The 60948-nt window shown below is 35.1% G+C and overlaps 3 protein-coding genes and 1 pseudogene across 3 annotated transcripts; 1 reads left to right on the top strand and 3 right to left on the bottom strand.

Moving 5' to 3' along the window:
• Nucleotides 1-2148: 2148 nt before the first annotated feature.
• Nucleotides 2149-2804, bottom strand: LOC149550622 (coatomer subunit beta'-2-like). The gene is made up of 2 exons (XM_089795125.1): nucleotides 2699-2804; nucleotides 2149-2570 (listed from the first exon to the last, which is right to left on the bottom strand). Exons 1-2 carry the CDS (start codon nucleotides 2789-2791, stop codon nucleotides 2361-2363), a joined length of 303 nt encoding a protein of 100 aa, XP_089651251.1. The 5' UTR covers nucleotides 2792-2804; the 3' UTR covers nucleotides 2149-2360.
• A 34-nt stretch (nucleotides 2805-2838) lies between these two features.
• LOC149550621 (coatomer subunit beta'-2-like) lies at nucleotides 2839-3853 on the bottom strand. The gene is made up of 4 exons (XM_089794493.1): nucleotides 3663-3853; nucleotides 3464-3557; nucleotides 2976-3082; nucleotides 2839-2887 (listed from the first exon to the last, which is right to left on the bottom strand). Exons 1-4 carry the CDS (start codon nucleotides 3851-3853, stop codon nucleotides 2839-2841), a joined length of 441 nt encoding a protein of 146 aa, XP_089650619.1.
• A 10678-nt stretch (nucleotides 3854-14531) lies between these two features.
• Nucleotides 14532-32890, bottom strand: LOC149550620 (uncharacterized; annotated as a pseudogene).
• A 7353-nt stretch (nucleotides 32891-40243) lies between these two features.
• LOC149550619 (uncharacterized) lies at nucleotides 40244-41737 on the top strand. The gene is made up of 2 exons (XM_089795124.1): nucleotides 40244-40432; nucleotides 40985-41737. The coding sequence occupies exons 1-2, from the start codon at nucleotides 40345-40347 to the stop codon at nucleotides 41305-41307; spliced, it is 411 nt and encodes a 136-aa protein (XP_089651250.1). The 5' UTR covers nucleotides 40244-40344; the 3' UTR covers nucleotides 41308-41737.
• Nucleotides 41738-60948: the final 19211 nt, after the last annotated feature.

Raw genomic sequence — 60948 nt, 5'->3', positions numbered from 1 at the left:
ACTCTACGTAATCCATCATTAGCCGGATGAGAGAGTGTAGGATGCATGCAAAATGTCATATCATATGCAAGGCATGTGAACTATTTTATAGAATGCTTGAAAAACATCGACAATAACTAATATGAAGAATATATAATTAGTTATATGATTTAGAAAAATCATGTACCAGTGAGTTGGTTGAAATTTTGAGCAAAAAAATTGAACCCAAATGTACTAGTGCAAGTATGCTCGCCAAGTTGACTCTTTGAGTTTGGTCATCAAGTCACCCCACCAAAGTGCCTCATCAAGGTTAATCTTTAGGTCTGCTCATCGAGCTTGCTCACCAAGTTAGCTCGCCATGTCATGTCTCTAAGTGGCCTCGCTAAGTCGGCTCGCCAACTTGCCCCACCAAGTTAGCACTTTAAGCCCATTCACCATGTTAGCTCGCCAGGCCAACTCCCCAAGTCAACTCGGCAAGCTGACAATTCAAGCACGCTTGCCAAGTTGACTGTTCAAGTGCGCTCACCAAGTTGACTCAGAGTTCGTTCATCAAGTCACCCCACCAAAGCGCCTCATCAAGGTCAATACTTAAATCTGCTCACCAAGTTAGCTCACCAAGTCGCCTCACCCACATGTCCCACCAAGTCCCCAAGTCCGCTCGCCAAGCTGACAATTCAAGTGTGCTCACCAAGTCAACTATTTAAGTTTGCTCACCAAGCCCATCCCCTAGGTCAACTCTCCAAGTGAGCTCGCCAAGTCACTCCCACCCAATCACCTCAATGAGTTGACTCTTTCAATTAGCTCACCAAGTCTACTGTTCAAGTACTTGTTGTTGTTACCTGCAATGGGTTTATCTGACTATTGAGCATGCATCACACCATTTCTTAGTGTCAATTTGCACTAAAAACAATATCTTTGTTATGCCGCAGTAAAGAACAAAGCCGTACATCAATGTATTATCTCTTTGATAATGGAAGTCTATGGTTTGAAAACATGGTGGGGAGTGCATTCCTTGAGATAATGCCTCTGCCCTGTACTATGAAAGTTGTCTTGGAAATCATTCAATTGAATAGAGATCACGCTACTCCATCTTGATACAGTCATCTGGGACATCTTGTTCCAATTTAAGCAGCTTTAGGTAGTGTAGAAAACAAATTTCAACATAGCAAATAAAATAAAATGGAGATAGGAAGAGCACAAAATAGGAGCTCTTCAAGCATGCAATGACTACAAACAATGCATTAAATTGTGTGGCATTTCAAAAGACCTATCAATTTATATTCATGCCTCATTTGAGTTATTATCTAAAGATTTCAATGGAGGAAACTGAGACCTTGCTAATTCTAAGAATAGCTAATTCACTTTTTTAAGAAAGTTGACATAAAATTCTCCATTTTTATTGGTATCAGAGGTCACTGACGACTCATGTATAGCATTCAAGTTCAACTCATCACAAATACCTATATGATTACAACTCAGATGCACCCACATCCCACTCAAAAACAGTCAGTCAGAAGGTTCCCCCAGTTGTCAATCATAACATAAATCAACCCACTAATCTGTAGAAATTTATTCAGCATAATCTCTTACTTTCTGAAGCTATGCTCCGAGAGCTAAAATTATTTACTAAAATTGCAAGGAAAGAATCCGCTGAATAGCTTCTAAATATTACTGTCCAGACATGAGGAAATGCAAATGACACATTTCTGAAATTAATCCTACGGATAAGCAAAAAATTAAGGAACAGGAATCACAACTTAAACTGGAAAAATAGGAAGTGCCGGGTACTAGTACATTATGAAGTCTCCTATGTTACTTTCTTGTTTCTATCTCTTGCTTAAGCATGTGCAGTAAGATATGTCAGTATCACTATGCACAAATATTGGTAAAATGCAAATGTCTGCCACAGTGATCACCTGTCAAAATAACTGAAATGGGGATCCCAGAAATACACATCCTATCATCATGCTAGTACAACTGCACAACTCAAAAACAATACATTAGCAGTCAGGAGAAAAGAACCCTAATGAATCCTATGAATCTATTTAATGATTGAAAATCACATCCATGCTGCCAACAGGTTTTTAAAGAAATGTTTATATTCTCTGGCCATGATTATTACAAAGACTCTTGAAAGAATATTTTAAATCTAAACCTCAACCGGTTTTATATAATATCTGAAAAACTTACTACCCTGTTTTTCCTAAAGCTATTGATGAACTCAATTTTATAATCTAGTGGACCTAATCCCCAACAGGAACAAATAATTCATATACCCCGATCCTAATCTGCCGAGAAAAAGAAAATTACCATCCTAATTACCAAACACAAAAATTGGTTTGTTTGCATTATACACTCTAAATAAATTGCTACCCGCAATTTCATGTTGGTTGGTTTCCTTCATTGTCCATACCCCACTCTTCTTCTTCAGCTTCATTTCCACTAACAAGAACCTCTCCTTCTGTAGATCCTTCTGCTTCTACATACCTCTCTCCATCAATTGTTTCTTCTTGGGTTTCATCACGAACATAATCTTCAATTGGTTCATTGAGAGGGACGCCATGAACATAATCTTCATGGGTGTCTATTACCTACAAATTTGAATAAGCAAATATATCTCAAACTACAATCAAATACAAAAACACCAAAACATCAATTCAAATGAACAAAATCGTAATTAGGATAATTTAGAATTTAAATACAAGCAAAGATTATATACCTCATGAACAGAATCTCCATTTTCTAGAGGTGCTTCTCCATCAATGTGCAAATTCCTAAACTCCTCTATGAGGTCTGTATTCCTTGTATGCATATATTTTGGATAGTCCTCACCAGGGGGAAAGTCATTCCTGCATTCAATCAAATATGAATGTCAAGCAACAAAACAGAGACTTTATGAGAGTTACAACTGAAAAATGAATATGAACATGTGGTCAAACCAAAATAATATTTCATTCTTGTCATCTATAAACTTGAAGTATAACATTGATAAAAACCTTGACTCCCTTAGTTGAGTTTCAACAGATAGCGCCAAATGCCAGTCATTGAAGAGGTTAGGATAGTCTTTTGGATCTGCTAACGACTCTGCAGCTTTTTGATTTACCTTTGAAGCACAAAGTAATGCCAGATTAAAAGAGGAACAAGTAAATTCATCAAAAAACACTACCTGTACAGTCACAACATCTGAGGCCCACACTTCTTGTTTATACAGCATATCAAGCATCCTTAAGTATTAGCATATAAAATGTACAATAAATGTGTAGAGCAATAAACAAATGAAATCCCACTTTGTACATAAAGAAAAAAAACATGTTTGCTTGTATGTAAGTTGGAGGACTTATAATTTGATTTTGTTAATCTCACATTGATAGATATTTTTAAAAAAATTGACATAAAAACATAGGTAGGATAGAATTTTGAAATCTATATTCACATCTACATAGAAAATAAATCTCACACATGATCTTGCAAAATAGTAGGATACCTTACTAAGGTCATCACGCCAAATAGAAGCAATTTCTGAAACCTTGCTTGGCAGATAGGATCGCGCCATAAAAGCAGCTTCCGGTATTCGATTACTGCCAATTACCGACAAAAAATGTTTAAAAAAAAAAACTAACAATCCTTTAGCCTAGATTGCTGAATAACCCCAAAGATACGTATAACATCATTCTGCAAGTCACCTTTCCACCAATAGTTGGATGCATTCTTCTACTTTACCCAGCAGGAACAAACAAAGAAATGTAACATTATTTTTCCACCGGTCTTTGGCAAGATTAGCAAGTTTTGCCATCCCATCTGCATCTCCCATTGATGAGTAGAGAAGCAACAATCCACTTAGGTCTAAAGCATGGCTCAGGCACTCCTCAGCCATGTCTAATTGCACCATTGATAAGCAAATGCAAAAGCAATAGATGAGAGCATATAACTCCATTTTGGTGTGTTTTAAGTCTGCTTTAAGAGATCAGAGGAAAGTAGTTTTAAGTAACTCAATAGCTCAATGATTAAGACTCAAAATAACACTGAAATAACACTGTGATTGAGCCTAATCACTCAAACTAAGCTTTTCATTTAGTCTTGTCACTGTGTTTCTTGTCACCGAGAAACACCCCATTGGCGCCATACAATTTTTTTGAAATTGATTCAAATCTTTTATCCTCTCCTCTGTATTTTGGGCAATGTTGACTTCTGAGCTTATGAAAAGGTGATCGCTTACAACATTTGTTTCCTTGGGGAAGTTGGAATTGAAAAGTGGTAACAGATAATTGTGAAAATGTTATATTTGGATTCAACGATGGTATCAAAATAACATATTGTTCTAAGAAAAATACTGGACAAGTAACTAACTCATCACTTGCAAGCTGTCACATCCATCATTGACCATAAGTTAGCTAGAAAGTCCTCTTCAGGACCTTCTTCAGAAAGTCTGTCTGAGTCATTCTTGCAAAGTCTGTTTTGTTTTTTATTCATTATCTGTTTGTTTTTTTGTTTAGCCATTTGATTTCTTAACTCTCTTTTCTGGTGTTTTATTTCCTATAAATTCTGGTTCTTATTTTCTATCTTTTTCACGTCTAGATTCTCTACAGTGTGAAAGGAATCATGCAAAGTGGAAACAACCCAACATTGCAGCATTGCACACCAAGTGTGATACTAACATACATACAATTGTCATGGATTTGATACAAAAAGAGGCATTGATTGCCTCAAATACCACCTTGCTCAACTCATTGGTCAGGATGTAAGTGAATTGAAAAATGAAAAGCCTACTCTTATTTCTGGGGAAAAGAAAACCAAAAGGTGTTAGATTGTGGTGACTAATCAGACCCTAGATTATCAAAACTACAATACTCATGACATCAAACTACAGACGTTCAACTTATTTAGAAAAATTACACTTTGCAAATAGTGATACAGTTTACAGATCTGTGAACCCAAGTTGGGTTTTAACCAGACCCTAGATTATCAAAACTACAATGCTTCTAGAAAAATTACACTTTGTAGATAGTGATGCAGTTTACAAATTTGTGAACCAAAGTTGGGTTTTAACCAGACCCTAGATTATCAAAACTACAATACTTTTAGAAAAATTACACTTTGCAAATAGTGATGCAGTTAACAAATTTGTGAACCCAAGTAGGATTTTAACCAAACCCTAGATTATCAAAACTACAATACTCTTACCTTAAGCATTCTACAATTCCTTAGGTACTCTACAATTTCTCAAACATTAAATAAAATTGAAAGTAAAATTTTTACAAAGGTTTCATGACATGTTTATCTATCCTCTCCATTAAATTAATCTTTTTTATCATTTTATTGTTTTAAAGAAAGAAATGCACACATACAATCTCCTCCCTATAAATATAACCTTTATGACTATTCTATGGTTTAAAGGAAACAAGAAAGCTACAAGAATGTTCAACTCAAAATGACTATGGGCATACACTATAGTCCATTGTGCTCTAAATCCACTCGGCAGGAGGATCCAATTTTTAAAACTTGAAAAAAATAAAATTAAAAAAGTCTGGCCACAAATTTACTCAACCTGAGGTGGATGCAAGTAATCTTTTTAAAGATATAAATAGGACTACACACCGTTCACATAGGAGAGGGGTGGCAATTAAGAATAGGTATACAAATAGATGAGAGCATATTGGAATCACGATAAGGAGAATCAATAGCTAGTCACACACACTCAGCTAGTTAACATTCATAGGAGACCCACAGAACGCTACAGTCAGTATTGATGGATAAAGGTCATATTTTTCAGGGAATCAATTCATAGCAGACTTGAACAGATAAGCATATGTAGGAAAACCTAAACAAATTATTTGGAAACTTGTAAACATTACGCAGTAGAAAATAATATCAGTTTAGGGAAATAATGGATTAGCTTAGAAAAAATCATGAAGGAAAATGAATTCAAGCACCAAACAACAAAGCATAGCAGCGGATAGTACTCATATATACCCGGTATGCTGGTGGTTTCCACCACCATACGGATGTTCTATTGGATTGATCGCGGCTCCACGCACCTTGGGCCAACAGTTTTTTTTGGGTTAGGCAGTGCGAGCTTTCAGCATTGGCTTTCAGTCCGACCACCATCGACAGTCTGACCGATCATGGCTCCTTAGCCACTTGGCACAATCTTTCTAGCTCCAAACGAAAGTTCTATCCTGTAAATTGAAGCTGATTTCAAACAAGAATTGATCCAAGGCATAAAATAATTGTAAAATCAAAATGTAGTATAAACATCGACTAAAAATCAACTTTTGAATCAATATACTAAACAAAAGACGAAAAGAGGAACAAAGAAAGAAAAAGATTTTGAAAAGATTTCAAAGCTCAGTGGCCATGCTCTAAGCATTGTCAAGAAATGCAACCCCATTAGTTGCATATGTGAAACAAAGAGTTGAAGTTCAAGGTTAATTACCTTGCACCCATCCTATAGGTGCTCCAACAATCAGCAAAGGAGATCTATGCTACCCATGTTCAATATGACTTCTACCTCCATGGATTCAAAATTCAAACTCATTCTTTGGGAGAATTTATTGCTTGTTGAGATATTATTATAAGTGAGCAGCCCTGTGCCCATTTGTAATGGAGAATCCATTTCATGTAAATGAGCTATTGAGTCTCATATATATAACACTTTTTGACTCCTTATTAATCAACAAAGGAACCTAAGTGTATGTGTCTTGCATTGTAGATGGTTGTTCTCAAAAGTCTAACTCTTAATTGTGTCTATGAATGTCTAATGCATATGTGTTTTATCATTGTTACTTTTGTGGACTAGTGATCCATGATTCATAAAGCTCTATTTCAGTTATAAGAGGATATATGTTGAGCATGAGACTCTTCATTTCTATTATTTCCTCTGTTGCTTTTTTCCTCCTTTCATTCACAATAAGGCTTATGCTGGAACAGGTGAAGAACTAGCCTTGTAATCATGGATATTGACTCACAAACCTATCATGCATTTGCGTGGCTTTCCATGATTGGTAGTTAAGATGGATGGATTTATTCTAAAAAAATATTTAGACCAACAAGTCAACCCTTGATCCATTGGGAACGACCTCATTGATCTTGGTTTACCACATATAATTTCAAAATCTAGAATATTAAAATGTAATTAAATGACACAACCACTGCACAACTGCCAGACTCTTGTATATGATGACACACAGAATAAGCCACTCCTTTTTCTGTCATCAAGCCTATGTTAGTGAAATGGTTGCTCTGATAGAAATACACTACTAGATGTTATTTCCATTTTATATTTATCTACCATCAAAAGAAAGTTTGTAGAAATGATTGTTGAATGTCTTCTAACACATGGCCTAGCAAAATATGCAAGAAGAAAATGATGTCAGTTTGCAGTCTCGTTTCATTTGAATGAGAAGTTGTTGCTTCTAGCATGTATCTTGCATTCACAACAAGCAGTGGCAGGTCCCTGAGACACCAGCACATAACTGGTCCCACATTAGTGGCCTTTCCTACTAAGAAATTATGTTGTAGTTGTTGTGTGATCAGTGTTAGTTTTTGAAGGTAGATGATCCAACCATTAAACCATACAAATGATAGAAATGTGGTTAAAGAATAGACTTTAACACCAACCCAAGCTTACCCTAAATGACGTAGCTTGTGTTAGTGTGGTTTAGCTCTTCAACGTTGCCAGGTGTGAATTAATCCTTTCACGCCGCCTTCTTTCAGCTTCACTATGACTCTTTGATGCTACAAGAGCCTTCGCTTCTGAAATCTCTTTCAATGTCAACTAATTTGAAGCATTCATGAGCTCTCCTCTACTACAATCAAGCACCAAAGAAACCAAGCTATCAAACCCTATTGGCGCTGAAGCTATAAAACCCTTTTGGCACGTACTCCTGGCCACAAAATGCACTGTAGGAAATGATTAAGCCACACAAGCTGTCTTTCGTGTAACAATAAATAAGAAATTAGGGCAGCAAGAATGAAATTAGGGCGGTAATATATATATATATATATATATATATATATATATATATATATATATATATATATATATATATATATATATATATATATATATATATATATATATATATATATAGATATAGATATCTTGCCTTGCATATTTCGACCAATTTGACCGCATTTTATTAGATAGTCAAAAAATTTGGTCTAAAAATGGGGTCAAATGTACTAGTGTCGATCACATTGATTCCTTGATCCTAACCGTTTGGTTCAACAAACTCAAAATCTGAAAGTGTCTAATCAATGAAAATTCCAACTATCAATCTCATAGCTAAAACATCAATCTCAAATATTTGAATAGAACAACCTAGAAATATTCAATATATAGCATAGAAAAGAGCAAGCATCAAACATATAAGTAAATTAATTTTAGTTGGCTGATGTAAGTTTCCTAGCCAACAAAAAGACAGTCTTGGGATGTCTTATACTAAAATTTGGAAAGTGTGTTCCAATAGTTCATCAATGACACATTCAAATCCATTTGCCACAAGATATTCTAGAATAGTCAATGCCTTGAAATGAAAAAAGATGAGCTTCTTAATAGAATGTTTTACAACTTCGAAGGTGCCATAAGATGAGAATAAAATCAATTTTGTAGTTTTGACAGAAGATAAAAGAAGGAACACTTCCATTGCAAAAAAAAACATGTTTTTAAAAATTACAAATGTCAGCTCAGGCAAGTCATATACTGTTGTTGACTTTTGGCATGAACCAAGTCTATGCAGCTTGAAATTACTAACTTCCAAAGAAGGATCAGAACAATCTACCTTGTAAACATGACACCAGTTTCTGCTGGTGTCACTAACCCTTTTCCAGAGAACACCCATAACCAACTGGCTTTCATTGCTGCATCAAATACAAATTGCTTTATCCATTATTTGTAGGATGACTGCCAAAAAGAAATGTAAATCTGTGTGAGAGCTCTGATGCAAAACCCTAAAGATTTTCTTACAAATTTCTTGTAGCCTGAGCAATCTCAGCCATAACCATCCCATGTGGACCCCAAGGTTCATCGCTTGTTGCATCAAGTACCTACAAAATAAAGAAAGTGATCTATGAGTTTCCAGTTTGAAATGCCAGACAAAAAATATCATAAGAGATTTAGCTAAAAATGCACAAGCTTCTCTCTAAACTAAAAAGTGTTCTTAAACCCATGCAGTCAGGATATCCCATGTCAACTTCAATTGTTGTGGACTGTTCTTTGTCGTTTAAAATTTCAATTGCTTTCAAAATGGTACTAGATGATTTTTCATAGCCAACCCTCAGGCTGAAAGAGGAGTTGCACATAAGAGTGAACTCTATCTCTTTTTTAGTTAAAACTTTATTTGTGTAGCTGTATTAGAAAAATCCATATAATGTTCTAAAGAATCCATATTACAGGTATTTATTACATCATTACTAGGACAATGCTATTGATTAGGATTATGTTGTACTTAAATAAATAAAAAAATATATGTATTCTACATCTTTCGTCCTTAGTTTTAACCAATGATAGGGAAAAGTCATAAAAATATTGTCAATAAATGATGGGAAAAAATCATCAATAAATGAAAGAAAACAATCATGTTAAATGTAGTTCGTCCATTGCTTCATTTCTTTATTAAAAGTTGACAAATACAATTGATTATTAACTTTTCACTTAATCCAACAAAGTACATCAACAGGAAGTTTGTTGACTTGTGTGTCTTTAACTGAAATTGTACAAAACAATAACTAGAATAGACTATCTATGTTTACATCGCAATATACATTAGATTTTTTTGTACAAAACAAGATATTATAAATTCAATTTAACTCATAATACATGCAATATGCCTGAAATCCAAGGTGCAACTCAAATTTGATCCAGTATTTATTATGCACGATTAACATCTATTAGTGGAACAATATTGAAACTACTACCATACATCAACCTACAAGTTAATGTTGCCCATATCTTAACCTACTACACATGCTTTTAGAGCTGCTAAGTTCAACTGCCTGGGTTTGTTACATCAGCAATACTAAAGCAAATCCAACTAACATTGAGATGAGTAAGACTCATTTAGTCATCAATCTGCTACTGTTATGGTTTAAGACCAATTACAAAAGTCAAATAGCTGCTGCTTAAATGTTGATTGTTTCCAAACTAATTAAGTGCCTTTTGAACAGTGACCTTCATGAGTTGGCAAGGTGATTTGGGGGTCTCAGTTGGGGTCTCAAAACTTCTAAACTTAAAAAAAAAATGAAAATGTCATCATTAACTCTACAATCAAGGAATGAGCATTAAATACTTCTCATCCACAAATAATAATAATTTGGTAGAGAGAAATTTGGCGATTCTTACCAATACAACGACAGTGATCACAGTTAGGATGAATCGAATTATGAAATGACTCTTCAATAACAAAAAGCATAAAAATGACTTAGAATCAATTGAAAAACAACACACGATAATCTGATCAACTACATAAGAACTTCATTCAAATCAGGTCAAGTGACTTACATTAAGATTTTGCATGATTTTGTTCTGTTGTTGAGAATGTTGACAGGAAAAAATGACCACAGGTTTCTAGATGAATATTATGACCCAACTAAAGAAGAAATATTTTTATAATGAAATGAACCAAGACTGTTCTTCTACAACTACTGCTCCAATCCATAAATGCCTATTCATAAACAGGTAGCATTTATAAAATGTATAATATATGTCTGAAATGGTGATTGATAAGATACAATCCATAAGTAGGAGATATTTTAACACAACAAGTCAAATTGTGATATTGCTATTAGGATTTAACTGTGTGATTTTTGAGTCAAACTCATTGATACATATTTAATGAAATGAATGGAACCAATCTCTCATGAGAATGAATGGAATAATTAGCACTCATTCGATCTAGGTGATGCTCACAGAGGTGAAGCTCCAAGACTTCTCAGGAGGTCACCCATCCCAATACTACTCTAGCTCTAGCATGCTTAACTACATAGTTTCCTCCATGGCTAAACCCACTCTGCTTGCAACTCCATTTGCAAAACCTTCACCAAGTGTTGTGCCTTATGAACCATTCATTAGAAAGCCCCTTAAGCTCATCAATTGATAAGTAGGAGATTTTTTTCCATAGTGTCGCATTGTGATATTGCTATCAATATTTAATTGTGTGACTTTTGAGTCAAACTCATTGACCCATATTTCATGAGTAGTGGTTCACTGAACTCATCTCTCATGAGAATGATTGGAACACTTAGCACTCATTGGATCTAGGTGATGCTCACAGAGGTGGAGCACTGGGATTTCACGGGAGGTCACCCATCCTAATATTACAACTTGAGCACACTTAACTACAAAATTTCTTGATAGCAATATCATAATTTTAAAAAAAAATTCTTAACCCTTATATTTTGTCGCAATAGCTTGCTAGTTCATCTACACTTGTGAGGAATTGGATCACACACTCCTAGATCTGCTTAGTAAAGTGCAATTGGCTACACTGAAAAAAGGAAAAGGACTTGGTTTACGTGCATTCAAATCTACTACTCCTTAAACAAAGTGGCTAAGAGGGGACACAAGGGAGTGAGATAATAAGCCCATAACATATTGACTTGGATCTTCCACTTCCTACTTTGTTGCACTTGATGTTGATGATGACTATGGGAAAATTTGTGGGCATTGGAGTGCTTGTGCCAATGCCAATGCTAGTGGAGCCCTATTTGTGGTTCTTCTAATTTACCACTACCTATATCATATAATATAGATGGTGATGATATTTTGTAAGTCCCATATATTTTTTTAAAATGATGACTCACTGTTGACAATTGACATTATTATTATTTTATTTTAATATATATTATAACATTTGAGTTTCACTAATATATCATTAGTATTTTGAACTGAAATACTGCTGCAAATATGCATATTTTATATTGTAAATGTTTTTGTATTGACGAACTCAACACCAAATTCTTTTTGATAAACTCCTCAAACCAGACCTATGAACCTGAACCTAAACCACTACGAAGGCTAGTAACTTAGATTTTAAGTAAACAATCTTTGAGAAATTATTTCTTTATGTTATGGCCCTATCTTGAGCATTGTTTGCTCTTGTGGGTTTATGCATACATTGAAGGAGTATCTTGCCTTTGTTTGACTTGTTGTAGAAAATTATCTCCTACTGAGCTTAAGCGACTTTCTAATGAATGGTTCATAAGGCACAATATTTGGTGAAGATTTTGCAAATGGGGTTGCAAGCAAAGTGGGTTTAACTAGAGGAAACTCCATAGTTAAGCATGCTCGAGCTATAGTAGTACTGGGATAGGTGACCTTCCGAGAAGTCCCAGTGCTTCACCTCTGTGAGCATCACCTAGATTCAATGAGTGCTAAGTGTTCCATTTATTCTCATGAGAGATGGGTTTGGTGAACCACTACTCATCAAATATGGGTCAATAAGTTTGACTCAAAACTCACACAGTTAAATCCTGATAGTGATATCACAATTTGACTTGTTGTGGAAAAATATCTCCTACTTATCAATTGATGAGCTTAAGGGGCTTTCTAATGAATATTCATAAGTCGCAATACTTGGTGAAGGTTTTGCAAATGGGGTCGCAAGCAGAGTGGGTTTAACCGTGGAGGAAACTCCATAGCTAAGTGCACTAGAGTTGGAGTAATAATAGGATGGGTGACCTCTTGGGAAGTCTTAGTGCTTCACCTCTGTGAGCATCACCTAGATCCATTGAGTGCTAAGTGTTCCATTCATTCTCATGAGAGATGGGTTCAGTGAACCACTACTCATGAAATATGGGTCAATGAGTTTGACTCAAAAACATAGTTAAATCCTGATAGCAATATCACAATTTGACTTGTGGAAAAATATCTCCTTCTTATCAATTGATGAGCTTAAGGGGATTTCTAATGAATGGTTCATAAGTCACGACACTTGGTGAAGGTTTTACAAATAGGGTTCCAAGCAGAGTGGGTTTAACCATAGAGTAAACTCGGTAGTTAAGGTGCTCAAGCTGGAGTAGTACTGGGATGGGTGACTTTTAGGGAAGTCCCAGTGCTTCACCTCTATGAGCATCACCTAGATCCAATGAGTGTTAAGTGTTCCATTCATTCTCATGAGAGATGGGTTCGGTGAATCACTACTCATGAAATATGGGTCAATGAGTTTGACTCAAAAATCACATAGTTAAATCCTGATGGCAATATCACAATTTGACTTGTGCAAAAATAGCTCTTACTTATCAATTGATATGCTTAAGGGGCTTTCTAACGAATGGTTCATAAGGCATAACACTTGGTGAAGGTTTTGCAAATGGGGTTGCAAGTAGAGTGGGTTTAACCATGGATGAAACTTCGTAGTTAAGTGCACTCGAGCTGGACTAGTACTGGGATGGTTAACCTCCCAAGAAGTCCCAGTGCTTCACCTTTGTGAGCACCACCTAGATCCAATGAGTGCTAAGTGTTTCGTTCATTCTCATGAGAGATGGTTTCGGTGAACCAGTAGTCATGAAATATGGGTCAATGACTTTGACTCAAAAATCACACAATTAAACCTTGATAGCAATATCACAATTTGACTTGCTGTGGAAAAATACCTCCTACTTATGGATTGTATCTTATCAATCACTGTTTTGAACATATATTATACATTTTATTAATGCTACCTATTTATGCATAAGCAATTATGGATTGGAGTGGCAGTTGCAAGAAAGTAGTCTTGGTTCATTTCATTATAAAAATAGTTCTTCTTTGGTTGGGTCATAATATTCAACTAGCAACCTATGATCATTTTTCCCATCGACATTCTCAAAAATAGAAAATCGTGCAGAATCTTTGTGTAAGTCACTTGACCTGATTTGAATGAAGTTCTTATGTAGTTGATCAGATTATCATGTGTTGTTTTTCAATTGATTCTAGGTCTTTCTTATCTATTTTCAATAGTAGTAGTTACATAGAGGGGATGCAGGGATATGCTGATAAACTTAAAAACATTTGGAAAATGCTTCTCTATAGTGAGTAGCTACCTCTGCTCTTTGAAGAGCTATCCTTGAGTTTTGTTTTGTGTTGTTGATGTCAGAGACACACCTACACAACCATTTGTGGAGCTTTCGCACAAGAAAATTTATCATATGCAAGGCTTCCTTAAATGTAGCACAACACAAGATAGAATGCAGATATGAAAATGCTTCTTGTTCTAAAATGGTTGCACAGAGTATTGGATCTGAGTAGCCCATCTACAATTTCTTTTTTTCACACAAGTTGTAGCAAATATGATTAAAAATTTGGGATAAAGTTCTGGATGCTTGCTGGGAGACACAGTTTGATTTAGATAATGTGAAAAGAAGATAACGAGTTTCAATCTTAAAGTCAATATATCAGATCAAAAGATCAAAGCTTGGTGTATAGGGAATGATTCTTTTCCTATGTCTATGTATATACATGATAAAAGATGGGCAAAATTTACAAGAAAGTATCGTGAATTTTTCAAATTCTTTTCAGTGGTATGTCCTTTGGGTACTTTGCTTTGAGGGGTCTACTGCAGGTTTTGTATTTTTCCTCATGGTATTGATTCTATTTGACACATAAGGCAATGATCTACAGTATAGTAGATAAAAGCATTTACCAGCTACACTTAATGCATTAAGAGAATACTTATTGCAATTAAAGTGCATGCAATCATTTTTATGAGTTGTTTCATTTGAAGGGACATTTGACATTAGATATTTAGATACTATCTTCCATCCTGCCATATATCTTTGGTCTTGGCCTGAAAAATAAAAGAAGATCCAAACTACTTACCTGGATTCTGCTTCCAACAACTAGCCAGAGAAACCAGAGATTTGATGAAGATCCACACTTATCAAATGCGTAGCTTATTTCCTCCAAACAAAGCTTTGTTTCCTCATCTTGTGAGCATTGCTTTGTGACCATAATCTTTGAAGTGAAAAAGAACTTGTTCGACATAGAGGGGATGCTTACCATCATGACAAGTGCTTTCACACAAGTGACCGCATTGGAGAAGAGCCCTACAAGGCCATGTGCAGAACAGAGGATTGAAAGAAGAAGCATCTTTAATGTGCAGAACAAAAAGAGGGTCGCAAGGATGTCTTGGATAATGAAAATATATTTCCTCGCTCAAACAATCCCATTCTTTGAAATCTAACAACAAGTTGTGATTGCCACAGAAATATAGTGCTCCTCTTGCTCGCGATACAGAAACGCACAGCCTATTTTGCTTAGCCAGATATCCAAGATTTCTATGATCGTTGGATCTTATGAGGGAAACAATCGCAATGTTATTCTCTGAACCCTAAAACCCCAACAGTAAAACATCAAACAACCACATTGACAATGAAATAGCGCATTGACCTTTTTCATTTTAAAAACAATATGAAGCCTGTGTTGGTCAAAATTTTGACCAACACGGGCATGGATTTATAAACAAACATATTTTTCCTTGCATAGTGTGACCAATCTAAACCATTTTAATAGATGGTCAAAAATTTTGGTCGAAAAATAGGGTCAAATGTACTAGTGGAAGGAAAAAAAGAATATTTACAAATGTACCTCTTCCCCCCTTGAAGAAAATTGTAGAGCAAGGGCACAAAGATCACAAGGGCACGATACAAAAATGAAATGCAGTGATCACAAGGGAATGGCAACATAATCCTAGATCTCCACTGATCTCCACCAACATTCAGAGCTCTCCACCCTTGTTCAGATCTTTCCACCCTCTTTTGTGCACAACTCTCCACAATCAATCAAAACAAATAGGGAATGATTAATATCATGTTTTCTTTTCTTTTTTTGTTTATAATCCACAATCCACAATCCACAAGATCTCTCTGTATACATACATACATACATACATACATAAAAATAATAATGCACTTCTTAAGAGTGTACAAATTTTCAACAAAATTAATGTTTTACAAAAAAATACACCTGAAGAATTGTTAGCTCAAAAGCAAGAACATGGTGTTGAAACAATACAAAAAGTGCTTGACATGAGAGGTCCACAAGTGAGGGTGTTGACCAATCTTGAAAACTTGAATGCTGAAATTAAAGCTATCAATGATCAAACAACTATGCTAGAGTTACAACATAGTGTAAAGTTGATTTTAGATAAGGTAAAGGTAGATATTCATAAGTTTGATAATTAAAATTTAAGGCACGAGAGTGAAGGAGAAGGAGTAGCTTTACAAAGAGAAGGAGAAGGAACGGCTTTAGAAAGAGGCTACACAATAGAACAACATCTAGACAACAAAGAGGATATTCTGGGAGCCACTGGATAGAATCCAGGAAAGTGTTGTAGTAGGTACAATGAGATTGGAATCACTTTCAAGTATCTTTGAGAATTTATAGTTCAACATTAATTTCTTATAAGAGTATTTCAAGTATTGGCACGGTCTCCCTGCGATGATCCCAAGTATCAAATGCTTATAAGAGTGTTTCAAGGTTGGGAACCACTTCAACATCCTTTGCATGGTTTAGAGGTAATGTCATCTTGGCAGAGGCTTCTATAAGGGAATGTGCCTTATGATTATGGCATTTAGATAGAAGAAAAACTTGCTTCTTCAACTCCTTACACTCAACTCTTCACTGAAGTCATTCTTCAATTCCTTGCATATGCAATTTATTTCCTTGAAAAACTGTATTTGATCCTACTAGATAGGAACAACTGATTTTTTATTTTATTGTACCTAATCTGATGATAGTTCTATAGCAATTTATAATCAACCTAGCCAATCAACAACTAGATCCATTTAACTGGTTATGGCTAGTTTCTTTCTAAAAATATCTTCTATGATATGTTTTTGTAAAATTTCTTGCGAACTTTGCCCATTTTTGCTAGTCTACATTATTTTTATGGACAATCTTGAGGTAAGTCATTTAGCATGGGTTGAGTGAGTTTTATTTTATTATTATTTGGATTCTGGAATATGTATGTAGCTGGATCAATTTTTTTGTTATGCTAAGATGTAAAAAGAACCTTAAAAAGGATCTCTAAATACACATGTTTAGAAGGAGATATAAAGAGATACTTTTTTATAAGGAAAAGAAACCAACATTTACATATCCCTTGAAGAAAATTGCAGAGAGCGAGGGCATAACATGACAACAAAACCATAGAGCAAGGGCATGATATGGCAACAAAATCATAGAGGAAGGGCATGACACTAAAATCATAGAGCAAGGGCATGGCAACAAAACACAAAGATGACAAGGGCACGAAACCAAAATGCAAAGCAAGGGCATGAAAATGAAATGCAGAGATCACAAGCAAAAAAATCACATAGCAAGGGTATGACAATGAAATGAAGAGATATCATAGGAATGAAATGCACCAAGCACAAGGGCATGCTGATGTTCAAAGCTCTCCACCCTTGTTCAGAGCTCTCCACCTTCTTTCACATGCAACTCTCCACAATCAAAACAAATGGCGAATGATTTATGTCATGTTTTCTTTTTCTATTTATACTCACATGGGCATCACAATTGTGACACCGACGTTGGTATTGCGACGACACCAGGGACAATTGAAAAAATAAAATAAAAATCACAGCAAATTACATAGCCATCAAAAATTGTCATGCAATTTGACCCCAAATGTTGTAGTGAGGCCACTCGTAAGGCAAGATAAAGGGGTGATAAGGTGGTTTTTTCCCTTTGTAGAGTTTCCACGTTAAAATCATGGGGTCAAATGTGTAAATTTTATTTGTGTTACAAGTTGTTTTACATTTTACTGTAACTTAGTAATAACTAAGTATTTGAAAGCTTATAACTAAGTTATTTTTACTGTCGTTCGATAATGCAAAGAATAGTAAGTTAACAGTTAGAAGTAAATTATTTGAAGGAGTTATTTGACAAGTTGAATGTGTATGCTAAAGGTCTGCCTATTGTTACCATGCTTTTTGATGTCCACATTCTAAACTTCCAAGCTAACTCTGCAAAGTAAATTTTGGTTGGTTTTTAATTGCTAATGATAGTTTATGAACTATGACCTGTGAAGAAGATAGAGTTGTGAAGATATGTTGAAGTTGAACTATCAAATTTAGAACTTCAAATTCTACTTTGGCTTCAAGATTGGCTCTCTAGAAAGCTGAATTGTCAATACATTCCAAGGTGCATCATACCTATGCGAAGTTGAACTCGAACTTGAACCAAAGATTTCAAAGTTCAACTTCAACTTCAAGCTCGAATCCAACTTCAAGACCAAGTTTCAATTTTAAGAAACCTCAGTTCAAACTCAACATGCAAGATCACAAACGTAGATTCAAGTACCTAGTCTGAAGTTCAACTTCAGATTCAGAGTTATGTTTAGAGAAATGATTATGGGTGTGGTTCAGTGGTTCAAAGATTCAGGGGATTGGTGGCTCAAGTTCAAAACTAAGCTTAGATCCTGTTCAAGGTTCTAAGTTCAAGATACACGGCTCAAAGTTTCAAAGTGTGGGCCTATGGATTAAAGATTCGAGTGCAAGTTCGGGTTCAAGATTCAATTTCACCAAAAGTAAAGGTGAATATTTATAGTTCAAAATCTAGTCTGTGAGGTTGGTGTAAATGTCCAATTGCATATTCCCTATTTTCAAAGAATACAAATTAAGGCTATATCTTCAATTGAAGGTGAAAGACTCAATAGTCAGATGGGTTGAGTTCATATGATCAAAGGCTTATATCCAAATTTTTAAATTTTGGTGATTCATAATCAGAGATTCGAAAGTTCAATCTCAAAGAAAAGAAAACTACAACATTGAAATGCACCAAGTAGAGCCCAATGGTAAAGAGAAGACACAAGAAAACTTCTTGACCATATGTATTAGAGGATGTTTGTCAGCTACTTAACAAAATCCGTATATTGAAATGCCCTGAAATGTAACAGAGCCCCCGGTTTTAACAAACGGGCAAACCTGCGAGACATTAAGGCCATGAAGAACCAAAAAACTCCATATGATTCACTAAGGGTCCGTTTGGTTCGTGGAATTTAAAAAATTCAGATTTGTACAAACCTTGGTTTAGCCAAATTAAGGTTTTGTATATCTTCATTCCGATTTTTGAGATTTTCCTGAAACCGTTTGTTTCACTCGGAAGATGCATGTGAAGACACATTTTTATGCGTAAGCTTGGAGTTGAAGGCAAATTTCAGAAAATAGTCCAATCTATTGTTTTTACACTCCTTAAAAAACAAAACCAGGTTTTGATTTTCAATTCCTACTTTTTTTAGGAAGTCGGAAAACCTGGTTTTGAGACAAAATTGGAAGTCTCGAATGCTAATTCCATTTTGCAAATTTTGAAACAAACGCACAAATTTTCAAATCTAGGTTTTGAAAAAGCCAATTCCTGTCATCTTCCAGGAACCAAACGGGCCCTAAGGGCCCGTTTGGTTGCAAGTGTAGGAATTGAGAATTAGAATAGAAAATTTGAATGAGAATGGAGAATGAAGAATAGGAAAGGAAAAATGCAATCCAATCTTGTTTATCCCTTGTTTGGTTATGCAAGCTTAAATTGGAATAGGGTTAACTTGCAATCGGTGCCATTTGAAAATATTTCTGAAGATGCAATCGACACCATTGGAAAATCGTTGAAATATTTGAAAATATTGAAAACAAAGTTCCAACGCTCACCCCAGGTCAAAGTGGATTTGAAAATTTAATCAAATTTGAGAAAGTCAAAATGAATGCAAGAATAGCAATTCCAATTACAGGTATTTTTTGGAATGGACAAAAGCTCATTTTAGAGCTAAAATGAAAATACGTATTCCTATTCCCTATTCCTATTCCATGCACCAAACAAAGAATACAAATCATATTCTAATTTCCTATTCCTATTCCGGTTGTATTCCAGCAACCAAACGGGCCCTAAGATAAAGGTGTTGAAGAAGATTAATATGAAGACCCACATTGTGAGTACAAGATATTTACCCAAAGGCTTGAAAGGAGCAAGTACGAACACTATCTAAACCGTTTAGACCGCGTTTAATTGCTGGAAGATGAGGGCCAAAACCGAGTTATCAAGGGTAAAATCAGGTTTTGCAAAAAAACTTTGGTGTTTGGTTGGTTAAAATTATAACCTGGTTTTCAATTTCATCTTCCAATTTTGGTCAAAAATTGGAAGAAGTTTCTTCCAACAAAAAGGTGGAATTCGAAATTAAAACCAGGCTTTGAATTTTATGACAGTTTTTTTAATAATATTGTGGAGTCCACAGTATATTCATCTTCCGTGTCAACCAAACGGACCATTGGCTTTCCAAACCACAAAACCAGGTTTTCAAAAACCTGATTATGGCACAAATTTATCTTCCCAACCAAATGGGGCCTTATGGAATTAGGGGATACATCTCCAAGTCGCGGGATACATCTCCAAGTCGCTCAACACAGTGCACTCCACGAGGGTTTTGGAACACTGTCGGTGCAGGCAAATCATTTAAGATGGTGTATAAATGCGTCAAAGTTGCAGCATAAACATCTGTGTAGAATTCGAAAGCAAACACAATCCCTCATCAGGCCAAAAGGAGAGAAGGATAACCGAAACTTACTTATGTTCACAAAGGAAAGCATAAGAACTATTTGACACAATATCTGCATGTGTGTAGTGGATTGAGAGTGTCAAAGGCACCTAATTTCTAGTGCCACATGGATGTTTGATCGACACATGCCTTTTACACCGTACGTGGGTTATCAGGCGCATTACGTGGGCAGATTCAGATACAGTCTGAGGTGTGAAGAATGCAAATGATGTGTTTGACATATGCCTGAACAATGGATAGATGAATGATTTATTTTTCAGAACTCGAGCATTCTAAACATATAGCTATGAAGTAAAATTGCCTAAGGATATCAGGGATGGACCCGATCACTATCAAGTAGAATGCACAGTTCGTAAGCACCTGTCTCTATAAGTTTTAGACTCTCATTCCGAGAAAGACCTGATGAATGAAGAGAAAAGATACGATAAGTATCGGTGTCATGGTATGTCAAGGTAATAAAGATAATAAAGATTTGAAACTGATAGAATTATCAAATATCGGGATTGAACAGACATCAGGGAATATGCTATGTTTCTTGTTTGAGAAATCAGAGATCATGAAAAGAAAACATGAAATCCATGTGGCAGAAGTAAACCATAAGGTGCTTAGTGACGACCAACAATAAAAACCACCATGGATGATTTGAGGAGTTGACACTCTTGGTCAAGGTGCATATATGTATGGGAATGCTGACTTCACATGCTATATGTTTGATAGAATAAACCGATGTTGAAAGAATTCATGTTTGGCATGAGCACAACCTAAAGTAAAGACCATTAGGAGGCCAATCACACGATACATGAATTCAAATAAAATGAGTCATCACCAACATATTGCCACCTACACAAAAGGCATATGGGCTTCTTTTCTAATCGGTTATATCTTTTGTCCTTATCACTAAAACTATAACATGTGCGAAACATTAATGTTTTATAAAGTAATGTTAGGAATGATAATAAAAAGAATATGAAGAATTAGTTATTATAACTAAAAAAGAGCATCGGTTGAAAGGAAAGAAAAGGATAAATACGTGAAGAGGGGAATGTACAGGGGTTCTTCTTTTTAGAGTGGGAGTTCTACAGCTACTGCTACAAGGAGAAGACTGTTCTAGTTTGTAACAGGGGAAGTAGTTTTATTTTAGGCACGTTGATTGTAATAGGGGGATAGAGCAATATTATTATTATTATTTTATCATGTTTCTTCAATAAAGAGAAACATAAGTGTGTTTGGTCTTGTGGTCATGTACATTTATATTTCTGATTTGGAAGGATTCTAGTTCTTTTAAATCTATTTTAGATGTAGTCCTCTATTACTACACAAGATGTGATATACATAGTCTTGTGGTTATGTATTCATGCTTTTGCATAAAGATATTTACAGCTTTCTCTCTCTCTCAGTTTTCTATGTAATATGAAAGACTTTGTAGATAGTCCTGTGGTTGTTTGTTAGTTTTTTCATTCATTACCAACTTATTAATCTGATAGTCACATTTATTCCATGTTGATGGATAAATGTCAGAAAATCCTTCATGTCTTCAGGTTAAAGACATAATCAATTTATCACATTCATTGTATATCTTTTATGAGGGAGTTGTACTTCTCAATTCAGAGGAATATTATCAATGAAATGATCATTTATCCAATTGTTAGTATATTTTGTTCTTCTTTGAACCATATTGAGTCCTTGGTTGCATTTCTATTTGAAGGAAAAAACTATTTACTAACAGTTTTTGGCGACTCCGCTAGGGAAAGAAAGCAAATTTCTAGTGTTTTCCTTTCCTTGGATATTTGAAGGTTACCTCCTTGAGGACGGAGGCTGGAGACTCTGAACTTTTTGGTAAAAGAAGTCGAGTACAAAGATGGCCTTGATTGTGACTCAATCATGGCATCCACATTTTGGTCCTTTGTGTCTACCTCATTTCACACTCATGCCCGTTGGATCAAATAAATATTTTCATAAGTATGCTGGAAGAAGCGATCAAGATTCAGACAACCACATTCGAGCATTCAATATAGCCTATGGGATTCTTGGTGTTTTAGAAGAAGATGTGTATGCTCGTCTATTTGTTAAATCTCTTGTTGATGATGCTGCTATTTGGTTTCAGCACCTAGAAGATGGGTGCATCACTGGCTGGGGTGTGCTAGAAAATAAATTCCTTGTGAGATTTAAACTAGTAGTCAATGTGGGCAACCTATTACGTCAGCTCTTCAAAATTCAGAAAGAAGAAGATGAAGAGATAAGAAGCTTTGTGGATCAATTCACCTGAACCTTGGCAAAGATTCCACAAGTTGACCAACCCAGCAAAGCTAACCTTTTGTCAATCTTTATTGCAGCATTACATCCAGAAGTCTGATTTCATCTCAAAAGAAGTAAGGTATGTGACTTTGAGATTGCTAAGAAAGAGGCTGTAAGAATCAAAGACAATTTTATTTTATTTGATTGGTTTCAACAAGATAACATTACAAAAGTCTCAGGTCCAGATTTGAAATTAACAGATGAGCCTACAAGTGATAAGTTTGGGCCGTTAGTTGATGGTTGTGATAGGTTGTCACCGAAAAGAGTTTGCCTCTATGAATAACAATATCATCCAGAGGCAAAACCTAGGATGAAAAGGCTTCTTTTCAAAATAGTAAAACCAACACCCACTATTTCTGACTATCAAATTACGACGGTCTTTGGTGCAAAAGATTTGGTAATGCCTCCTCTATTTGAAAGCAATTCTCACCATACAATGGGATCTTATCACCTGCATGTCGAATATGATGATGAGGATTCTCAAGAAGTCACACCCGAAGAAAAAAATTCTTCTAATACGATAGTGAGTTGTTGTTCACACATTGTGGACAATAAAGATCATTCCCAATCAGCTGATCTGAGTATGCCCCTTATAGAGAAAGAGTAGGCTCAAGATGAGTTGAATGCAAGCTTACTAATGGATACCTCTCACCCAATCTTTGAATCTTCTTCTGTTGAATTTCCTAATGTAGTTTCAGCCATCAACACTAATCACGAAAGCATGTTAGATCAGTATGAGAAGAGAAAGATTCATGAGGAAGGAATGAAAGGCATCTTTCAAGGTGATGGAGAGGTAGAGTATGAAGCCTTTTTATTTCATTTCCCTTCTTCTCGAGAGGAATGGTCACAACTTGGCACATAAGAGGACTTCTACACTCCTATGAGGTGTTCAAATGTTGATTGTAGCCTAAGGTTAGACCCCAACCGGCCAGCCTTCATGAATCAAAGGCAATCACACTCACTCGTGATAGCAAAGGTTCCCAAATGGGAGAACCTCTCACATGCTCGAGTAAATAAGACACTCTCGAAAAAATGAATGGATCAACAAGTAAGACAAAAACAAAGTTTGAAGAATTGGACGATAGGTGGACTCGAAGTGAGCTTAACCCACTTTACCTGCCAACGAGGTTTCATGAAGATGTCATTGTTAGAGAAAATCTTCTTTTCCAAATGCAAGAATCACCTCTTGGTGGGAAAGACCATTTATTTCCCTTTGGCATAGAGAACGCTGAAGCAAGTATACTATAAGGAAAGTTACAAGGACCATGGAAGGTTTCAACAAATACATTATCTCACAGTGAAGAAGTGTTGCCTCACTTTCTTCACGCAAGCAAGGAAGGAATTGTTCTCATGGAAACTCTAGGTATAAGCCTTTTTAATCCCGCTGCTTTAGATAAAGAGTTCCCAAACTTATTAGCAGCAAGGATGATGGGTTTGTCCTGATTAAGACTGACTCTATGCTTGGAAAGGCTCACTAAGTTATCTTGAGGGCATTTTGCATTATGAAAAACCTCTTTTTTGTGTTGATCCCAAGGGTATGTGTGCTAAAGATGACATAATCCCTACTTTGAAATTTTTTGAACAAATTTTGTTCTAGTGGATTGTTAGAAAATGAGTTGAAAGTTCTTTGCAAAGTGTCTGGGAAAACTTAGAATTTTATGATGAGATGTGGCTCTTTGGACGTGATGATTGCTAGACAAGGTTTCTACATATGATCAATCTAAGTTGCCAAGAAGATGAGTTTTCCAAATGGAAGTGGTGTTGGGTTGTGCCATGCCGACGCAATTCATTGTTCAGGAAGGGTTCTTTCTTCTCACAACCAGTGAATGGCTTTGTATAAGTTTTTCCCTCAGCTCTGGTCCTGTGGTGAGTTCTTCTCACTTATGTACATTTGTAAATCTTGCTACTCTCCATTTTTGGTGGTGTTTAGTACAGCTATTCGGTTGTTGTGTTGTTGGTTGCTTTGGTTTTTTTTTTTTGTTGTTCCCTATTCTCTCTCTCTCTACAAGTAGCCCCCTTTCTTTGTTCCCATGGCTCTATTGTCCAATGGCTAGGCACTAGTCTTTACCATAGATTATTGGATTCTTTGTGTCCCTCATGGCCCACATCCCCAGTCAGAGCCAGTTGTTACCACGCTTTTTGATACCCACATTCTATTTTACCAAGCTAACTCTGCAAAGTAAGTTTTGGTTGGTTTTTAGTTGCTGATCATGATAATTTATGAACTATAACATGTGAATAAGATAGAGTTGTGAAGATATGTTGAAGTTGAACCATCAAATTTAGAACTTCAAATTTTACTTCAGTTTCAAGATTGGGTCTCCAGAAAGCTGAATTGTCAATACATTCTAAGGTGCAACATACCCATGCGAAGTTGAACTCAAACTTGAACCAAAGATTTCAAAGTTCAACTTCAACTTCATGTTTGAATCCAACTTCAGACCAAGTTTCAATTTTCAAAAGCCTTAGTTCGAACTCAACATGCAAGATCACAAATGCAGATTCAAATAACTAGTTCAAAGTTCAACTTCAGATTTAGAGTTATGTTCAAAGAAATGATTATGGGTGTAGTTCAGTGGTTCAAAGATTCAGGGGATCGGTGGCTCAAGTTCAAAACTAAGCTCAGATCCTGTTCAAGGTTCCAAGTTCAAGATACATGGCTCAAAGTTTCAAAGTGTGGGCGTATGGATTAAAGATCTGGGTGCAAGTTTAGGTTCAAGATTCAGTTTCACCAAAAGTAAAGGTGAATATTTATAGTTCAAAATCCAGTCTATGAGGTTGGTGTAAATGTCCATATTCTCTATTTTGAAAGAATACAAATTAAGGGTATATCTTCAATTGAAGTTGAAAGACTCAATAGTCAGATGGGTTGAGTTCATATGATCAAAGGCTTATATTCAAATTTTTAAATTTTGGTGAGTCATGATTAGAGATTCGAAAGTTCAATCTCAAAGAAAAGAAAATTACAACATTGGAATGCACCAAGTAGAGCCCAATGGTAAAGAGAAGACATAAGAAAACTTCTTGACCATATGTATTAGAGGATGTTTGTCAGCTATTTAACAAAATGCGTAGATGGAAATGCCCTGAAATGTAATAGAGCCCCTGGTTTTAACAAACGGGTAAACTTGTGAGGCATTAAGGCCATGAAGAACCAAAGAACTCCGTATGATTCACTAAGATAAAGGTGTTGAAGAAGATTAGCACAAAAACCCATGTTGTGAGTACAAGATATTTACCCAGACGCTTGAAAGGAGTAAGTACAAACACCATCTAAGTCATTTATGGAATCAGGGGATACATCTCCAAGTCACTCAACACAATGCACTCCACGAAGGTCTTGGAACACCGTCAGTGCAGGTAAATCATTTAAGATGGTGTATAAATGCGTCAAAGTTGTAGCATAAACATCTGTGTAGAATTCAAAAGCAGACACAATCCCTCATCAGGCCAAAAGTAGAGAAGGATAACCGAAACTTACTTATGCTCACAAAGGAAAGCATAAGAATTGTTCGCCACAATATATGTATGTGTGTAGTGGATTGAGAATGCCAAAGGCACCTAATTTCTAGTGCCACATGGATGTTTGAATGACGTATGCCTTTCACACCATACGTGGGTTATCGGGCACATTATGTGGGCAGATTCAGACACACAGTCTGAGGTGTGAAGAACGCAAATGATGTGTTTGACATAATGCTTGAACAATGGATAGATGAATGATCTATTTTTTAGAACTCGAGAATTCTAAGCATATAGCTATGAAGTAAAATTATTGAAAGATATCAGGGATGGACCAAATCACTATCAAGCAGAATGCGCAGTTCATAAGCACCTGTCTCGATAAGTTTCAGACTCTCATTCCGAGAAAGACTTGATGAATGAAGAGAAAAGACACGATAAGTATTGGTGTCATGGTATGTCAAGGTAATAAAGATAATAAAGATTTGAAACTGATAGAATTATCAAATATCGGGATTGAACAGACATCAAGGAATATGCTATGTTTCTTGTTTGAGAAATCAGAGATCATGAAAAAAAAACATGAAATCCATGTGGCAAAAGCAAACCATAAGGTGCTCGGTGATGACCAACAATAAAAACCACCATGGATGATCTGAGGAGTCGACACTCTTGGTCAAGGTGCATATATGTATGGGAATGCTGACTTTGCATGCTATCTATTTGATAGAATAAACCGATGTTGAAAGAATTCATGTTTGGCATGAGCACAGCCTTAAGTAAAGACCATTAGGAGGCCAGTCACACGATACGTGAATTCACATAAAATGAGTCATCACCAACATATTGCCACCTACACAAAAGACATATAGGCTTCTTTTCTAATCGGTTATATCTTTTGTCCTTATCACTAAAACTATAACATGTGCAAAACATTAAAGTTTTATAAAGTAATGTTAGGAATGATAATAAAAAGAATACGAAGAATCAGTTATTATAACTGAAAAAGAGCATCGGTTGAAAGGAAAGAAAAGGATAAATATGTGAAGAGGGGAATGTACAGGGGTTCTCTTTTCCGGAGTGGGAGTTCTATAGCTGCTGCTACAGGGAGAAGACCGTTCTAGTTTGTGATAGGGGAAGCAATTTTATTTTAGGCATGTTGATTGTAATAGGAGGATAGAGCAATACTATTATTGTTTTATCATGTTTCTTAAATAAAGAGGAACATAAGTGTGTTTGGTCTTGTGGTCATGTACATTTACATTTCTGATTTGGAAGGATTCTGAGTTCTTTTAAATCTGTTTTAGATGAAGTCCTCTATTACTACGCAAGATGTGATATATATAGTCTTGTGGTTATGTATTCATGCTTTTACAAAAAGATATTTATAGCTTTCTCTCTCTTAGTTTTCTATGTAATATGAAAGACTTGGTAGATAGCCCTTGGTTGTTTGTTGGGTTTTTCATTAATTACCAACTTATTAATCTAATAATTGCATTTATTCCATGTTGATGGATAAATGTCAGAAAATCCTTCGTGTCTTCAGGTTAAAGACATAATCAGTTTATCGCATTCATCGTATATCTTTTATGAGGTAGTTGTACCTCTCAATTCAGAGAAAGATTATCAATGAAATGATAATCTATCCAATTGTTAGAATATTTTGCTCTTCTTTGAAGCATATTGAGTCATTATTTGCATTTCTATCTAAAGGACAAAACTGTTTACTAACACCTATGATATTGATAACATTGAATTGGTACTAAAAGGTTTGAAGGGTTAGTAAGATAATTGAACATAATTGATTCACCCCCCCCCCCCCCCTCCCCTCTCTCTCTCAGTTATCTAACATAAAATTCATTCAATTTCACACATTTCATCAATTTATATCATCTTCAAATTGTAAACACAAATACTATTTTTAGATTATGGGATCCTTTTTCTTTATAAAAGGTGACACATGTTTGTGCTTTTACCCAATAATAAATTCATTTTTGGCTTCAAAGGTGTTTCCCCTCAACCTCACCCTATATCGTGATAGGGAACACACCTCGGGCCGCTGACCCTAAGACCTTGCAAGAGGTGCTATCCCTAAACCCCCAGAGTCTGTTGGGAAACCACATTGAATGAAGTAGGAAATAATGAACATTGGAGTCTAATTAAGATACACATAACAATAATCTCCCACCAGGAGACTAATCAAAATCCACAAAAATAACCTCCCACTTGGAGATTGATAAAAAAACTTGTAGCTCCTACTGGAATGTAAAACCAGTGCCTTGGATTTTTCTATTCTTTTATTTTGTTCAGTCAATAAGACCAACCAAAATTGAAGAGAAGTTCAAATTCTCCTTTATTATTTCCTTTGTAAAAATATATGCTCAATTATCATCTATATAGATCTTTTCCATCTTTAACCATCCATCATCCAAAATTGATTGAATGAAATGGTAATGCAACTATATATGTTTTGTCTTTGAATGTAGAGTATAATTCCTTGCAAGATGAATATAATTGTAGGTATCTGGAAACAAATAAGTGTCCCTCTATGGGTTTCCCAATTCTTCCATTAAGAACTAAAGCCATATCATCTCTTTGGCTACCTCTATAGCAACAACATACCCTACCTCTATAGTGGATAAAGAATCCACCTTTTGTAACCAAGAAATCTAGCTCACTGTTGTCCCACCAATAATAAATATATATATCATGTAGTACTTAACCTTCTATCTATATCCCTTGCCAAATTTGAGTCAACATAGCCTTGTAAATAAATACTAGTAGAGCCCCCAAAATGTAAACATTTATTGGATATTCCTCTCGAATATACGAGAATCTACTTGATTGCACTCCAATGCTCAATCCTAGAATGACTCATACACCTACTAACAACTCTCACTACATGTGCAATATTTGGTCTAGTGCACACCATAGCATACATTAAACTTCCTATAGTTGAAGCATAAGGTACCTTGGATATTTTATCCTTCTCTTCTCGTGTATTTGGACACATCTCCTTAGTCAATTTTAAATTACTAGAAAAATATGTACCAATAGCTTTAGCATTCTCCATATAGAAATTCTCTGACACCTTCTTGATATAATCAGCTTGAGATAAAGTCAATTTCCTCTTTTTCCTATCTCTACAAATTTTCATACCAAGGATTGGTTATGTTGTCCCCAAATCCTTCATAGAAAATCAGTGTGCTAATTGCCTTTTGAATCCCTTAATGTGATTCATGTTAGACCCATCTATAAGAATATCATCAACATATAAACATAAAATAATGTAGCCATCATCATGCAACCTCTTAAAATAAACATAGTGATCTAAATGACACCTAGTATATCCATGCTTATGCACAAAACTGCCAAATTTAAGATATCAAATTGTAGAGGTGCTTGCTTCAAGCCATATAATTTTTCTTCAATCTACACACTAAATTCTCCCTACCTTTGACCTCAAATCCATGTGGTTGTGTCATATATATTTCTTCATCCAAATCACCATGAAGAATTTTTTTTTAAACATCAAGTTGCTCCAAATGCAAATCTTCAATAGCCATGATACTTAAATCACTACGAATAGTAGTCATTTTAACATCTGGAGAAAATAACTTATCAAAATAAATGCCCTTTTTCTGTGCAAATCGTTTTACAACTAACCTGGATTTAAATCTTTTCTTACCTCCATCCTCTTGTTTCAGCCTATAAACCCATACTTTATTTTGTAAAGCCCTTTTACCTGCAATCAACTTGCATAAATCTCAAGTCTAATTTTTCAGCAAGGAGTCCATTTTTTCTATCAATGTAGATTCTCACTAAAGCTTTGTATCCACCTAAACAACTCCATCATAACATTTAGGTTCACTAGCATTTGTTTGTAAAATAGAGTACAAAGAGGGAGAAAATCTTTCTAGAGGTTTGCTTAGCCTTGTTGACTGTCTAACATTCACCAGTGCATGTGGAATCTATTTTAATTGTTGTTGCAAAGTATGAGAAACTACTGGAACATCTTTTAAAGTATTATCTATTACTACATAATCATTTTCTTTCTTCCCATGTTGCTGTAACAGATCTTTGTACAAAACTTTCTCATTGAATATGACATCCCCACTTCTTATAATTTATTGATTTTCAAACTCCCAAAGCCTATATAGCCAAATTTATCAATGTCATATCCAACAAATATACATTTCTTTGACTTAGCTTCCAACTTGGTTCTATTTTCAGAATCTATATGTGCAAATGTTTCACATTTGAAGGCTCTAAGAAAAGAATAACCCATCTTCTTTCCAGTCCATGCTTCCTTTGGAATACCATAATCCAAAAGATTGGAGGGACCTCTATTGATCAAATATATAACAATATTGACAATATCTACCACATATTTAGGGGCAGTCCATCACACAACCTCATGCTCCTTGCACAATCCATTATTATCTTGTTTATGTGTTCAACCACTCCATTTTAATGTAGAGTCCTTGGAATAGTTTCCTATCTAAGAATACCATTAGTGAAATAATATTCTTCAAACTCATTTCTTCAATACTCACCACCATTATCGTATTTAAGAAATTATATCTTTTTACTAGTCTCCAAACATTTCCATTTCTTAAAAGTTACAAATACATTAGATTCTATCTAAGGAATTATACCCATACTTTTCTAGTTGCATCATCAGCAAATGTGACATAGTAATGGAAGTTACCAAGGGAAGATACTTGAGATGGTCTCCATACATCTTTAAGTGCAAGCTACAATTTCTTATTTTTCTTTTCCTTCTCACTCTTTGGAAAACTCACTCTTTTTTTTTTTTTTTCCATACACACAACTTTTACATAAATCCATATTAACACATTTCAAACCTAATAAAACTTTCTTTAGATGAAGTGATTTCATACCTTTCCCACTCGTGTGCCTAAATTTGTTATGCCATAGCACTATTTTAGAATCTATAGTAACTATTTGTTCTCCTTGCTCAATTGCAACAATGATTTTTGAACATTAAATTTTCCTTGAAATAATTAAAGTAGAATGAACATTATGATATATTGATTTCAATCATTTTGTCAATTCAGAGGACAACACCAAAGGAAGAGATAATGGTATTGTAAACACATAATAAACAATATCAAGAATTCAATTTATTCATAATATTATAATAAAATTTCATACAATTGTGGACAATCTCGTAAGTGAGATGTATGCTTGCAAATCAATCAAATTTGGACAAACTCACGGAGGAGTTGTGTGTCTGAGCTCATTAAAGTTGGGTTATCCCGTGAATAAGATGTATGCCCATGAATTCTATAGGAGTTGGGCAATCCCATGATTGATATGTATGCCCATGAACTCCATATATAAGTTCTGATATAAATTGGCAATATCTGCAAACGAGATGTATGTCCATATCCTTCCATTGTTCAATTCATCTTGAACCTCTTTATACATCTTCATGGAAGTTGAAAGGTCACTTCATCTACATCTTCATTAGAAATTGAATGAACAATTCAAAAAAATTGAAAAGTCTTTGCAAGTGAATAGAGATAATATGATTAAATAAAAGTTTTGACTTAATCTAATATGCCAATCAATTTTGATCATTCCTCCCCTCTTATGAGGAAATACACCCCATTGTCTTATCACCTTTTTGTGAGATATATAATCAATGATGATTTTTCCATGTAGCCTGAAAATGAGATTTTTATTAAATAAGTTTATCCAGACAAGGTCTTTCCGAGTCTACTATTAACCATCTTTTCTTTGTCAGTTTTGATGTGAGTAGTGAGATTAAGGGCAAGAAATGTTGTTGATATCAACCCCGCAACGATGACTATTACCCATCTAAATATTTTCAATAGACAAGGTCTTTCCAGTCTACTATTAACCATCTTTTCTTTGTCAGTTTTGATGTGAGTACTGAGATTAAGGGCAAGAAATGTTGTTGATATCAACCCCGCAACGATGACTATTACCCATCTAAATATTTTCAATGGAATCACTGATAAAAACGAAGCAAGGATAAATACAAATAGAAAATAGCCATACAAGCACCACAATTGTACAAGGCCCGATGGTATGAAAAGATACTTTAGCACAAAGTAGATAGCCAGAGGCACAATCCCAACATAGCCATAAAATAGACAAGCTGACCATGTAACCTGATTTATGTCATAGTTCTAGTGTTTGTAGTGGGTCTTGTGGGCAATATATGATACCACATTTCCCAACGTTGCATCAACAAATATAAGAGTCGTGCATATCCAGAAAGGAGCATATAAGTCTGGGTTGTTAACAATTTGCTAAAAAAAGGTGCCTTTGTATGGAAGTAGAAATTAATGAATCCTCTCCAAGACATTAGATGTATCCACATTGAAGTATGGCTAATTTGCAACACCAAAAATACTTTTCAACTATTAGGTTGAATATTATCTTGACGACCTTGAAAAGGAATCATCAATATTTGATGTGGATCACAATTCTATGGTAATCTTGCCTTGTGCTTTAGTAGGAGGGAAGGTCTGTAAATTTCTCTTTGGAAACCTCAACTAAACATGATCTGGACTTGATACAATTGGCACATATTTCAAAACATTCTAATTATCAATGTGGGTGTATCCACTAGACATCATCTTTGCCAAAATGCTTCTTCTTATCTCAGTGAATCATGCACCTGGGAGTTTTCTTTCTTTTCAAGCACCAAACCTTCAATTGTCTTGATATAATCAGAAGTCCCACCCAATTTTCTACAGATCTCTTATGTCCCTTAAATCCATAATTTTCAATTTTACAAGGTCGATGCAGCTCAGGATGACATCAACAACAAGAAATATCAATAGGGTGAAATATAAGCCGACAACCTTAGTATTCATAATATTCACAATTTTCAATAACGTATAAAGTTCTAAAAATTTAAAAAGGAGAATCCATCCCCATGAAACCCTCAATGAACTTTTTAGATGACATTTGCAAGGCCTCGAACATAATGGTAAAATAAAAAGTTTATAAAATCGTTGCAATGTTTGACAATTGCATTAGAAATGAAAATGATGGACATGTTATTGTTGACTATGATCTCCTGACATTTTAAGATCTGTAGAAAGAATCCATGTTGCAAACAAAGATTAGATTCTCCACGCCGGGAGGTAAGGCTTGTGTATCACTAGAAAAGCTAAGATCCTCAAGATGGACATCAACATCGTGAGAAATTATATACATATGGTCCTTGGTGATTCATCTTATGCTAAGAACATGTGATTAAGTTATTGTTGCCACACCACTTCTACTTCCACCATATCTTGCAACAAATGAATCCATTAATTACCTCAACATTTAGAAGATGAAGTATCATTGAAGGGAACGGTTGAGAAGAACCAACAATCCATCGTGCAAGCTTATTATAATTCGAAAGATTGGCTATCAATTTTGTGTCAAGCTAAGACCCGATGTTGATTTTTTAGGAAGAAGACCACTATAAGAACACCTTCATATTGGGATAAATCTGATTGTAGGTACATCTAAAATGAGATTGAACCTCACTTTGATACCACTTATTTGAATCATTTTGTCAATTGAGAGGACAATACCAAAGGAAGAAATAATGGTATTGTAAACACGTAATAAACAATATCAAGCATTTAATATATTTATAATATTAAAATAAAATTTCATACAGTTGTGGACAATCTTGTAAGTGAGATGTATGCTTGCAAATCAATCAAATTTGGACAAACTCATGGAGAAATTGTGTGTTTGAGCTCATAAAAGTTGGGCTATCCCATGAATGAAATGTATTCCCATGAACTCTATAAGAGTTGGGCAATCCTGTGGTTGAGATGTATGCCCATGAACTCTGTATATAAGATCTGATATAAATTGGCAATCTCAGCAAACAAGATGTCTATCCATATCCTTTCATTGTTCAATTCATCTTGAGCCTCTTTTTACATCTTCATGGAAGTTGAAAGGTCACTTCATCTACATATTCATTAGAAATTTAATGGACAGTTCAAAAAATTTGAAAAGTCTTTGCAACTAAATAGAGATAATAATTAATTAAAAGATTTGATTTAATCTAATATGCCAGTCAATTATAATCATTTACCACTGATCTGAATCATGTTGTCAATTCAGAGGACAATACCAAAGGAAGAAATAATGGTATTATAAACACATAATAAACAATATCAAGAATTCAATTTATTCATAATATTAAAATAAAATTTTAGACAATTGTGGACAATCTCGTAAGTGAGATGTATGCCTACAAATCAATCAAATTTGGACAAACTCATGGAGGAGTTGTGTGTCTGAGCTCATAAAAGTTAGGCCATCTCATGAATGAGATGTATGCCCATGAACTCTATAGGAGTTGGACAATCTTGTTGTTGAGATGTATGCCCGTGAACTCCGCGTATAAGATCTAATATAAATTGGCAATTTTAGCAAATGAGATGTATGTCCATATCCTTTAGTTGTTCAATTCATCTTAAGCCTCTTTATACATCTTCATGGAAGTTGAAAGGTCACTTTAGCTACATCTTCATTAGAAATTGAATGGACAATTCAAAAAAATTGAAAAGTCTTTGCAACTAAATAGAGATAATGATTAATTAAAAGATCTGATTTAATCTAACATGCTAGTCAATTCTGATAACCTATACAAAGATATATAAGGTGCCTACTTTCAGACCTTTTGCCACTACTAAGGAACCTTTTGAAAATTTCCAATTTTTATCATTAAAAGTAACCATGCAACCCTCATCACCCAGTTGCCATGCAACCTTGGAACATGTCTTACCTCATATAGTAGCCAATGATTCTAATTCAACAACTTAATCTTAATTTTCCCCTTTCCAACAATTTGATAGGGTTCATTTTCTCCCAAATAAACTAGCTCAAAATCCCCTTGGACATAATCAAGAAAATAACCTCTATGGGAGTAGCATGAAATGAAGCCCTTGAATCTAAAACTCATTAATCATCAATATTTTCTAATGAAAGAAGCAAAGCATCCTCTTTGGATTGATTACTACCAAATTTGCCTCCTTGTTTCCTTCTTGTTTGTCTCCTTGATTTTTCTTTTGAGTCCAACAATATTTCTTCTTATGTCATCGTTTCGCACAATATCGGTAATCTATTGGTCCCCTTGATTGAGACCTCTTTCCCTTTGATTTTCCTCTTGATTGCCCATAATTTTCAAAATTGTTTCCTCTCATTTGTTCTTTCTCTGCTTTGTGCATTCAAGAGATTTCCTAATGTAGATCCACCTGAGCTTTTCCTACGAGTTTCCCCACTCAAAATAACACCAATAACATCGTCAAATTTTAGGGTATTAGAACCAAAATTAAATTACACACAACCATTACCAAGCCATTCCAACTTTTAGAAAAGAACACAAAATCAAGAGAGTCCTGATTTATTCATCCAAATTGACATTTATAAAAGATAACTATCTTAAAACCATATAAAACTCATTAAAATGATAAAAAACCGATCCACCTTCTGTCACCTTCATATTAAATAAACGCTTCATAAGAAATACCTTGTTTGAAGTGGAGGACTTTTCATACAACTTTGCTAGGGTTTGCATCAACTCTTCAGACGTCTTTGGTTTCATAATATTAAATGCCACTAGTTATGTTAGGCATAAACAAATATTAAATCAAGTGCCCTTCTGTCCAAAATATCTCAGTCCTCATCTACCATAGTTGTTAGTTTATTGGATTTTTCCTTGCAATGACTTTCATAAATCCTTCTGATAAAGATAAGTCTCCATTTGCATTTTCCATAACTGTAAGTTCTACCCATTAAACTTCTCAACCTTCAACTTACCCTCGTCTACCATTGCTCTCACTCAATTGTGAGACTTTCCTATAGAGGATAGCTAAAACAAACTTTCTCTAATACCACATGTTAGGATTAATTAGATAGAAACAATAGTTACATGCAAATATATCTGGAATATCAAAAAATAATAAAGTACATAGAAGAGAACACAAAACACAAAGATTTAACATGGTTCACCCAATTCTTTGGCTATGTCGATCAAACAACGAGTCCAATATTCTTATTATCCAATGATTATAACCTGATTGCAATCTATAATCCCTTACAACCCAATGCCACCACAAGAAGCTACAATCTCATCATACATCATAAAATCCCTAACCTTAAGCCATTTTATACAAGCTTTTTTTCATTTAGAAAATTATGGATAGAATAAGCTAACTAATAGAAAAATATATATAACTCCCGACGCCTTTTACAATAGTAAATTCATTTTTTACTTTGGGGGCACTTCCCTTCAACCTCACCTTGTATTATGATGATGAGCATGCTTGGCGCTACTGACCCTAGGACCCTGCAAGGGGTGCTACCCCCAAACCCCCATAGAAAAATATGGGGGAAAACCACATATAATGAAGTGGGGAAAAATTAACATTTGAGTCTAATTAGGCTCCACACAACAAAAAAGATGTTGAAAAATATCCTTGTAGTGGTAAAAAAAGGTAGAAACATGTTGGGAGGAGTAGAGACAACTAGACCTAGGCGATGATAAAGGACATCCTCCTTGATGATGGTCTTGGTCATCCCTAGAATCCCAACACTAGGACCACAAAGTTTCATACCTTTGGTGGGTTCAATGTCATAGACTCCAAAAAATAGGATGACACCAATCTTGAAATAAAGACACTAGGAACTTCAAGTAGCAAGGTCACAGTAGAATATATTAACTAGAAAATAATAACCCACGAATTATTATACTCTAGATTGTAATAAAAATATTTTTTTTTTTCATAATATTATTTGACGAAGATACTAATATTGATCTCTTCTCTATAATTTTTTATACTAATAGCAAAGTGTTTTTACTTTATCACAATTAATATTGTGTTAGTTCTCCAAACATGGGGCACAACTCTTAATCCTTGCTAATCACAAAAAAATACCTATGAGACACATCCAACTATTTGAGTTGGTGACATGACTTAGGACCACATATGAGGGTACCCAAGTGAAGTTGATATAGAAGGAGACATGGGTAACTGCTATGATAGGCCATAGGGAATACAATGTTGTAGATATTTAGACTATATTCTTAGCAAGAGAGTAGGATATGACAAGGGTAGAAAGTGCCAATTAGGAATATGAAACATTATGTATCTAGGTTAGGGATCTCATATGGTATATCAAGGCTATAGAGGTGACCCTAATAGTGATCTTAGTCATACCTAATTGTACTATTTATTGGAAGATTTGAGGAGGATGAGGTACTATGAGAAAACTTTAAGAGATGAGTTGACTACCCATGCAAAGAAAATAACCTTCTAGAGGGATATCATTGCATATATGATCTGGATGAGCTAAGGCCACTCTATACATGAAGAACACCAATTGTGATATTCTATTCCACATCACTCTTGTTAGAGTCTTAGTTGACTCTACAAAACCCTAAAGATCAACTGAAAGACCAAGATAATTTCCACAAGAGAATGTCAAGAAAATTGCTTGAGATGAAAGAATGATTATTAGAAAATAGACCTACTTATGAAGGCAAGAAAATATGAGACAATAATAAGGAGTATTAGAGGGAACATAAAGAAAAAGACTTATAATTTTGACTAGCAAATTTCTTACCACAAAGTCCTGAAATGTTCAAGACATTTACTAACATCCTAACTGTGTTGCAAACTATAGTAAAGTGTAAATAGATCTTTCATATATTACTCAAAAACATATGTATTTATACTCTAGTTCAATGGTTAAGAATGATTGTACATGGAACATTAATTCTATTCGACAAACTCTTTTTTGGCATAACTAATACAACACAAATATTTTTTCTCACATAACAAATATGTCTATTCTTACAATGTTATTTATTTTAGAAACTTATTACAAATTTTAGAAGCCTTTTTATATCAAAGTCAACATCAACATTCATTCATCATCATAATTTAAAACATTAAATGCCTTATGTTATATAATTATATTACACTTTCACAATATTCTTTTATAAATATATAAGATTAATCTCGTCAATCATATAGAATTCAATCTTCAAAATGTCAAATCAACATTTTAAGATATAAACATATGAAACTTAAACAATATAAATTAGGAAAATCATCTTTTAATATGTGCCTAAATTTATCTTGATTTAAATCACAATTTTGAAAATAGATTTGCACCACTACTATTTAACATACAATTTTGATTTGCACTACCACTGTCGGGGGTTGGGATAGTCCTATGCCTTCTCATGTGTTGGATACTTTTAGAATGGAGACCAATACCACTGAGATTATGAAGGAAGGTGATAAGGGTGATCAGGGGATGATTACCTCCCCTATCAGGATTTTAAACTTGGATTTTCAAAACCCGAGGACATAAGAAAATGGAGGTTTAGGTTGATAATCTTGTGGGAGGTAATAAGCAGAAGGAACCGGAGATTACAATGCCCTAGGATACTACTAATAAACACCCCCCTAGTAGTCAAGATTTATCTAAATTGGAGGAATCCATTACTAGCATTATTAGAAAGAATGAGCACCTAGAGGATAAGCTTGACAGGGTGACAAATTTCTTTGTGTGTGTGTGATGCATTCTGCTACGACCTCCCTCCATCTCCTGCAAGCTAAGAAGGAGGAGAGCAATGATACCAAGGATATGGAGACTACCCGCTCGTTGTATGGCTTCCTGGTGGATGATTGGATTTGGCTTCTATTGGAGAACCTGAACAACCATAAGAAGGAGAGTTAGCTCCTGGTCCTTTGTCTTTATTTTTTTTATTGTTTATGTTTATTGTTTACTACTTGGCTCGTGGGGCTTATTCCGTTATTAATTATTGGACTTGGATTATGCCTAGAAATTTACAGTGGGCTCATTTTTTGTATAACTGTGACAATATGTTAACTGATAATAGTTGCAAGTCAATTTTAGTAATATCTTAGTTTGGGGTTTTTTGATGTTAAGGAAGGGGGTTGGTTAATGATATGGTAGTGACTTTTGATTGATCTTTAGCCCGGTTTCAAATTTATTCGGTCAATCCCCATTTTGGCTGCTTTTTAATATAAAAATGTACAATTTTGATTATGCTCCAAGAATATAAATATCCATTTGATTCAAGAAGAAGTCATTTTTTGTATAATTGTGATAATATGTTAACTGATAATAGTTGCAAGTTAGTTTCAGTACTATGTTAGTTTGGGGTTTTTTGATGTTAAGGAAGGGGGTTGGTTAATGATATGGTAGTGACTTTTGATTGATCTTTAGCTCGATTTCTATGTTATTGGGTCAACCCTCATTTTGGCTGCTTTTTGATATAAAAAATGTAAAATTTTGATTACGCTCCAAGAATATAACTATCCTTTTGATTCAAGAAGAAGCAAATGAAGTATAATTCCAAAGAGCATAAGACACCACCTCGTATCAAATAACAATATATAACCCCCATTGGTAGCTCATTGCCATTTTGTGTTGTTGGTCTGTTGGAGGTAGGTTTGGGTCCATTAGTTGTTCCTTTAACTAATGTTTTTTTGGGCGCTATGGTTCACCAACACCATTCATTGATTGTCCTACCATGTTTCCACGATCTTTATATTATGAAGATGATATCTCTTGACAATTATGTAGCATAAAGAAAGAGGGTTTTCAAAGCATAATCGAATTTCCCTTATTCAAAATTTTAAATCTTTTCAAAATGTATTTTACCATAAATTATAATTTTTTAAACTTAAATAAAATAATTATTAAATAATATTCATATAAAAATTTCGAAGAAAACAAATTTCAAAGAAAAAACAAAAACAAGACAAAAATTTATGAGTAAACGAGTAAACCCTAACATACCAGTTCTGTCCAACCGTGTAAAACAGTAGGTGTCATTCGACATAAATGAGCGTGGGAAACGTAACTCTACCCCCCACCTAATCACACAAACCAGTCCCACTAAAATATGGAGGGAAATACACGTAACAAGTGCACTAAGAAGCGGACATGAGGCGTCCACTATTAACGCCGTCTCAATAAATACACCGCCTCAAATCCTTCTCCCCCATTCTCATTCATTCATACTCTGACAATGAGAATGGAACCTTCAAGACTCTGCTGCAGTCTCTTCTTCATGCTTCTCACCTTGCCTTATTCTCAGCCCCATCGTCATCATGCAGGTAACATGTTTCATTTTTGTTAACATCCTTCTTTTGGGTATTGTTTTTTCTATCCAGCAGCAATGATTTCAGTAAGATTATTAGTTTCTACAGTCTATGGTAGCTGTTGTTTTTATGTCTGGTTGAGTTTATGTATACCTTTTCTCTCGACATTCTGTGAGCAACAAATTTGTGATCTGAATCGTCATAATCTTCAACAGTGGTATGTTGTAAGGGTGAACTTTTTGTGTGGCTGTTTTAGCTATTAAGTTTTAAATAGCAATAAAAATAGGGGGAAGAATTTACCCATTGTAAAAGAAATGCTATTGCACTGATTTAACAATATATGTAATCTTCAACAGTGGTATGTTGTATTGGGTAAGTTGTTTTGTAAGTGTTCTTGCATGTTGCAATAGTTAAGTTAATCTTCAACAGTGGCATGTTGTATTAGTTAAGTTACTTAGTGATTATTTTGTCATGTTGTAATAGTTAAGTTGTTGTGTAGTTGTTTTCGCTATTAAGATTTAATAGTGTTTACCCATTCTAAAGGACTGATTTAGCTACTACATTCAGTGTTAGGTTGGCATTGTAAATCAGGAAAGGGAATAAAGGCGAGTTGGAAGATGGGTGTTGATCCACCAGATTACCAGACATTTGAAATACAAGTGCAGAACACATGTGGATTGTGTGATGCCCACAATGTCATTCTGAATCTCACCATGTTGGCCCCAGGAATATGGGACCCCATTGTTGAGAATGTGAGAGTGAAGCATGGGAAGCCCATCAGCCCTGGTAAAAATGTCACATTCTCTTACCATGTCAACTATTTGGCTGATATTGGTGGTATCCATTCTTCTGCAAGGTTTATTCACTGCAAGCTGCCACATAAACACTAATGAAATGTTACACATCCTAACTTTTCATAGTTTGTCTAGGCGGTTCATATGCTCTAGGTTTTCTGCTTCATGGTCTTGTTGTTTTAGCCATATGTCATACGGCACTAATGAAATGTTGCAGATTAATTTTTCATAGTTTGTCTAGGCGTTCCATATGCTCTAGGTTTTCTGCTTCATATTCTTCTCTTTTTAGAGATATGTCATTGAGTACTGTCTTCTGACATTTTTGTAAAGTCATTTGGAAATGTTTATGACTTTGTCTATAAAAGATGTGTTTGTCTTTATCAACTGTGAGACATGAACAAGTTTACTATGGATGGCAAAACCCTAATTCCAATGCAGGAATTGGTTGGGAGACAATTTTTTTTTTGGAGTGCTTGTATAGCAAATCTTAACAGAAATATATTTTCTTTACAGACTGGTTTGTTTATTATTCGTAGAAAGACACTGCATTACTAGTTTGAACAGAAGTTTTGTTATGGCAAATTATATTTTTATCAACTGCGTCGGTTTGAGTATGGTATCCAGACTGGTAATCTCTACAGGTGTTACATTTCCGGCATGCTAAAGCATTTTTATTTCCTTGCCAGGTTTCAAGAGTTGTGCATTAATGACCCATATTACCTACTTTTAGTACCTTTCTGCTTTTGTGTCGGATCATTTGTTTTGTGCTGGTCAATTTTTTTCCTTGTATCATTCATTACCTAGGTGAACTGTACATCAATTAGTTAAAGTTAGTATTCATTTTATTTGGTATAATTTTGTTTTGTAAGATTTAATGGATAGAATGTTCTAATTATATGTTTTTTGTTTTGTTGTTGAGTTGATATTTAAGGTTTTTAATGATATTGTATTTATTAGTTGTTGTAAAAGTCGTTAGTGTGAAAGTTAATATATTATGTGATGTCATATTAATAAAAAGTAGTAAAATATAATTTTATTAAATATAATTTAAGTGTACAATTGTTAGTATCATTTTTAAGGAGCTATACAGACTTCTTGACAAAAAAAAATTGGTGATATTGCTAAATATAATTTTATTAAATATAATTTAAGTGTACAATTGTTAGTATCATTTTTAAGGAGCTATACAGACTTCTTGACAAAAAAACAATTGGTGATATTGCTTCTTATGTGTGATGATGTGCTGAAAAAAATAGTTGTAAAAAAATAGGATTGATTTGAAAATAATGTTGAAGACTTAGAAGTCTGAAATTTAAAAAAATAGGATTGATTTGAAAATAATGTTGAAGACTTAGAAGTCTGAAATTTAAGTGCTTTAACTATTGGGTCTTTTCTTTAAGATTCATTGATTATGTATATTATTTTTTAATCATTTTTTGAATAGTCAATGCCCATATTGGTTAGTAATTAAATGATAATTAATTGTTTGTTTTATATATCAATGATGTGAAAAATTATTATTAATTAAGCAGTTTTAGAATGGAGCATTGGATAGTCTTTAGATTATGAAACTCATAAATTAGTTAGATTGTTTTTTCGAGTACGGGTTTGGTGAATTTTTTAAAGTCTATTTGGAGTACAATAGAATTGATCAATTGCTCTTGTTCATAGATGCATTACTTGAATGTGGTGTGCATGTCAACCATCATTTTTATCATATTTATATTGCAAAACTAACAAGTGTTTTGACTAGGAGAATTCTCTTATTGCAAGAGTGAAGGGTCTAAAATAATCAACAACAAAGGAAATAATCAACGAACAAAGGAGATAATGAATAAAGGAAATAACAAGAGCATGAGAAACAATACTTTTGATGCATTGTGCATTGAACTTATCAATCAATACATCTATCAAACTATGCTATAGATGTGCTTCATTGAATATGTTTCTATTCTTATTCAGCTATGGGTTTGGTGAACTTTTGAAAGTCTATTTGGAGTACAATAGAATTGATCAATTACTCTTGTTCATGGATGCACTACTTGAATATGGTGCACATGTGAACCATCATTTTTATTATTTTTTATATTGCAAAACTAATAAGTGTTTTGACTATGAGAATTCTCTTATTGCAAGAGTGAAGGTGTTAAAATAATCAACAACAAAGGAAATAATCAACGAACAAAGGAAATAAAGAACAAGAGCATGAGAAACAATGCTTTTGATGCATTGTGCATTGAACTTATTAATCAGTACATTATCAAACTATGTTATAGATGTACTTCATTGAAAATGTTTCTATTCTTATTAAAGATAGGGTTCCAATTGTAAGTATTAACTAAGGAAACACATTGTTAAATGACAATCAAATAAACATGTGAAGATTTCTAAAACTATTAATATGCCCACTTGGAGTCTTCAAGCTCAATGTCTATCTAGCCCAAAGTGATCAAGCTCAATGTCTATCTAGCCCAAAGTGATATAGCCCAAGATGACATAAAGGTTAAAGAACCTCAATGAGTCCTAGCCTTTACATGATAATTAGAAGAGGAAGAAGGTGAATTCTTTATTCAAAATGAAAAGTCATTATACAATAAATTCGTGTCTTTCTCGAGGAAGATATGGTAGATTCCTAGGTCGATTTCTTTCTCAAGAAAGATATTATCATGCATCCAGCTCAAGTTTGTGGGCTTCGTTTGGGCACATTTAGACCCTCAAAACTAAGCCCAAAGTTATCAAAATTTTATACCAAAAATCCACTAACTTTAATGACACTTGTGATATGGCATTGAGCTTCAACAGGTAGGTTGATATGATTGAAATGAACCTCCACTTTTTAAATTAGGACATTTTGAGCTTGAATGATTGACTTATTGAGTAGCAAGCTTCCATAGGCAAACTCTTCATTAAGACAACCATTATTGAAACAATTGAAATTAAATATTTTTGGTTGATGCAAGATTTCTCTTACATCTATGATGCTCTTGCATTAGGTCATTTATGACCCCACTAAGACAAGTATCAAGTAAGTTTTGAACTTCTTTTGAGACTTATTTTTTTAAATCTATTACTACATCCTCTTTAGGTTTCAAAGCTAATACATAGCCTCCTTCCTTTGACTCTTCTAATGTTTTAATCATTTCTTTCTCCCCAATGATTACAACCAAAGGTTTCTTCTTTCGTCTAGGGTGGGTTAGAGGCTTCATTGTGCAAGTGACAACATCCTTAACTAGAGTATAGGTGTTTTTCTTTACACTATATGTTGTATCAACATTGCACTGCCATTGTCTTCCTAGAAGAAAATGGCATGCATCCATTTATACTACAATATACAAAGCTTTGTCTTTGTATTCACCAATGGAGAACTCTACACATAATTGTTCCTTAACTAAGGTTTGTTTCCAACTTTGTAAGCCATGATATATTGTATGGGAAAGAATGAGGAAATATTTGTAATTTTACTTTCTGCAACATTTCATTAGATACTAGATTCTCTATAGAACTTGAATCAATAAAAAATTTACATACATTCCCATGACTTTTGTAGTTCATTGTGAATAAGGTCTTTCTTTATGGATGTTCTTGGATTTGAGGTGTCCGAAGTGTTGAGACTCAAAATTGAAGCCTTGATTTTGAGTACCATTGAAAAATTTAAGCCCTCGAGAGCTTTTTGGTTAATGTATATCTGACTATCCATTTGAGGCCTGTAAGGTGTTTAATGCTTCTAACACCTTCCAGTCAGCATATCCACTCGTTTCATGAAGTTAATTTGACATTTCGAGCTATTCCGTGAAGTCTTGTTTTGAGCAATTTACAATTTTGCATTTTCACTTGAGTGTCAAATAGCGACATGAGACCCAGTTTGTCTTTAAATATCTTGCACCTAGTAATGTTTCATGACTCATCACTTTGAGAGTGTTTATTGTCCATACCAGAGAGCCTATGTTTCAGATTTTGAGCTGTTTCGAGTCTATTTGACTAAGTTTTGAATCCCTCAAAGTTAGTCATTTATTGATGTCATGCTAATGTGAATTGTTCTGAATTCTGAGAAGCCCTATTTGACTTGCTATAATTTTGACCCATTTCACTAAATTGAGAAAATTTCTTTTATATTGCATTTTAGAGGTTAGATACTTGCGATATTTCAATTTTGAGCTTATGACGAATTTGTTTGATCGATTTTCAAACACGATTCCAATGCAACTTGTAAATTTTAACTAGTGTCGAGAAATGCAGATTGATCGGTACCCCTATTCGTAATGTCATAACTCTGAATTCGTGATATGTGTGATCGAACGGATAGTACCACTGTGTTGTACTTTGAAAATGCTTCAAGTGTGCCAGTTTGTAAGTTTTGACAAATTCATTTGATTAGTTTTCAAATGTGATTCCAAATGCAATTTTTGACTTTTTACTGGTGTCAAGAAGTGCAGACTTGTTAGAACCCTTATTTGTAATGTCATATCTCCAAATCCGTGATAAGTGAGATCAAATGGATTGTACCACTGTGTTGTACTCCAAAAATATTTTAAGTGTGTCAATTTTCAAATCATGATGGATCCATCTGCACACTTTCCCAAGTCAATTCCATCTGCAAAAAATGCTTTTTTGACATTGTTTCCAGTCTGCAAATTCTGAGTAGCCCACTTTGACCGCTTGCCATTTGCATCCTGTTATTCGTCATAAGCCCAAATCATAGATTTATACTCTCCTTGTGACAGTGAACCAACTTCCCAGTTTTCGTTTCCCTAAGTGTCAGTTTACCTAGTTTTCAAAGCCAAACCTGTACACAATTTGTTATTTTTTGACATGTTTTCTTGCAGGAAATTCTGAAAGGGTAACTTTGTCGGTCAATATCTTTTGATCCCGAATTCATCATGAGACGAGATTCAACAGGATGTAAGTATGCAAAACAGAGAATTAGTGTGTCAGATTTCAGAGCTTGGTTAGGTATTTTGGTCAGTTTTTAAAGCGAGTCAAAGGACCTCCTAGCATGAAGTTGATAATTTGCAGAAAAGGGTGGAAATGAGTTTTAAAGATCATTTAGTGCTTGAAATTAGTCCTAATCAACATCAGATGGTAAATGGATTAGTTTGGCAGTTCAGTTGTTTGAAAGGCAAATTTTTTTTAGCTAGACCCACTTTGGGGTCCTACTAATTTCTTCAGGCATGAGTGATTGTGAATATTAAATAAACATGATCAAAATTCAAATTATTTGAATGCATGATCAAAGTTCTCAAATATAATGAAAGAGTTTCTACTTGATGAAAACATGAAGGCTAATATAAAATGAATTTTATATTACGGGAACATTCAAGATGAATTTCGATCATAGGTTGATAGCATATGCAAAGCACATCAAAGGGGATGGAATACACATCTCTGTAGCATAGGAAAACTTTGAAGAAGTTAAAGGAGTAAATACAATGCTCAAATTAACCTCCTCATCATACCAACATAGTTCTACTCAAGTTGCTATGTAACGTGGGCTGTTGGTAGATCTGCAAGGCCATGAATAGCCTAGAGGGAGATGCAAATGTGAGAGGTTATAAAAAACACAGAGAGATACAAATGTAAAAGATAATGAAAAAATGACTCATTTACCTCTCTAGTTTCAAAAGATTATTTTCAGGTGGCATCATCTCATTCCATTCAAAAGATTGCCATAAGTTCCCACAAAGTGTCTGTTTCAAGGTCATCACCTTCGCAACCTTCCAATTCTAATTCCGTGAGTTTAACTGCTTCTGCATCAAAGTCACCCTCATTTAAGCATGTTTCACATTCTGCAAACAAATATGCTTATTTAGATCAGGGACCAAGATAGAAGCTTTCAAATGACACTAAAACTAAGTCAGTTAAGGACTTTTTTTTTAGGGTCTAAAGATGATTTTGAAGATGGCAAGCCTTTGAGTCGCAGGATTTCTATATCTTCAAGAGGAGAAATTTTAAATAGAAATAGTAGTTCTCATCCAGCAAGAAATAATGTACAATCGAACGAGTCTGTAAGAACACAATATATCAAGCCAGAGAATGATTCAGATGATGATAAGCCCCTGTCTCACAAATTTCAGCTAAAGCAGTCAGTAAAAACACTTGATACTTTGCCCATGGACAATGATGATTCAGAGGATATAAAACCCTTAGCATTTAGATGCCAGCCAAATGGATTGATCAAGAAAGACGTCAATGGGAAAACATAGGAAGCAAAATCTGATATGTGTTCCAAAAAAAGGGCCATTAGAGAACAAATAAGGTAGCATCCTGAAATTGTCAGATTCCAAAAGGCCAAAAATATTGGGTGCATCAACTGAGGCCAAGAGAAACAAAGCCACTGTTAGAAAGAGGAACAACCAGCCATGAAATAGAACACTAATGCCAAACCAAGAAAGAAGTTGATTAAAAGACTAGGTAGTGTGAAAGGAAAATGCAAAGGAACTCATGCAAGAGTCATGACCTGCAAATTAAAGCGAAAGCATGGGGAAGTCTAATGGAAGCAGCATCGAAATCGTGGAAGGGACACATCTCATGACAATGCTCCACACAAATAGAGAAGAATACCACTGCACACACATGGAAGAAATAGAGGAGAGCGATTGAAAATGTAGAACAAGGAAGAGTTTCCTTTTAAAACATATATCCCACATTGAGTAGGAGACCGCCCTCCAATGTGTTTAAATACTAAAACACATCCTATCCATTGTGTCTTCAAAACAACCACTTTTTGAGAGCCAAGCAAATGCATGGTGGGGCTGTGGACAGCTAGTTGGAGGTGCAGGTAATATTTTGAATGGGCATGCAAGACAGAGTCAGCGAAAAATTTAACGGAAAAAGTTGTCGGAAAGGTAGAAACGGTGCCAACAAAAGTGAAGTTTTCGATGGTCACCATGCCACCACTGGAAAATGGGAGGGTCTCGCTGGTAGCACATGGCAACCTCTCGGAAAGTGGAGATTCCGGCAAGTGACCTACCACAAAACTTGAAACCTGGTGAAGGCAAGTTGTGGGTGATTTGGTAGTGATGTGGCAGTGTCAACAAGTAACTGAGGGACAAGTGGTAGCTAGAGAATAGTCGAGAGGAAGACACTTAGTGACCTGATGTGACATGGCGGTCTAGATTTCATCAATGCATCAAATTGTGACACATGGCGCATTTGACGGTGGTCGCCATGTCGCCAAAGCAAAGATGCACACCAGTTAACATAGCGACATGGCGACCCAATCAAAGGTTGACATGTGGCGCTAACATAGCAGTGAGGTGGATGAGTCCGACAATGACACATGGCAGAGGCTTCAGATGTGGCACAATTCTTGAGATGCTGAGGTGGTGGTAGGTGACACATGTCACTATGTCGTTGATGACATGGCAGAATGCTAATTGGGATAGTGACATAGTGACTGATGTTGTGGCATGATGACATGGCGTGCTGATGTGGCAGAACAAAGGATGAATAAGATGTTGACACATGGTGCCCAATTAGAGGGGTCTAATGATTGTGCATGAAATGAACCAATCAGGACTCGACGCGTGTCACGAGGATGGTCAAACCAAGTTCGACCCAAATGAGAAAACAAAGGAAAACAGCAGTCATAAAATTAATTTTTTATGTTTGGTTGAACATGCACTCAAACTTTTAAATAAAGTTTGAATTATTGTATAGTTTTAAACTATAGAAAAAAGTTAAATTTTTGCAATAATAAAGTGATGTGCAAAGCCATGAACAAGAGCCTAAATTTCAAAGGGGCATAACAGGGGCAATTTTTATCTAAAATATGGACTTCAATATATCGTTGGAACTGGGAAGAAATGAACTTTCCGAATATGGAGTTAGTTTTTGCACAGGTATTCATTAGTTCGAGCTATAAGAAGTTTTTTGTTTTTCGAGGCATTCTCATCAGAACGAACAGTTTTCATCATGGAGCATCAAAATCAGTTGGGGGACAAACGTTGAAGTTTGTTGAAGCCTAAATGAATTCTAAAAAGGTTTTTGTGCTCTAAGAGTTCATTTTTAGTTGATTTTCACTTTCGCCTTGAGTAAAAATTTAGCATCAAAATCATTTATGATTTTCAATCAAATATCTCAGATATTTCTTGCTTTTCAAGGCCAAATGATGAAGATTTGATATGCAGTTGTAGAGAGAGATTAGAGAGATTATTTTAATTGCTAGTAGATGTTTTTCCAAGTGGACACTGTCATCTTTAGATTAGATTTGGGAATTCACTTCCTCCTATATCTTTCTTTTTCTTTCTCATTGTAAGAGTTGGTTCCAGTTTTGAGAAGAAAATTGACTCACTACTGAGACACCATTCTTTTAGCATAATTCTCTTGTATGAACAACAGCAGTAGAGATACTATAAAAAGTTAAGATCTATTATGCATTTTTCATGTTTTGATTTCACGCATATGAATGTATTATTTCAAGGAAATTAATACAAGGAACAACAGGTGTTGAGTTTCATTCTTAAATCTTGTCTCCTTTATCAGTAATTTTCAATGCTTTATAATCTTTGAACAAAGAGCCTAGGTCATAGTTGCAGTCCCTTAAGGTTGTATGTTGTTTCATTGTTGCTTATAATTTAAGGAGCTATGTAAATGCTTCAGGAAAATCAACAGGGTTGCAAGTTTATTGAGGACGATATCAGGTAAGAATGAGATTTAGATTGAACATAGAGGTCTATTTACAAGGTGAATGGATAGATCAAATATTTGAAGATACAAATATGTCTCAAGTATCCATATGTATGTGATTGATTCATGGAATTGCCCAATAGATAAGGCACTAATCAGCTATAGGATCATTTGTTCATACTGTTGTATATTTGGGTTTTTTTGCTGAAATCAACATCATTAATCAAATGTTTTCCCCCTTTCATGTTGAAGAGCTGAAAAGTCTAACCCTCAATCAGCTTGTGAATTTCATAGAATTGCATTTAGCTATTGCAGATCTAGGTCATTGCATGAGTTAATAGGAGATATAAGGGTTAAATATGCTTATTAGATTTAGGAATATATTTTTGCACTGGTACCATATTAGTTGAATTTGAGGTCCATCCGCCTAAGTTTTGTAGAGCTTGAAGTAGAAGAAGGGTCTAGCCTTATAGTTGGCCCAGTGTCTGAAATGATATGTTAAAGATGAGAGTTAGCTACCCCTAGATGTGTCTTGTTTTCATCGGGGTAATTTGAAACCTATAACATTTCAAAACACCAACATGAAGAAAGGTTTGTCTCATCATCAAGATAACTCCTTTAGGTTCAAGGTCCTTTGATGGTGAATTGACACTTTGTGCATCTTTGTTGACTAATTGAGTTCTTTTTCTCCTTGGCTATTGGGTCCCATCATTTTAGAGCATCTACTTGCATGATGTCCTAATGTATTGCAATTGAAACACTTTATAGGTCCATTTTTTCTTTCTCCAAATCTTCCCCTTCTAAAGGGTCTCCTCCCTCTAAAATTTCCTCTTGAACTTGATTCTTCCTGCTTCTTATTTGATTGGATCCCTAAGCCATTATGTTCTTGTCTCTTCTTGAACTTATCTTCTACCTTGATTGCCATTTGATAGAATTTGTGTACTATATTTGGGGCATGTAATTTGAGTTCTTCTTAAATTGAAAGCTTTAATACATTGATATTACTTGCAACTTTTTTTCCCTAAGTCTCTTTTGTCTTGGCCTTAATACACATTTTATAAATCTCCTTTATCTAAGTGCTAATGTCCATTTTTTTTCTTTTTGAGATGATGCTTCCTTTTATAGAGTTGAACCCCATAGTCGTGTCAGACATAGGTCTTCTTAACCAATGCTACCATTTTAATCCATGATGAGATCATACTCTTTTTATTCTTCACACTCTCTACTTTGATGAAGTTCAAAAAAATTAGGGCTCCCCCTTGGAATTTTATAGTTTTACCCTCTAATTCAAAGAAACTTGACAAAGCCTCTATCCAATCCATGCTAGATTAGGGTCCACTTTCCCACTATAGATAGGAGGATCCAACTTAGCATCCATGGTTCTTTTCTTCATGGATTGAAGAGCCTTCAAGAGGGGCCTCTGGTCTGCAAGAACCTCCTCTTTTTCCTATTAAGAGGAATCTTCATCATCCCCATCTTTATCATTTACATAGTTCTCTCTTTCCCTCTTATTTTAAGATCTTTAGTTTCTCTATGGGATTGATTCACTATCTACATTGCTTCTCTCTACCATTTATTCTCCGACCAATATAGCCAATTCTTCTTTGGTCATTCTTGGAAAGGATTCTCCTTTTGCCTCAAAAATCTTATCAGTCTAATCTCTTTAAGTTACTTTCCTAAGCTCTAATTCCACTTGATGCAACACCAATTAGGTACTTATGTTCCTTTGTGAGATTCCATTACTCACATCAGCACCCTCCTTAGAGGCTTCACTCCCAATATCTTGAATTAGAACAATAACCAAGGAATCAAACCATTGAAAAAAATTCTATGCCACATTTTTTTAAAGCTAGAAGACTCCATACAACTCCTATTTCAAATTCTTCTTGTGGATCCACTTAGATAGGTCTAACAACTAGACCCAACTATGCACCTACTTGGCACATTTAGTAAAATATGATGAGGATTGGGATTTGGATTGAACCAAGTTGGATCCCTCTCATTTGATTCTCCACTAACATCTTCCAATAGTTAAAACTTCACTAAACCACTAGTAGATGATAGTTCTCTTATTAGGCCCTTCATTCCTACTAGCCCTATTTTATTGGTTTTTGGACCATAACTTCATGTTTCTCCAAAGAAATTAGAAAACTAAGAACACTTTTAGATACCCTGTTCCAAGTTATTTTAAACCCCTAAGTTTTAGATCCAAACTCCTCAGAAGGTTATCAGACTGCTAACTCATCTTTTATGCCTAAAAGACTTAATTGGGTTTACTTAACAAATGAAGTTCTTGAAATATATATCATAAAACTAAGACAATGCCATGAACATGTTGGGCATCGACAAGAAGATTTTAAACTAAGGTTTTGAACAAAGTCTCCATAACTATTGCCAAACAAAATGTGCAATTACAAGAGAAAGCATATAATATGATTGAGTTACTACATAGAGTACACCATTTGTACACAATTTTTTTAGGCGTGCCAAGGTTTACACATAATATTCAAAAACATATAATATGATTGAGTTACTACAAAGAGTACAACATTTGTACACAATTTTGTCAGACGTGCCAAGGTTTACACATAATATTCAGGCACAAATCAATAAGACTCGAGATGAGATGAAGAGATCCAACAACATTATTTCGGAGTTAGTAGGATCAAGCATTGATCGTTATATTAATCTATTGAATGCTTAAGGTACATTGGTTGAGCTTTAGGTAGCTGACAACAACATGAGATCCAAATTGATCTTTATTCAGACAATGTTGATACCTCATTTGTAGGTCATGCAGAGAGAGCTGAAAGTAGCCCATGATCTTATCATAGAAGATCATAACTTATTAGTGGCTGATAGTTTAATTGATTTAGCTGCAAGATTATAGTTGCAAAATAATGTTTTAGAGGTGGCAAAAATCACATGGGATCATGCACTGACCATGATTACCACAATTCACAAGGAATTCATTAAAACATATGGATTACTTTCACCCTTTCAACCCCATCAACAATGACATATAGTGTTCAAAAATAAGGGGGAAATGTATACAAGGGAGAAATGTACATTGAAGGGGGAGTGTATTGAAGAAGGAAAGATACATATGTAGAGGTAAAGAGAATTGAAGAGAGACAAAGTAATGTGATGTGAACAAGATGCAAAAGAAAGGTAAAGTAAGAAATACAATGTACAATGTACAGATTTCGATAAGGGTGAAATAGTTTTTTCTATTCATTTTTTTTATTGTTCATAAGTCATAAGACTTAGGGGGAGAGCTCGTTATTAGATTTTATTGTAACAATGTAAATATGACAAAGTGATTTTTTCACTAATGTGAAAGGGGGAGATTGTTGGTATCTCTAACAATTGTTGTCTATTAGTGTCAACCACTTAGTCGATTACAAGGCAGAGTTAGATGGTCATCATTGCAACTGAGCTACTCTATATAGGCTGAGTCATGTACATAAGTAAGTATGTACCTAGCTCTATAAGAGTCAAGTAAGTTTTGGGTCATCGAGTATTTTTGTATATGAATTGAGATTATCAACGATCGAGCAAGTTTCTGAGAACACAAGTGTCAAGTTACTTAGTATGTGTCAAGCACAATGAAGGTCGAGAAAGAACAATGTCAAACATCAGAACACAGTAAAGATCGAGCTCCACAGAATTTACATGAAAGTCAAGAACGGAACAAAGTTTTAGGAAAAATGATTATCAAGCCAACTTGGAAGGGAAATTTAATTTTTGAAGAGTTTGTTATAGAACATTTAATACTAGAAGAGGTTGTTACATAAAATTTACACATTGTGGATCACGGATCCCTATGTTGTGTGTTTAATGGTTAAGATGAAGAGGCAAAATATGGAATCATCTAGAATTTTTTTCACAAAACTCTTTATATAGTGATGATTTTTTACCCAAATCATATACTAGAATAGAAGGAGATGAAAAGAGTTTATGTGCGAACATGAAACTACAGACCAGAAATTATTAGAAGGCATTGAAGGGTTCTGTTATCATCTAACAGATCGAGTGACCTAGTTATTGCAGTGAAGTGAAAAAGAAAGTAAAGCATATAATATTAGAGGAGAGGATCAGTTAGCAAGGAGAAGACTCAACATCAGCTTATAGAGAAAACTGAGAGTCAGGTATTGAATCAGTTTTAACAAACTTGAATTAGGGTAAATATCTTAATAGAGTGGTCTTAACATATCTTTGTAAATCTCCTAACAAAGTCCTTACTTTGTTGTAAGTGTTAAATCCTTTAACAAGGTGAGAGCTAACAGTCTCTTAAGCTTTTAACAGGGTAGACCCCTCATAGGGTAGATCATATTTTATGATCAAACATTGTAACCTTAATTGGTTAACTTCATTACTGCAATAGTGAAGATTTGTGGGTGTCATCCCCACCCCAATTTTACCTTCACTTTGGAGGGTTTTTGGGTAACAAATATTGTGTTATGTGTTTTATTTTCATGCTTGTGTTTGAATTGATTTATATGTTACAACAAATTTACATTACAAGTTTTACGTGCAAAAGTTATTGATAGATGTGGATGAATCTGAAATTTTTTTAAAGATTATGATTCACCCCCCTCTTAATATTTAGTTTATCTTGTTTAGTCCATCAATCTGTTGCCCCACTTTTCACCCTATAACAATTTTACAAAAGTGGAGAATTTTGTGTCTTAGTTAAGCCTAGGTATGTCCGAGTCTAGTTTTAAACTCCCTTAGGTGGAAAGAGTCTTCATCGAATTTTTCATCTTTCAATTCCCTCACATTTCATAGCTAGGTGGTTTTCCTTTATGTTGTGAGTCTTACAAGTAGCTTAGTACCTAATCCGATGGAGATTCTTCAACATCTAAAAATTATTCACAAAGCTGAGCTTTCTCGTGGCTTACCATATTTTCCATGAAAAGAAGAAGCTTGCGAAAAATTGAGCTTTGCCTTCTCCCCTGCTGATTTTCAACCCATGAAGGCAATTTCTCGCAAAGAGCACCAAATGATGTGTACGGGTCCATGTAAGAAGATAATGAGATACCTTATGGTAAATTCTTGTGTGCACTATGATAAACTACCTTGGGAAACATTCAGGATTTATCACAATGCTCAGAATCATCTCAAGTGGAAAACTCAAAACTGACTTCTCGTTGGCGGGTTTTCAACCCATGAAGTTCATTTTTTGCCAAAGGCAATTGTAAAGGAAAAGAAACGAGCAGTGGGTCCCTTTCGACTTTCACATTCCTTTTAAACTTCTCTGAACCCAAAGGAAATATTAACTCAAAAGATAAATTTAAAAGGAAGGTTGGGTGGATAAATGAAAATTGTCTTCTCCTTGGCGGGTTTTCAACTCATGAGGATAATTTTTTGCATTTTGAAGAAAATCAACTTGGTAAGAGGATTGGACCCACAAATTGTACACAAAACATCTTAAGATGATAATGGAAACAATCTAACCATTGCGGGAAAGATATACTAAGCAAAATTTGATTTGGCAGATATTTTCTTATAGAGTACTCTATTCATAACTTTTCAAAACTTAATGGGAAACGAGAAAGTAAGTATGAAAGAACAGAAAGTACCCATTGGGCCAACGGAAACAGTGAAAAGACACCGAAATATCTGTTAGAGCTCCTGCATTTACTGTTTCAACGAATTTATCCTTTAATTCATTCATGTGGCATGAGTCTTGAAGATCAATGGGTGAATTGAGACTCCTATATAGATGGAAACATAACAGTTATTCAAACTACCACTTTTTATTGAACAGTTATTCTGTTAAATTGCACAACTTTTTCAAATAGCCTATATTTGTGAATTCAATATCCTATTCTTCTTCTAGATTCAAAATTTCAACTCATTTCATTCTCAGACAGAATGGCAACCAGGTTTGTGGGTTTTGATGGGCTGAATGTAATCAAGTCCACATTGTAGAATTTCACAGATACTTCACTCCGTTTTTATGATATGCAAGACTTTCGAAAGAGGCTAAAATCAGAGCCGATTCATCCCATAACTGAGAAGCTCTGAGGATGTGGGCTAGTGGAAGTAGCTAGTTTTTTGGTGGCAGTCCAAGCTCCGAAATTGATTTATGAATGCATAAATCACTATAATTTGGATACAAGAAAAATTCTGTTACCAGATGATACAGTGTTGATCTCCATTAATAGGCAAACTCTGGTGAATTGCCTCCGAGTTCCAGAACGAGAAGAGTTTTCAAATTTGACAGTGGGAGGAGAAATTTATGAGTTCTGTACTAAGAAGATGGTCTGGAGGAAGGAGATTATGTAGTCCTAGTTTCAAAAGCCACAGAGCGCCAAGAGTAAGGTCCCTAAGACCCTTTTTGGTACCAATCTCAAACCCAAGATTGTAGACATTCTAGTTCTCTTGCATAGACTGAAAGGTGAGGTAGAAGCTCTAAATTTTATTGAACAATATTTCTTTTTGGTACCAGTTACCTGTTTAGATACTCAATATATTGATTGGGCTCATGAGGTAAGTGAAAATCTTTTCAATGCTCTTAACTCCGCGAAGTTCTACAACACCTTCTATATGTCTTCCTTTCTGATTTACATGCTAGCTTCCCTACAGTTATGGTCGATAGAAATTTTTCCTGATGATGTGAAGTGTTATGAGTTTTATCCATGTTTGGAATTGCAAAATAGTTATGTGGAGTATGTCAAAGTTAATGATGCATTCACTATGAGAATTTGCAGGGAGCTTCAGGGATGCCTAGAGAAGAGATTCAGCTTGGAGACAATGGCAGCTATTAGCCAGTTCATAAGCTATTTTATCCAGTTCTCATCTTTCTCATATTTGTACCTTGCAGCTTTCGATGGATTCCCCTTGAAGCTGTGCAAATATTTGAGCGACATGATTGTGCTGATTAAGATCGTGAGGCAGACAATCTGAGTGAACATGCTGAGCGGAAGCTTGAAGAAGAAGGGATATGAGTTCCCTATGAAAGTAGGAGCTTTCACTTGCGAGTCTTGATTTGATGCAAAGAATATTCTTAAAGTGTTCGAGATGAGGTGCAAATTGGAGATGTATGAGGTCCTGAGACTTATGTTTGACCCGAATGGATATGCCAGAGAGGTGTTGCAAATTGGGAGTGTGATCAAACACATTACCACTGTTGAAGATTATTGGGTAGATTGTAAAGGCAAATTTGAAAGTTGAGATCATGCTTTCGCTAGGCTCACATTGGAGCAAATAAAAACATATAATATCAACCTTGATGTTGAAGGATTAGAGGATGATGGGCAACATATGTATAGTAATACATATCTAACTAAGCTAAGAGGCACTCCTATCAGTTCGGAGCCTTACGAGGATGCTGAGGAAGACCTAGATATCATGATGGCTTGAATCATCAAAAGAACTAGAAAGTGGGTCAAATGGACTACTACGAGGAGGAGTAGAAGTAAAAGCACACCAGCTCAAGCTTCTCTAGCAGCTGCAGCTCCTTCCTCCTCTCAAGGTGGCACAACAGGTGTAACATTGGCCATCACTCAAGGACCAACTCAACCATCAGGGGGAGGTGACCAACCTCTAGACAAGAACATCCCTATGGCTAAGACTTGTTAGGATGACTCCTTCCCGATTGTTGGAACCCAAACTGATGCTGAGAAGAAGAACACAGAGGAGCCAAAAGATAGTGCTATTACCCCAGTTCCCTCTCCTCATGTCACCCTAGTTCCCTCACCTCATCATAGCCCAATTCTGCAAGTAAGTGCTACACTTCTGCAACCAAGTAGCTCCCCAGTGTAGATAGTGGATTTGGGAGATGGAAGGAGTAGTAGAAGTGAATCTACTGAATCTGACGAGGCAACTAAGAAAACTTTAGAGGCAGAGAAAGGCTAGAGCTCTTCCAAGCTCATTTCTCAGGCCCCAAAGAACCCCTTCTCCTGGACTACGATGATAATCACTCTAGTCAAGAAGAAGATGTTTAGCATAGAATCACTTGGGATGGCCTCCAAGGTGATAGACAAAAATTCCTAGTTGGAGGACACTTTGGAGAAGAAGAGAAAGAGGAAGGATGAAGGTGCTCCAAATAAGGATACCTTATCTCTTGCAGTTTGCTTTGGGTTTGCTTTGAGTAAGGTCAAAAAGAAAAAGACCTTGTCTATCCTTGGACAAGATCTTGAAACTAGGCACCTAATAATGGAGATTGCGAAGCCCACCAAGGATGGACAGATGAAAGATATGTCCATAGATGATTTCACTCTACACTCGGTGGATCTTAGAGAGGCTAGACATGACACCAAGGTTGGCTTGTGGAAGTCAACCAATGAAGTAATTGAAGGACAACTGGAGAGCCTCAAGTTGTCAAAAATTAGGATGAAGGCAGAGATTCAAGAATTGAATGGACATATCAGACAACTAGTTACTACATTGGCGAGCATCTCCGGAAGGTCTATGACTACTAATCCTACTATTGCGGATGTTCAAGCCCTTGTATCTTAGCTCCAAGAATATAAGCACTTTGGCCAAATTGGTAAGGATTGGACTGGGAAGCTCAAATTGGAAGGAATCTCTATTATAGAGAAAATTGGCAATGTCATCTTAAGATTAGAAGTGGAGAAGGATAACATCTCGGCAAATAGAAATACTTTGGTTGGAGAAAGAGTGAAGAGTGATGATTATATCTCTCTTCTGAAGATGATTATTCAAATGAAGGCAAAGGAGGTTGTCGAAGCAAAGATCTTGCCCAAGGGAGATGAACCTTTGTTCAAATGGATTCAGAGCATGCAGTTCAAATCCGAAATGCTCTTGTTAGTAGAGAAAGGACTTAAGGAGACAGAGGATAAAGTAAAGAAGGACCAAGACAAAGATTTTGAGCTCATGAAGGGATTGCATACAGATTCACAAACTAGCAGCCAAGGGAAAGGACTCATTGGAATAACTGTCATGCAGGAGAATTTTTCCAAATTCATAGATAGTTTGACGGATGTATCCTCCAGTAATCAAAACAGAGTTGCGGAAGTCCAGAAACTCAGCAGATGCATACATGTAGCCATGGAGGAATTGCAAGATCGATTGAATGCTATGAAGGATTTGGCCATGGAGCATTCTAAGTGGCTCTTGAGATACACCAACATACATGTGCCTAGGCATGAAGAGCTAATCCTAATCATTGTTGCTACTAAGGCCTATAGGGAAAAAGTAGAAAAGGGAAAGAAGATGAAGTGATTCATATTCTGCCTCTTTCATTTTTTGATGTAATCATTATAATACGACAAATTGGTTTCTTGCCACTTGTAATTCTTTTGAGGAGATGAACCAATTGAACTTCTATTGTAACGGTAATCTCAAAATCCTATATCTATGAAATTGAAAAATTAATAAAAGGTCAACTAATTTTTGGTGTGAAGTACTTGATGTTACAGAGTCAATTGAATGGTATTTTCTATCAATTATATTCTGTTCAATTTCTATTAGTTGTTAATTACATGTTTTCTCTTTTATCTAAATTGAAGCAAGGAACGAACAAAGTTTCGTTCCCCTGTTTCGAAGTAATGAACGGATGTGATAAGTAGTGTCATTGCATGTTCAAACAGAAATCTCTTAGATGTTTTTCCCTTCAATTAATCTTTCCTTCTCTGTGGCTTAGATTCTAGCTGAATCAGTTTAGTATTAGTTGTTATGCCATTTTGAGTTATTAAGCTTTGTGAGTTCATAAAATGTGTGGATTCATGAACTTAATCAATTTTTCAGAAATCACTTCTTCCCTAAGTTAGATACTGTTTAGGCCTGGCTCGGTTTTATAATTGTTCTTGCATGTTGTAATAGTTAAGTTAATCTTCAACAGCGGCATGTTGTATTAGTTAAGTTGTTTAGTAATTATTTTGTCTATGTTGTAATAGTTAAATTGTTGTGTAGTTGTTTTTGCTATTATCGTCTACCCATTATAAATAAGTTGTGTAGTTGTTTTCGCTATTAAGATTTAATAGCGTTTACCCATTAGACAGAAAAGGCTTAAGCACTGATTTGGCTACTACATTCTGTGTTAGGTCGGCATTGTAAATCAGGAAAGGGTATAAAGGCGAGTTGGAAGATGGGTGTTGATCCACCGGATTACCAGACATTTGAAATACAAGTGCAGAACACATGTGGATTGTGTGATGGCCACAATGGCCCCAGGAATATGAGATCCCATTGTTGAGAATGTGAGAGTGAAGCATGAGAAGCCCATCAGCCCTGGTAAAAATGTCACATTCTCTTACCATGTCAACTATTTGGCTGATATTGGTGGTATGCATTCTTCTGCAAGGTTTATTCACTGCAAGCTGCCACATAAGCACTAATGAAATGTTACACATCCTAATTTTTCATAGTTTGTCTAGGCGGTTCATATGCTCTAGGTTTTCTGCTTCATGGTCTTCTCGTTTTAGCCATATGTCATACTGCACTAATGAAATGTTACAGATTAATTTTTCATAGTTTGTCTAGGCGCTCCATATGCTCTAGGTTTTCTGCTTCATATTCTTCTCTTTTTAGACATATGTCATACTGTACTGTCTTCTGACATTTTTGTAAAGTCATTTGGAAATGTTTATGACTTTGTCTATAAAAGATGTGTTTGTCTTTATCAACTGTGAGACATGAACAAGTTTACTATGGATGGCAAAACCCTAATTCCCAATCCAGGAATTGCTTGGGAGACAAATTTTTTTTTTGGAGTGCTTGTATAGCAAATCTTAACAGAAATATATTTTCTTTACAGACTGGTCTCTTTATTATTTGTAGAAAGACGCTGCATTACTAGTTTGAACAGAAGTTTTGTTATGGCAAATTATATTTTTATCAACTACGTCGGTTTGAGTATGGTATCCAGACTGGTAATCTCTACAGGTGTTACATTTCCGGCATGCTAAAGCATTTTTATTTCCTTGCCAGGTTTCAAGAGTTGTGCATTAATGACCCGTATCACCTACTTTTAGTACCTTTTTGCTTTTGTGTCAGATAATTTTTCGTGCTGGTCAATTTTTTTCCTTGTATCATTCATTACCTAGGTGAACTGTACATCAATTAGTTAAAGTTAGTATTCATTTTATTTGGCATAATTTTGTTTTGTAAGATTTAATGGATAGAATGTTCTAATTATAT

The sequence above is a fragment of the Cupressus sempervirens genome, chromosome 7 (genome assembly GCF_028749045.1).
Source record: "Cupressus sempervirens isolate cs-2001-9-10 chromosome 7, ASM2874904v1, whole genome shotgun sequence".
Lineage (NCBI taxonomy): Eukaryota > Viridiplantae > Streptophyta > Pinopsida > Cupressales > Cupressaceae > Cupressus > Cupressus sempervirens.
This window is presented reverse-complemented; position numbering and strand designations above follow the sequence as displayed.

What these genes read in the sequence shown, in the direction of transcription:
- LOC149550621 (XM_089794493.1), bottom strand. Translation starts at nt 3,853, where the DNA reads ATGGCTGAGGAGTGCCTGAGCCATGCTTTAGACCTAAGTGGATTGTTG. An exon ending in ATCCAACTATTGGTGGAAAG is followed by an intron (nt 3,558 to 3,662) that starts GTGACTTGCAGA and finishes GGTAATTGGCAG; the next exon opens with TAATCGAATACCGGAAGCTG. An exon ending in GGCGTGATGACCTTAGTAAG is followed by an intron (nt 3,083 to 3,463) that starts GTATCCTACTAT and finishes TGTGCTTCAAAG; the next exon opens with GTAAATCAAAAAGCTGCAGA.
- LOC149550619 (XM_089795124.1), top strand. Translation starts at nt 40,345, where the DNA reads ATGAGAATGGAACCTTCAAGACTCTGCTGCAGTCTCTTCTTCATGCTT. An exon ending in GCCCCATCGTCATCATGCAG is followed by an intron (nt 40,433 to 40,984) that starts GTAACATGTTTC and finishes TACTACATTCAG; the next exon opens with TGTTAGGTTGGCATTGTAAA.
- LOC149550622 (XM_089795125.1), bottom strand. Translation starts at nt 2,791, where the DNA reads ATGCATACAAGGAATACAGACCTCATAGAGGAGTTTAGGAATTTGCAC. An exon ending in ATGGAGATTCTGTTCATGAG is followed by an intron (nt 2,571 to 2,698) that starts GTATATAATCTT and finishes TCAAATTTGTAG; the next exon opens with GTAATAGACACCCATGAAGA.